Raw genomic sequence first — 72,089 nt, 5'->3', positions numbered from 1 at the left:
AAGATTACCTAGGTAATCCTTAAGACTTCCTAAGATTATATCATGCCTACTTTATCAACCAACTTTTCCTAACTAGAGTCATTCTCAATATCTCCCTAGGTAGGATTTGAAAAGATCATCCTTTATGCCCCATTCATACTCTAACTAGGAAATCGTTAGAGTTACTCTAAATTAGGTTTTCGTTCATTCATATGCTTCCTAACATAAGTCATTACTTCATTAGCTCATTCAAGAGACATTCATAACATAAGGACATTCAAGTAATGGTCTTGGATAAGACCTAGGGACTGACTCACTAACATCTTCAAATCGTAAAGGTGCAATGTCTAGGTAGCGTCCAATACAATCACCAAAACTTCATAGACTTCTCAAACACTAGTATGTTTCCCATATTATTAGAATAGGCAATAACCAACATAGACCATGGTAAGTAAGCATGGAATCCGGAGTTGTAACCTACTCAGATAGAGGGTGTTCTACTTGCCAAAGGTAGAACATAGACACATCCTATGTAGGAACATGTTTAAGGAATATGAAGGGTTTATTTGGACTCTAGTCTCATCCTTTACTAGAGCTACTTCCATAACCATACTCACCCAGTGCTAGCGTTTGTTCTTTTAGAGTAATTTACATGAAGGGGTTCCATATCTAGTTCATAACCCTATTACATTCACCCTACAAAAGAGGTCCGCAAGGGATGCATTTCAATGGTGAACATGATAGCTCAATGACTTTCCGAAGGATGATTACATGCCATTTCAGTCAACCAACCTTAAGTCCACCATTCACACAACAAGGATACCTTTACCGCTATTGACTTCAAGGATATCATAACCTTCTTTCTAGACGATTCCACATAAATGACCTTCTTGTCTATATTCCAGGTCACATGTCACTGACTCACACAAGACTAAGAATCTTTAACATACTAATTCAAGGATTCACATATTCACATATCTTTCATACATCAAGAAGAGGGACTTAGGTCTACCTAATCAAGACACTACATTCTCATAAAACATGTAATAAGTCATCAAGGACTAGCTTAGTCATACATAGACATTTAAGAGTAAAACATGTTAACCTTCACACATCCATATACAACTTCTTTATATATAATCATATAAGAGCAATCATAACATAATCACTCACACAAGATCATACAAGCAGTATAAGGCACCTTACTGATAACCTACACAAATAACACATATTATATCATGCTTCAAACCACATGTTCATACAATCCATAACATCTTAGACATGATTACATTAATTAAAATCAAGAAGCTTGATATTACAACTTCATATAAGTCCTAAAGATGATACTAATACAATTCACAAAGTAATATCGACGAGGCCACATCTTTCACAAAGGTAACACATAAAAACCGCCACCATAAGTCAATCATACCAATCATAATTGTAATAAAAAATCCATTCATAATGTTAATAGAGTTAGGGCAGCATACCATTGATCCAACTACACAACTTCCATCCATAGGCCAATTAATCAACTCATTAAGGCTCTTACAATGTCCATGATCACCAATTCAATACAATAAACTTTATATACTATGAATCCAACGTTACACATCACTTATGTAATCAAATTGAGATTGCCTATGATACATACACTCATGATCTAAACATAAATCAATAGTCCTAAGCAATGTACACATGACTTCATGCCATAATCAATTCACCCATAATTTAGTCAAATTGACAGATTTGAGAAGTCAAGGGTTTATGGTGAATTAAATTTGAAAACATCAATTATACATTAATTATATCATATCTTAAGGTTTAAAAATGTTTCATGCAAGAACCCAAGAGTTAGAGTAGAAATTAAAGTTTTTCATCTTTTGAATGTCTTTGAAATCATCTTTGAAATTGACTATAAGGTGATAGAAAGCCTTATATGAAGAACTCCCATACCTTATTAGAAGAATCCAATGATAACTTAACAATAAACTCCATTGAAGATCCATCATCTAGCTTCATCTTCATCTTGAGCTCTCATGGAGGTTTTTAGAGAATCTTTGGGAGGGAATGAGTTTTGATCTAGTTTCTAGGGTACAAATGAGAGTTACTCTTAAAATACTCATACAAACCTAAAATAACAGTCCTCCTATTTTATAAAACATGGGGTGAATTTCCTAAAAACCACAAGTCTTAATAGAAAAACTGGCAGAATTGAAGCACCAACTGATGGCCCGTCGATGGAGTCGTACCCGGATTTTAGACTCCTTAACATTAAAGTCTAGTTATTAGTAACACCTCCAAAAAATTTCAACATCAAACAAGCCATGCAACATGTTAAAACACATCCAAACTCACAAGGACGTCTAAATGTTATCTTTCGAACGTCACCGGACGTTCTTGGATGTTTGACCTCCATACCTTACTGAACTAACATGATGACTCTAAACACTATAATCAACCCTATAATGACCTCATAAATCATTACACGCACATAAGGATATGAAAATACATAAGGCACATAGGTGACTAGTCGTCGAATGTCTTGATCGTCCCTTGACGTTTGGTTTCAAACTTAACCCAAATCCTTAGAAACTGCCTAAAAAATCATTTTATATTATCTTAGGACTTTATGACTTTTTGACACACACATTAGTCCCTAGTTTCACATAAGTCATTTTTGGAGGTGTAACAAAAAGTCTAACTAGGAGATTGTTGGGATGTATACTATTAACCATATGTTAAGAAATAATATTTATTAGAGAATAAATATTTTTTCAATTCCAATAGATCATATATTCGTTTATGGTTTCTATTTACTTATATAGTATATGATTTATTGTGTAGAGTTTTAGCTTATATATAGAAGATTAAATAATCGGTTCTTATAGGTATAAAGTTTTTGGTTCACAATCTAGGATGGAAATTGGACATGTTATTGGGTATGATTTTGTAGCACAAGATTAAATGTAATTTATCCTGAATATGGGAACGGTATAGTTCCAACTTCTTATGCTAGTACATTTTTTATGTATTGAATGGGATCAAGTAGAGATAATAATTTTAGAGTGACTGACAAAAACATATTCTCTAAAGTATTAAATGTATTTATATTCTTAATCCTCATTTAACGATTATGATTTTTATACATTTATTATCATTCTTATTTAATAAAGGGGAGATTCTGAGATGGGCCAATATGTCTGGTAAGTTGGAAGATAATAATATATATGGATGAAATAATAAGTTAGTTGATGGAACCCATGTCTCGTTACAGAGATTGATTGATATGCCTTTTTGATAAACTTATAAGTTTTCATCGTGTCAAATTTTGAAAGTGGATCTATGAATTTTAAACATAAAATAAGTTAAGCAGTACTCTAAAGGAAATTAATCGTTAAGTTAAATTTTTCACTAATTTAACTTATTGATTAGTGTCTGAAATCTTAATATGGGGAATTAAAGTGGTTAATGGGGAATTACAAAATATAAACAGAGGAGTGCAATTACGAATTTCTAGTGGATTGATTTGTAATTATTATGGTAAGAATAATTCAAATTAATTATTTGTATAATTTACATAATTAGAAGTCTTAATAATTAATTCAGTGGTTCCTATAATGTCCATATTTAAGTGTAACTCGAAATCCTATTTCTATGGAAAAAGGAGAATAATATAGTTTTTTCTAGTCTTCTAGAAAAATTAGATTTTATAGTCCTTTTTTAATTAGGAATAAATCTCTATAAATAGGGATTCTCCTAACCTAGAAAAAAGAAGGTATTAGTTTTCTATTCAATACTTATCCCCTCAAGTATTGAGAGAGTTCGGATGTGACTTGGGATCACTATTGAAGATCATAGCTACCTTGTAGATTCACTTGAGAAATTCACTCATGCTTCAAAAGATAATTCTTGAATTAAATTTTAGTATGTTTATGTGTTCTAGCATTAAGGACATTGGTTATCTATTATTCATGTAAGCAATACAGATTATGATATGCTTCCGTTGTGCATATATGTTTTGTAACGGAACACACACAAATATCCTGCCATCCCGAATCTCCCAAGGCATAAGTATGAAATACTATTAAGTCTAATTTAATTTTTCTTTATTTTTTTATTTCTTAATCTTCCGAGTAATGTTCCCCATACATTATTTTTCATTCTTATATATTAGATATAAAATTCTCGCAGTGGTAAAGGAAGTTGAGTTACATTTTTAGAGGCTAAGCACACAATTTTTCTTGACATTCTTATGTAGTAAACTTTTAAAGACAAAACAACCAGTAGAAAAATTTAAATGAGAGATTTAGCAGTAATACCTTGCGTAGAATATCTCCACAACAGGTGCACACATTCAATTGTGTTAGAGATCTTCTAATTTGTTTTATTCAAATATTCATTTCATGTCGATAATCGTACAGTCAATCCTTTCCCTGCATCCTAAGTGACATAGGCTACAAATACTTTTGTGTCATCCAGGGTAAATTCTTAAAATAAAAATAGGGTAACCTAACTGACTACTTACAAATTTAGAATTTCGAAACATAATAAATAATCTCAAAAAAGTTGAAGTCAACTACATGAATTCTCAAAATAAGTTATGACACCTCAAATCCATTGGTTAATATGTAAATACACAATCCTGATTTGCCAACAATTAGTTACCAGGTGGACTTTCCTTTAACAACTTAAGGGCTTCGCATCATCTCAATGTGGATTCCATCCTATATTTTTGGTCAACTTTTTCTATTCAATTGCTACAAATAATTATTCGAAAAGAATAGTAATTAGAGTTGAAAATAAATGATTTGGTGGTGCAAATTGGTAAGATTTACATCTCCTTTTGACTTTGCTATATTTACTTATGTCATTATTGACATAGACATGATTTTTTCCTCCTATAAATAGAACATTCTTTCTCATTTGTAGAACACACAAATTTAGGGCGAAAAAAACTACTTTGAGAGCAAAGTGATGTATTCCATAAATTATGCAAGAAAAATAGTCTATGAAGAAAAAATAGAGTGTGAGCGATATTTTAGTAAGGTGGAAACCAAAAGAGTGTTGTTCCTTTTGCGTGTGTTCTAGTCACTTTGAGTATTGTAGTCGTGACTACATAGTGTAAAATTCCTCACTACAATGATATAGTTGCTCCTCTTGGCCCGTGGTTTTTTCCTTATTTAGAAGGGTTTCCACAGAAAACTCTTAATGTCATTTTATTTCCATTACTTTTACCATATATATTTTTGTGTTTATCCGCATTTTTACCAAATAAAAGATATTAAAGACAAGGTTTTATCTGACTATGCTCTGTAGTTGCAGCACAGTTTGAACATCAACATCATAAAAGATTTACTTTTATTTGCGATAACAATATTTTTTGGGGAAAAATAATAGAAGACTACACAAGTAGAATGGTTACTTTTAATGGTATCAATTTTGACATTTGAAAGGGGAAATGGAAGATATGTTTTATGTTAAGAATATTTACAAATCAGTATTCACCACTGTAATGTCTTATAATAAAACAGATGAAAAGTGAAATCTATTGCAAAGACATGTTTGTGGATTCGTTAGACAATCGGTCGACGATAATGTGTTGAACCATATTTCTGGGGAAACACATGTGGGAAGTCTATGGGAGCATCTTGAAAGTTTGTATGCTCGGAAGACAGGAAATAACAAAATGTTCTTAAAGAAGAAGATGTTGAGTTTAAAGTATCATGATTGTTCTCTGATGACAGGCCATCTTATTAATTTTCGGGAAATCATGAACCAATTATATGTTATGGGCATCAAATTTGATGAAGAAATTCAAGGCTTAGAGCATCTCTATTTTAATCCTCTATTTTACTCTCCAAATATTTAGTTCTCTATTTTTTCAAATAATCAACTCCAACCCAATTCTCTATTTTACTTATAAAAAGGAATCTTTTACTCTTTCCTTGATATTATATCAATATTTCAATTAGATTTTTATTTTCATATGTCACAATATAAATCATTTATTCTTTTCACAAATAATTACACTATAATCATTATAATCTTCGTGTAATATAAATTATATTCTTTTCAATTTTTTATTGAATATAAAATTATGTTTTTTTCTAAATTTATAAAGAAAATAAATTAAAAAAATATTATGTATAATACATACTAACAAACATTCAAATAAAAGTGAAATCATTAATAAATATAATTTACATAATAAATAATGCATTATTGTAAAATTTAATTTTAAATTTTACATAAATACTTTACTTTCAAGACTATTATGTTGCTCCCATTTTGCCCTATTAATGCGTTACGGAGTTCAAAATGAGTAATTTTTTGTCCATTTTTGTATGTTTAGCTAAAAATTATTTAAATTAACAATTTCATCTTGTATTCAATTATTTCGCGTACTAATGTACTTCCGCTATTCCATTTTGAACTATTGCAAAAAGTATTTTCATGCTCATTAAAAAGGTAGTTTAATAATTTTTCATTATAACATAAAAGTAGATTGTTTGAATTATCATGTTTATTTTATGCAATCTTCATAGTCAAAAATAATAATAGTTTTAAATTAAATATTTAAAGTGACAATTTAAAATATAGTTAATTCGTGATGAAAATAGTATACTTATCAATAATATGTTTTTTAGATGTTATATTACTTAAATAGTAATTAAACTATTAAAAACATAATTAATAGTCTAATATAATATAAATAATATTAAAATAATTTGAAATTACATATTTTAAGTGACGATTTAAAAAAAATAGAAAATTATAATTTGGATAATAGTAACTAGTCAATAATATTTTTTAGATGTTATATTATATTCGACAATTAATTACAAATAATAAGACTTAATAAATGATACAGTGGATGATATTAAAATAGTCACAAAGTGAAATAGAGAGGTGAATAGTAGTTCTCCAAATTTGGAGAATTACTATTCACCTCTCTATAAATGAAGGATAGAGATTAAAATGAAGAGGGATTGTCGATCACTTTCTCTATATTACTCTCCAATTATAAACAATATAGAGTAAAATAAAGGTAGATTGGAGATGATCGTACTTCTACTTGGTTTCCTCTCAGACTCTTGGAAAACATTTAGAACTTTATTGTCAAATTCTGCTCCAGATGGTGTGATGTCAATGGATTCTGCCAAGAGTAGTGTCTTGAACGATGAGATGAGAAGAAAAATTCAAGTTTCTTCTTCGTCGGATGTCCTGATAAATGGCCTCAAGGGGAGAAACAAAATTCATGGTTCTCAGTATAGACAATAAAATAGGAGCAAATCTAGAGACAGACTTAAGGATATTGACTGTTATGATTGTTGCATGAAGTGCACATAAAGAAGTTCTATAGGAAGTTGAAGAGGGAGAACAAAAACAAAGAGGAAAGTAAGAATATGGCAATGCAAATTGCCTACCCACTGTACCAACGAAGATCTTGTTATTATTCTTGATGACAATATGATAAATGTTGCTTGTGATGAGTCATGCTAGGTTGTGGACACTGGTGCCTCATATCATGTGACATCAAGGAAGGATATTTTTCTTCCTATACTGTTGGTGATTTTGGAACCTTGAGTGTTGATAATAAGATTGTTTGTAGAATTATTGGCATTGGTACAATTTGTTTGGAAACTAGTGCTGGAACTAAACTAGTTTTGAACAATGTGAAACATGATCCTGATGTTCGTTTGCACCTAATTTCTGTTGGTGTTTTCAATGCTGAAGTATATGTTAGTTCCAATGGTGATGGAAAATGGAAGTTCATTAAGGGTTCTTTGGTTGTGGCACTTGGTAATAAACGTTGTTGTCTATGCTAGACTATGGCATCTTCTTGTGTTGATATAATGAATGTGGTTGAGAGAGATAACTCTTCAACATTATGGCACAAGAGACTTAGTCACATCAGTGAGAAAGGACTTAATGTTCTAGCCAAGAAGAATTTTTGGTCAAATTTCAAAAGTGCTAATTAGAAAAGTGTGATCACTGCTTGGCTGGTAAAAAAATAGAGTTTCCTTTAAGTCCTACCCTCCTTCGAGAAAAACATAGTTCCTTGAGTTAGTGCACTCTGCTTTATGTGGACCAATGAAAACAAAAACATTGGGTGGTGCACTCTAATTTGTTACTTTGATTGATGATTTCTCGAGAAAACTTTGGGTCTATGTCTTGAAGACTAAAGACAGTGTTATGTGTCTTCAAGAAGTTTTAGGCTTCAGTTGAAAGAGAAACTGAAATGTATTCGTGCTAGTAATGGTGGTGAATAATGTAGACCATTTGACGAACACTGCAAGCATCAAGGTATTAGACACCAGAAGACTCCTCCCAAGACTCCTCAACTTAATGGTTTGGCTGAGAGGATGAACACGACCTTAATGGAAAGAGTTGGATGAAGTTGCTTATCTTTACCTTATACATCTTTTATTATGCAATCATCCCACTCAATACTATCCTAAGATTCAGTGAAGCAACACAAAGAGAAACCTCCCATACAAACTCTCTAGGCATGCCTAAATGACCCTCAAGACTACGTATGATGAGTCCCATACACACTTTCAAGAAATCAACATATGAACATGAGATTCTTCTACCAAAGGTGATTCTAAGTCTCACTGAAGTGAGTTGTGAAGAACCTACCCATTTAATCCCTTACACACTTACTTAAAAGATCCTATAGGCTACCTAGGATAGAATCATTCTAACTTAATGCATCAACTCATACATCACATGACATTCTCCTTCCAAAGTCTATCAAAAGACCTACTAAAGTAAATCAAGAAGACAACGTCCATGATTGACCTCTTCAAGATTACCTAAGTAATCCTTAAGACTACCTAAGTCTTAGATCATGTATACATGTTCAACCAACTTCCCTAACTAGATTCATTCTCAAGACTTCCAAAGATAAGACATGAAGAGATCATTCCTTATTCCCTCTTCAGACTTTAGATAAGGAATCCTTAAGTCACTTTAGATTAGGTACTCATTCATTTACATGCTTCATAAAATAGGTCATTAGTTCATAAGTTTATTTGAGACTCGTACATCACATATAAGACATCCAAGTAATGGTCTTGGACAAGACTTAGGGACTCTAACTAACACGTTCAAAGCCTATTGTGCAATGTCTAGATAGAGTCCCATACCAACACCTAAACTTCATATAACTTCTCTATTGCTAGTAAGTATACCACATGATGAGAATAGGCAATAACCGACATAGACCATGATAGCTACATATGGAATACAGTGTTCTTACCTACTCTGATGAGGGTGTTCTTACTTGCCAAGGGTAGAATTAGTACACATCCCATGTAGGGGCTTTTATGTACTCTAGTGTCATTCTCAAGTAAAGGTACATTGTACTCTAGTTTCATTATCAACTAGAGCTACTCCCCATAACATAATCACTCGGTTCAAGCCTTGGTTCTCATACAGTAACTGACATTAAAGGATCACATGAAAAGGTTTCTTATCTAGTTCATAACCCAATCACATTCAGCTACCAAAGAGGTCCACTAGGGCTACCTTCCAATCGCGTCTAAAACAAATTATTATGACTTTCCTAAGGATTATATTATGCCTCTACAACCAATCAACCCTAATTCCACCATTCCTTTACATGAAGGATACCATTACGGCTCTCGACTTCAACATTCATAACCTTACCACTAGGTATAAGGTTCCACGTACATGACCTTCTTAACATTATCTAAGGTCTCACATATCTTTCATTCATACATGACATGTCCCAACCGGAAACTAAACCCCAGACGAGACAAGCATCGTTGACCTATTTGAGGTCGCAGACAAGCCTACATATGTCATTCTTACTTCATCTAGGTTAATTTTAGCGGAAAATTTGAAACATTTTGTTTCCTAACATGTTTACTAAACATTCTATTATGTATATAATTGTTCACCATCAATCATCTAACATTAAGATCATCAAATGAAAGAAGCAGTTTATTATAACGATAAAGATGTACTTGCTAAAATGGCACCAATACAATGTCTGAATAAAAAAAAAAGGCAAGAAACGCTAGTGGAACATACTCCACTAGCTCCATCCTACAACTAATATAGAATTTAAAAGGGAAATCATCCTCGATATCATGAGGGCCTACCAAGTCTGGATGAATGCTCGACGTCCAGATAGTTGCAACGTTGATCCTGTAGCTCTAGCCTCCACATATGCCTTCACCTAAAAGGTTAGATTTGTATAAGGTTAGTACAAATTTTTAGTAAGTATGGGTATATGCAAGCACACACCAAGAACATGCATGAGTAAGAATGGTTCTTTCCTAACAACATGATTAAAGTAGGTCAAGTCAATGGACTTGCCAAATTGAGATTAGGAAAGTGAATGAACTTTCCAAATTTGGATTCAGAAAGTTTATGAGCTTTCCAAATTTTTATTAGGATAGTTATGCAAGGAGAGTAACATGCACCATCATACTTAACATTTTGCACAAAACACACAATAGCGTACGCATAGCACATATCATAATTCATATAACACATAACATGGTTCATATCATTTATTCGTATTCCATGAGACCCTGGAATCATGGACTTAAAATTAAAACTTTCCAAAATGAGGGGTCAACATACGGGACCTCAACTAGGGAGTCTACTTTAGGAAACATAGAGTCTGCATCTTTCATTCATACGTACTTCATTTTATTTCATTCATGGGCCAGTGTAAACACCAGCTACACCTAGGACGTAGTTTAAGACTTTCATCGGGTTCGTTGTACATGACCAAGAATGACCTAATGTCATTACTTGACTCTAACTTAACTCTTTATTATCCTACCCTAACACCTTTGGTGGCATTCGTTTCATTATGTGCATCATTTGAGGTTGGCCTCATTCATTCATTTTGAACTTCAACTTTAACTGACACAGATCATGTGAGCATCATGAAATCCAGTTTCATGAAACCCCACACCGAAAAAAGGTGGAATCACTGGCCAAAGTGACCCAAAACATGCTAGTCTACATGGGAATTTAACCTCGCCAGATCCCTATAATGGTTGTATAGGTTCGAAGACTAGGAGATATAAGGAGACCCATACCCGGCATGCCGGAAACTCTCATCTCATGAGAGTTACGTGAACCTCCGCCTTTCCCGAAAGAAGACACTACCACTCATTTCTAGTCTATCGGTGATGAGTATAATGTTCCATTACATTAAACTCATACGTCATGGAAGCTGGATTCTAGTATGAGGACATCATATCTCAATAGATGATTTCTCATCTCATCATTTGTATTGAATGTGTTAATCTCAATACTTTCATTACAGTGTTCATAGAGACTGGTCTCTTCATTAACTTTATTCTCTCATAGGTGAGTACGTTTGGGTAACATTTACTCAGGCTCATTTGAGATTTCTCTCATCTATTACATTAGCCTCATATCATGTTGTCACCACATTCATCAACATTAGACATTTATTCTTAATAATTACTCACCCCTTTTTAAGTGAATGTTCATTTCATCATATTCAAATGCGCTTGGCAATTTGTGTGTTTCACACTCTTACTTAACCCTTCTAGGGTTTCATCATTTCATTACATAATAATCATTTCATCGTATGCCATTGCACTTGGCCATTTAGTGTGTTTTACACTCATACTTAACCCTTCTAGAGTAACATCATTTCATTACATACATCTTAGGTTCACTTATTTTTAAACCTATGCTAGATTTATGGGTCTATGCATACAATCCATGTCATAGTTCGTTTAAGTGATTCATAACTTTTTAAGGTAGTACAAGACTTATGCATCTTCTATGTATGACAAGATCTTGATTTCGATCTAAGTGGGTGGCATTATTCTTGAAGATATAAATCACTTATGATTTAGGCATCTATAAGGAATTTGGGCAAGGGAAACCGATTTTCAAATCTCTTGAACAAAACTTACATTTTTTTTATTCATTTTATTTGATCCATACGTCTTGGGGGCCCAAGTTTGAGCCCCAATGCCTTCATTTAATTTTTTAATTGTTTCTCTCTTCATTTTTCGCTTAATGGAACTAAGAGAATGTTTGATCAAACCCCCACAACCTCATTTAGTTTTTATTTTCATTGCCTTTAAATTTCTCTTCTTTGGATGAGGGGTTCTGGGTTCGAACCCCCACAACCCTCTTTAATTTCTTTTACTTTTTCTCCTTGAATCTGCCTAGGAGGTCGTGGGTTCGATTCCCACGCCTCACATCTCTTTTCTTTCATTTCCTTTGACTCTCTTTCACTGCCTAGAGGTCGTGGTTCATTTCCCACGCCACACATTTTAATTTTTTTCTTTTACTCTTCATTAAATATTATTGAGAGGTGGTGGGTTTGAATCTCACTCCTCTCATTTCTTATTTTTATCTTTTGAGTTACATTTTCCAGCCAATACCATGGTTTGAATCCCCTAAACCACATTTCTTTTTAATTCTTTATTTTAATGGTTTTTAACATGGTGAGGTCATGTGTTCAATCCTCCATGACCTTACTTGTTTTAATTCATTTTTTCAACATTTTGAACCCTATTTGCTGACCGAAATTTATCACCAGAAGCTGGAAATTTTCTTTTAATTTTTCAGCATCCTTTCATCAAGTTACACCTTAGTTCTTAGGGGAATTTCATAATGCATTTAGAACGTTTTAGGTGCATTTTCATGGATTCGTTTAGCCAACAGATCATCCCTCAAATCATCCACATTTCAACTCATATGAACATCACATTTACATCAATATGTGCACATGAAATATAAAGAACTATCATGCCATTTCAAGTTCTAAACATTGAACAATAGCCCACGACAACACACACATACACACATAGTTATATTTTTGGAAATATCAACATAAGTCACATAATTCCAATCATACATATAAACACATAATCATCACCAAAACACGTTTCATCCCTAGTTTTCTACCAGCAAATATAACCAACCTATGATTCAACGGGAGCTAGTGACAGGGATATGCAACAGGGAACAATCGCTGTTTTCGGAATGAATTTTCTGAACCTTAAAGGGTATGTTGGGAATGGGACCAAGAAAGAAGAGAACCAATACCTTTTTGACGTTCAAACCTTGACTTTTTGCCCAAAGAACCATTCCAAATACACGTCCAAATCCAAGAGCTTCAACACCAACTTGATGGAAAAACCCTATCTTTGCCTAACATGTTTGATTAGTTGCTTGTTTATAATTTTTGTTGTGAGTTCTTCAAGTGTGAAGAAATTTGGTTTACCTACTCTTTTTATATGTTATTTGGCAGAGAAAAACGTGACTGAGAGTGATAGAGATGTGAGAGAGAGATAAGCCTGGGAGAGAACAATTTTCGTACGTTTAGGAGTCTAGTTTAAGACTTATTCAAAGTGGACCATACCAATGTGAGAGAGAGAGATAATCCATGATCATCATTATACACAAATTAACGCCAACAAGGCCACATCAATAGCATGTAAAGCACATAACACCTCCACCATAAGTGGACCATACCAATTACAATATAATTGAATTCTTATTTAAATAAAAATAAAAGAAATAGGTCAGCCTACCACCACTCCATCTTCAATACCTCAATTCAATGATGAATCACCTAATTCGATATCATAAGGCCCTTACCCATGGCTATAACCAACCATTAAATGCAATTATAACAATATTCATGAAACTAGGTCAATTAACTAAATATTCATCAATCGAACACAACCTAGATATCAATTTACTATAATTAGTACATCATTAGACAGCCCATAAAAAACTACACCATAATTCATCAACATTAGGTCAATATCAAGTAACCCATAACTTAGTCAAGAACTAGGGCTCATCCGATTCATGGGCTCGTAAGTAATTTAGTGTAAAATCATCAACACCATAACAATTCAATCCATAATAAATGATTACAAAAAATTAATGAAAGAACCCACAATAGAATCATAAAATCGGACAATTCAAGTTTCAAAAACTATTGAAAACTTCTTGAGAGTTGGGATCCTTGATGAAGAGAGTTTCAAGAATAAAAAAAACATACCTCAATGATGATAATTCTTTACTTTGATGAAAAATCTCCACTCAATTCAACAATCCAAGCTCTTCCTTGAATTTTGACTTCAATGGAGTCTTTAGGAATTTTTAAGGGGTTTAGGGGTTTCGATTTGGAAGAATAAAATATTTTAAGTCTTAATGACATACATACACACATAAAATACCCAAAATACCCTTTTGTAACCTCCCTAAAAATTATTTGGAAGTGGGTTAAAATTAAAACTTCACTCCTCAAATTAACAGTGGCCTGCGCAAAACACAGCCCCAAAAGACGGTTACCCATCGATGGGGGCGTCAGTGCAAACACGGACCATCTTGTCCTCCATTGATGGGTTAAGATACTGACAAATAGGAGCTTTTCTCCCTAGTCTAAGTACCAGACGACGCCCTCCACCTACGGGGTGTCGACAAGGCCACGGGCCGTTGTTTTCCATCTATAGGTGGGACTGCCATGGGCAGTTTTGGCCACCAAAATGGGTCCTTCCTCAAGGACCCTTAGATGGTCCTTGGAGATTTTTTTTCCAGAAGTTTCCAATCCGAACATTATTTTATACGGATTTATCACCTCTGACATGAATTTCATCGAAAAAGAACACTAAAACTCAACGAAACATGACTACACACACAAGGTAATTTCAAGGCAAACCTTTCGAATGTTTTGGACGTTCTTGGATGTTTGATCTCCAAACTCGGGAACTTGACACACTACCTATATATGCTCTAATAAATCCTTTATGGACCTTAAATTCTCATGAATCACACATAAACACATAAAACCACATATGAGGCACATAGGTGAATTAGTCGTCGAACGACCTTAGACCATCATGAACAATATGTTAGTCTGTAGTCACCTACGTCATTTTCAGGGTCATACAATCTCTTCGTTTTGGACAACATTCGTCCTCAAATGACACTTGCCACTCTCCAAACACTTCCAAGAATAGAGATTTAAATAGCAGCTCATGAACATACCATATAAAACATAATGAATAAGAAAACATCAATCGTCAAGAGATTCACAACACAACTAGAAACAAGAAGACAATTCTATAACTCATTATGCTACAAAACTCACATTCTTCATTCCAAATAGCAAAATTTCTCATTTAATATTTAATATCATACTCATATACATCAGTTATAACCACAATACAACAAATTTAGACCAAAGAATCGATTAGTGAAGTTTTTAAAATTTTATAGTGATTTAGGAAAAAATTTCAAAAATGCAACCTCTAGGCAATTTATGATAGGAACATGCTAGAGTTCAAAGTAATATCATATAACCACATCTTACAACATAATCATGGCTTCATAAAATGCACAATGAAAGAAATTAATGAAATTCAATTTCAATAAAACTCCTAAACACCATGCACAAGCAACCTGCTTCCATATCATTCTATCCCATCTTCTAACCATACTCCCCCACAAAAAAGGAGCTCATATCACTGAAAAGAAATGCAAGGACTTACCCTCATCATCATCATGATCACCATTCGACTTCTCTCCTCTAGTCCGGAGTGTATAGAAATGCCTCGTTGCTTAAACATCATCCTTTGGAATATTTGGAGCAACTTTCTTACTCTCTCTTCCTCTAGCCGCAATATTAGGACAATCTCTCACCTTATGATCATCCTTCCAAAAACAAAAATAAACATTAGTACTGGCTGGACATTTACCATAGTGCCGCTTTCAACAAGTGACACATATTGGCTTTTCATTTTGATAACCACCTCCTCTCTCAAATTTCACCTTAGCACTCCTAGGTTCTTCTTGAGTTTGAGCCCTCTTTTTAAATCTAGGTTTCCTTTGATCACTAGAACCACCCCTTTTCAAGTTTATGACCATCCTCTTAAGTTTGTACTCATCAATTGATTGTCTATACACCATGATTCATCTCATCATGTAACATCGTCGTACGTCAGTCTTCCCTCACTGAGTCGGCGACCCTAGTTACAAAGCAACTCATTTCATCCCTTGGATATGACACACGGTAGGGAGCATATTGGGATAGCATAGGGAACTTCAAAGAGTATTCCTCTACACTCATATTGCCTTTCTTGAGATTCATAAAATCCTCTACCTTAACTTCCCTCATCTTATGGGGAAAGTACTTACTAAGAAAAGCTTCCTTAAATTCTTCCCACTCGATAGGACCCGACTCCTCCGGCCTATTGCCCTTCCATTGTGTGTACAACACTTTGAGCCACATCTTTCAATTGATACGAAGCCAACTCCAATTTTTCCCTAGAAGTCACTCCCATAGCATGCACTATCTTGTACACCTCATCTATAAACTATTAGGGATGCTCTCCCACCTTAGAGCCAAGAGAGATAGGAGGATTCATCCTCATAAAGTCCCTAAACCTAGAGGTCATAATGCTCTCCACAACACTCACCTAGGAACCATAATCAAATTTACTTGAGTAGTCAAGGCTCGGGATAAAGCAAGCAAAGCCTCCCTTATATCCCTATTACTCAACTCCGGGGGATCCTCATTACCTTACTCCACAATAGGATCTTGATAACCTAGAGCACCTTCGACTCCTTTCCAATTTTGAGGAACTTGCTCAACTTTCTCAACTTAAGGATGAATCTCCTCATGCATATCATTCTCCTCAACTCTCCTAGCCGGTGACCTCCTTGTATTTATCTTCCTAGAAACACAAGGAAAAGCATTAGAAAAGAGTACTCATAACTTTTACTCTACCGCACGACATAGAAGTTAAAAAGGAAAAGGAAACTCTATCGTCCTATATCCTCTCACCCATAGATGTGTTGCGACTCACACCTATGGTCAAAACTCTACTAGACGTGACTTGATGAGAGTTTTTGATTTCTAAACTACTTTCACAACCTATGCTCTGATACCAAACTTGTCACAACCCGAAACCAACCCCTAGAATATTAGGACCAATCTCGAATGGCGACACACGTACTTGACCTATCGGAGGTCTTGTACAAGCTCTTACATATCGTTTTACGCATATACATAGTAAAAAGTAGTGGAGAACTACAACTTTTCATAAAACATATCATAGTCTCTAAAAACTATTTCATATATAGTTATAGGAAATACTAAGTCTCAATATCACAAATCTTAGTCACGAGAATACTTGGGACAGGGACCATACACAATACGAATATAGAAATACATTGTCTATTACAATACTTCAAATGGAAACATAAAAGACATATATCCCCTCGAGTCAAATGAGTGCATACTTCATTTTATGTTGAACGATACTATGGTCCAAGTCTTCCTTCCCAAATGCTCCTCACCTACCAACAACTATAGAGATAGATAAAAGCATTGATTAGTACAATCACATGTACTAAGTATGACATAATGCATAAAAATCATGAAAACGGACATTTATTGGAAATATGCATATTTTCATTTAAAAATCATATTATACTCATAATAACAAAATATATCCACTTAGAACCACATAAGATAATAATAAACCAAATATCATAATTTTTGAAGTCACTGTACAGTAACCTCAACTCATTGTTACAGTGAATTCCTTCACTGTACAGTGAAGTTGCTTATATTTACCGTAGACATCTTCTTGTATGTAATCATTCAACTTAAAACTATACTCAGATTCACTTAAGCAACACAAAGAGAGACGGCCCATACAACCTCTTTAAATATGCCTAAATGACCCTAAAGATACTTATAATGAGTCACATACACATTTTCAAGACATCAATCTATGAACATGAGATTCTTCTACCAAAGGTGATTATAAGTCTCACTTGAGTGAGTTGTGAAGCGACCGCCCATTCAATCCCTTACTCAAGTGAGTTGTGTAGCGACCTCTCATTCAATCCCTTACTCACACACTTATGAGATCCTATAGGCTACCTAGATAGAATAATTCTAACTTAATACATCAAGCCATATATAACATGACATTCTTCTTCCAAAGGCTATGAAAAAACCTACTTAAGTAAATCAAGAAGATAACATCCATGATTGACCTCTTCAAGATTATCTAAGTAATCCTTCAGACTACCTTAGGAATAGATCATGTCTACATATTCAACCAACTTTTCTAACTATAGTCATTCTGAAGACTTCCAAAGATAAGACATGAAGTATCAATCCCTTATACCCTCTTCACGCTTTAGCTAAGGAATTCTTAAGTCACTTTAGATAAGGTACTCATTCATTTACATGCTTCATAATATTGGTCATTAGTTCATTAGTTCATTTGAGACTCATACATAACATATAGGACATCCAAGTAATGGTCTTGGACAAGACCTAGAGACTCTAACTAACACCTTTAAAGCCTATTGTGAAATGTCTAGAGAGCGTCCCATACAACCACCTAAACATCATAGAACATCTCTAATGCTGGTAAGTATCCCACATGATGAGAATAGACAATAACCAACATTGATTATGATAACTAGATATGGAATCTGGAGTTCTAACCTACTTCGATGAGGGTGATCTACTTGTCAAGTGTAGAAAAAGGACATATCCCATATAGGAACATGGTTAAGGATTATGAAGGCCTTTTACGTACTCTAGTCTCATTTTCAAGTAGAGGTACATTGTATTCTAGTCTCATTCTCAAGTAGAGATACATCCCATAACATTATCACTCGGTGCTAGCCTTAGTTCTGATACAGTAATTGACATTAAAGGATCACATGAAGAGGTTCCTTATCTAGTTCATAACCCAATAACATTCACCCTACCAAAGAGGTTCACTAGGGTTACCTTTAAATGGCGACTAAGATGTCTAATTATGACTTTCCTAAGGATGATATGATGCCTTTCCAGCCAATCAACCCTAAGTCCACCTTTCCTTTACATGAAGGATACCATTACGGCTGTCAAATTCAACATTCATAACCTTACCACCTGGTTTAAGGTTCCACGTACATGACGCTCTTTACAACATCTAAGGTCTCACATATCTTTATGTCATGCATGACAAGGTTTCACTAATACTACCTAGTAAATACTTCCTATATTATCATATCATTCATACACATATCAAGTTACGTACACAAGTCTACCAAACAAGACAGAACATTCTTTACCTTATCACATATATCATATCATTCATTAAGTCACTTAGGAATAAAAATTATCATCTTTAAGTCATCCTATACACTTCCATATCATCATCAATATAACCATTATAGACTCATATAGTCAAGTAGGAGCAACCATGTATCAACTTAAAGAATACACATACAAGCACATAGTCATTGTCTAACATGATCTCCTAATATACATAAACTTTTACATTACTAGAATATAGGTAGATATAATCATACTTCACATATTCAACTACACAATTCATCATAATACTTCAAGCCGACAAGGCCATGATCATCATTATACATAAAGTAATGCCGTCAACGCCACATAAATTGCAAGTGAAGCACATAACACCGCCACCATAAATGGACCATACAAATCACAATATAATTGAAGTCTAATTAACATAAAAATAAAGGAAATAGGGCATCCTGCCACCACTCCATCTTCAATACCTCAGTTCGATGCCAAATCACCCAATTTGAAATCATAAGGCCCTTACCCATGTCCATAACTAACAATTCAATGCAATTATAACAATATTCATGAAACTTGATCAATTAACTACATATTCATCAATATAACAAACCCTAGATATCAATTTGCTACAATTATTACATCATTACATAGCCCATAGAAAACTACACCATAATAAATCAACATTAGGTGAATATCAAGTAACCTATAGCTTAGTAAAGAACAAGGGTTCATCCAATTCATGGGTTCACAGGTAATTTAGGTTAAAATAATCAATACAATAATAATTTAATCCAAATGAAAGTTTAAAAACAATTAATACCAAAACCCATGGTAGAATCATGAAATCGGACAATTTAACTTTGAAAAGCATTAGAAAACTTCTTGAGAGTTGGGCTCCTTGATGAAGAGAGTTTCAAGGATCAAAAATTATACCTCAATGATCATAATTCTTCGCTTTTTATCTCCACTCAATTCTACAATCCAACCTCTTCCTTTACTTTTGACTTCAATGGAGTCTTTAGGAATTTCTAAGGAATTTTGTGGTTTTGATTTGGAAGAATGATATATTCTAAGTGTTTTATATACACACTTAAAATACCTAAAAGACCCTTAAGGAATAGACAAAACTCTTATTTGGAAGTGGGGTTAAATTACAACTTCACCCCTCAATTTAACAGTGTCCTGTGTAGAACAAAGCCCCAAACATGGACCGTCCTATTCTCCGTCGATGGGTTCAAAGACTATAAAATGGGAGCTTTGATCCCTAGTCTAAGTACCAGACAATTCCCTCCAACTACGGGGCGTCGACCAGGCTATCGGCCGTCGTTTGCCATCCGTAGGTAGGACTGCCTTGGGCAGTTTTAGCCACCAAGATGGGTCCTTCCTGAAGGACCCTTCCATGGTCCTTGGGGATGTTTTACCGGAGTTTTCCAACCCAAACATGATCGTACACAATTTTAGCACCTCTAACATGAATTTCATCCAAAACAAATACTTAAAACTGAACGAAACATGTCTACGCAGACAAGGTCATTTCAAGGAAAACCATTCTAACGTCATGGACGATCTTGGACGTGCAACCTCCAAAATCAACGAATCTTGACACACTACCTATATATGCTATAATAAATCATTTAAGGACTTTAAAAACTCAGTAATCACACATAAAACAACATATGAGGCACATAGGTGACTTAGTCATCGAACGTCTTAGTTGTCCCTTGACGTTTGACTTTCAATGTAACTAAACTCTTAGAAACTGCCTCAATATGATATTATAGACCTATTTACGACCATAGACCATAATGACCAAAATGTTAGGCTCTAGCTAACCTAAGTCATTTTCGTGGTCTTACATTCGTAATGCATTAATAGATTATTTATGGGTTCAACGTAATAATTTGATAAATGAGGCTTTATGTAATTGTATGTTACTTTTATTTGAATTTGTTATTGATTTATGTGTTATATTTTTTTTTTTTGCAATTAATAATATTGAAAAATTTACAATAAAATATTATTTTTTATCACATCAAAAATTCTATAAAGTAATTATTAAGAAACAAAGAGATAAAGAATTCATATTATGAAATAAGAAAATGAGAATGAATTTGAAATAATAATATTATACTAAGGAGAGATAAAACGATTTTAGAGTAAAAAAAAGAATTGGGTTGAAGTTGATTGTCAAAAAAATAGAGAATTCTATATTTGGAGAGTAAATTATAGGATTGGGTTGGATATGATGTTAGGACATTCATATCATAGAGAAATAATTACATGCTTTTGAGGGTTGCCATTTAGATGCATGAGTGGCTTAGATCATTTTACTATGCATTTGATTGGTGGAATAGGGACTAACATTAATCCTATGAGATGTACTAAAATAGTGGGTTCCATATAGAAGATGAAAATGATAATCCATGGAGTATCCTCATACCACATGAGTCTTGAGATTAACATAATGAAGCTCCACGTTCTGATCCAAGCTGTATGATCCGATCTACTACAACCATGCCAGACAATTTAACATGGCACCTATGTCTTGGGGGCTGTAACAAGCTATTCAATAGAATTACATAATGTTTGACCTTCACACTACCCACCCATTTTGTGGATTTAAAAGGTAACAAGTGAGTTTAACGAAATTCCTTTTGTGGAAAACTTTCTGTTGTTACAAAAGTAAGTATATGGTTAAAAGTATATGTGTGCATAGGTGTATATATGTTATGTAAGACCCTTGATACAAAAATTATTGATAGACTAATGTTTAGGGTGATTAGCATTGCTTCTTAATTTGCATCTTTAAAAGTCCTCTTAAAAGAATTAGGACAACCCTTGCCACTATAATCTAAAAGATACGATTAATAATTTATCAAGTTTGATATACAGGACAGTACTTCTTCTACTCATAATGAACAAGATAAATTATATACTCTAAAAAATAATGCTTAGTCGGAGTTCGACGATGTCATGCCTCAAATGGACTACTATGAAAATAAAACCACAACAATAGCGTACCTAGTATAATCCTATATGTGACATTTCAAACTTTTTAAGTTTTTCATTATTTAGCTTTTCTAAGTTTTATTTTAACCAATCTAATATCCTCAAAGTGAGAGTAAAAATAAAGTTACAAGTTTTCACAGGATATTGGAGAAAATATATAAATATTTAACCTTGAAAAGTTTCACAAATATAATATTTTGAAGAGATTGAATTATTACATTTTGTAGTCAGGGTTAAAAAATACAGTGTAAAAAAAATTAGAAAATGCAAGGAGAAACACAACTCCTTGTGAAAAGAGCTAATGACGTTTTTCGAATATCAAATGTCTAACAACTGAACAATCAATAAAACGACATCATCCCTTCAGATAAGAAAATTGCAAGCGCACATTCGAAAATCATATTAAAATTCAATTAAAAAACACCTAACTTTTACATGTAACTTTATGTTCCACATTCAAATATCATGTTAAAATGCGGGACAAATAAATTTAATTTATTGAAAGAAAAGAATTGCTTACAAAATCGCCCATAAATCGGAAAAGAAAAACACAAATAACTTCTAATTGTGTCTCATGGAATTTCATACTCCACAATAATGAATCTGTTGAGTCTTTCATTCAAGGAAGGTGAACAACTGGAACCCTGGACTAGAGTAAAGTTGAAACATGAAAGAAGAAAGTTTCGGAAAGTATCTCTATCATTGAGAAGATAATATGTATTGTAGCAATAATAATGAAGCTTTTTAAAAATATATTATTTGTCAATACTGTACAACGATGACAGTTATTCATATTGTTTTATAGCTTATTAATTATTAATTGTTTAGCGAAAATTTGATATAATAAATTAATTGAAGTTAAAGTAATCACTTGTTTATTTAAGTTATATAATAATAATTACCAATAAATTCAGTTGATCTATGAACACCTCAAATTTAACTTAATTGATAAAAACAGTTCGATAAAGCTAGTTTGAGCTAAATAATAATTTTGGAAACACATAATCATGATGAATATAGGGACTTAGTGAACTTATATTTGAGTTCGATAAAGTAATTTAATACAAAGCAATTAGATATAATCGCTTATTTATCAAAATTATATTTGAGATGTATAACTAGTCATATATATATATAATTAATATCTAACATTAAAATTGACAACACTGTACTAATTTTTTTAAATATTTTAATTTCTTTAAAATCAAAATAGATACATTTTTTTAAAAAAAAAAAATTGATGACATTACACTACATGATTAAAACTGAACTTTCAAATTTTAAATTTAAATCAAGTTGGATCAGTAAACTTAAAGAAAAAAGTACTCGCCCACCCAAACGACCCATGATTACCCATCTCATTTAATGTTAGTAGTTTAAACATTGCCTGAGCAGAGTAGCCCGACTACTAAAATTTGGTGGATCGTGGAATGAGACGAACTACATCTCTAATACCCTAAACCCAGCCTTGTAGCCACTCATTAATGGGATCCCGACCAAAAATTAGTTCTTGATTTCAAAAATATCTAACTGATCGGGAAAAACTTGCTTGTAATAAAAAACAAGTGTAGTAAAATAAAATTTTATTTTAATCTATAATTTTTTTCGTAGAAAATACTTAAATGTTCTACTAAAAAAATTTAAATTGTCACTAGTTAAACATTGCTTATTTTGGTGACAAAACAATGATGTAGTTAGATAGCAGGTTGACCGCCACAATTTGCTTATGTCAAAACTTAGTTGTCACTAATTTCTTACATTATTAGTGACAAAAATTAATGTCCCAAATCAATATAAAATTTTTGGTTAAAGCTTTAAAACTTAAACTATGAACACTAATTTGTCATTATCATATCAATTTAATTTTTTTGGGAGAAAAATTTTTCGTTTCCAAAATGTAAGTAATTTGTTCGAAATTTGATGCATTATTAGCGACAATAGTATGTGTGGTTAATAACTTTGAATTCGTCCGTAAAGATACATAATAAATGGAGTAAAAAATTTTTTGGGAGGGGCAAATTTTCCTGGATAAAATTTTGCTACGAAATTATAAGTCATTAAAAGTATATTGCTCATGCATGCAAACATGAAAAAGAATTTTGTCTCAAAAGATGAATAATTAGTGACAAATTTTGTGTCGTGCCTAATAATTTCATTGCTAAATATCCCAATGTTGTAGTGAGAAATGAGAGGTAAACTGAGGACCTCTATCCAAAATGGTAGATAAAGGAACTCCTATGTCAATAATAAAAGCATGGCATAGTACTCCGCCGAATTTGTAGTCATCACCGCTAAAAAGCGTGACGAATTAGTAACTCTATAGACTATCAACAAAATAGAGTCATTCTTTGTGCGAGTATGAGGTAATCCATAATAAAATCCTTGTTTATCACTTCCAACTTCCAAGTAGGAATGTCAATCTATTGAGTCATACTTATAACACTCTGAAGGTCTAAAGTATAATGTATGCCCTAACATGATAGTATAAAGTTGTAACACTGTTTTAAGGTCATATATAATTTGTATAATTTATTTAGGAATTTTTAGAATCAAACGTCAAGGAACGTCCATGACGTCTGGAAAGTAGTTCAAGAGGTGCTAACATGTCTTAGTCTATTTGACAAGGTTTTAAGAGATGGAAAATGATGAAATTTGGTTAAAAGGTTTATATAACACATTAAAGTTGGTTTATAGTCGAAATGTAAGGGGTACGACTCCCAAGGACCAACCAAAAGGTCCTTGAGGAGGACCCTTCCTGATTAGCTAAAAGCTGTCAAAAGACAGTGCCATCGATGGTTGTCAACCAACGAGGCATAGGCCAATCGACGGGGCGTCAATGGACACCGTCGATGGTCCCTTAGTCAATTTTGTGAGGGTTCATTTCGGAAAATTATTTGAACAAACTGACGGATGTGCAGCACAGAAGGGACCTTGCCTCGACAGACCTATGGCCCGTAGGTCGGGGTCTCGTAGGTTAGGTCACTTTTTTGGCTGCCATGTGTTAATAGTCCAATTAGTTTATTAGGTTGTTAGTTAATTACTTAGGAGTTAAGGGAGTTTATATTAAGTTAGTTAATGACTTATAAAAAGCCGCTAACCTAATTAAACTAACACAACTCTCATATTTCCCAAAAACATAAATTCTCTTACTTCTCTCTTGTTTCTCTTTTTTTTTATCTCTCTTAAATAGAAGAACTCCATTAAAGGGATAAGTCAAGGCATAGGGAAGCAAGGATGGTAATTTTTTTAATCATTCTCTTCATCAATTAACAAGGTATGATATTCCTTTCACCTTTGCGATTCTCTCCCCAAAGGGTTCTTCCAAAAATTTATTTCAAAATATAAGTTTTAAGTGGGTTTTCTTCTATAAGGAAGTAGATCTTCTAAATCGCTTTGTGTTTTTTTTTTTTTATTATGATTAGATTATGATGTATTATGATTAAATTATCCTACTTCTTGATTAATTGACCTAGATTATGAAGTAGATCATGAATGTGACCCAAATCCCTAACCATAGGGAACTAGTGACGAATTGTTGTGTAGTGATTCACTTGACTTCATTATTGTGTTATTTACTATTGTGTGATGATATTACACCCATTGTTGAGTTGAATTGGGTGGTTAATGGTAAAACCTTGGATGATGGATTGTGAAAGTGATTGGGGTAAGTCTTGTGATAGCAATCGTTTACTTCAATTATGATTTCTTGTGTTTAGTGATGAAGTTATATTGAATTATACCTTATGATAAATCTATTAGGGTTGGTATGATGTTGAATTGTAATGTCTTGAATTATTACTTGTGTGTTCTGGCTAGGATATAATGACATAAGGGTTCTGATGAATTGTCCTATGTGCCTTGTCATGATGTGTTTATGTAAATGTGCTAACCTTACATGTGTGAATTGTAATGAAAGATCAATACTTATTCCATTCCTATTAACCTATGATGATGGCTATATAGGGGTTACACCCTATGACCTAAAATAAGTGATGATTATTAATGAAATACATTTAAAAAAGGAACTAGAAGTGAAGAGTGTCCCTTACCACATGGGAAGGTAGGATCTCTATGGTACTCATGAGAATGTAGATTATAATGAATAAAGTATAAAGAGGGTCCCAAATACATCTCCTTGTTCTTGAACTATGTTACCCCAATAGGAATACTAGCTAGTGGATCCATATAGATTTTATGTTCATGTTTTGGTACTAAATTGGCAAGTAGTCCGCCTTCTTTCAGTGTAGGGTTCAATGACACCAAATTCCACATTAGCTCATGTGGTCTATGTCGGTTAGGGTAATATCTTGACAAAGGGTAAAATGAAGTAATAAAGTGAACTCTAACTAGGATGAACTAATGGGTTTAACTTAGTTTAGGTAGGGGTTGTCACATCCGGGGAGTACCCCCTAGACGTAACCGGTGTTGTGTTCTTCTTTGAGGACTAAGACTAGCCTCTTAGAATACATCATTATATTTATATGTTAAAAATGAGAAAAATATAAAACTTTTGGATTACTTCTACTTGAAATTTACTTAGACCTCTCGCTTACACATAATATATATTTATCGAGTATACATAGACCCTTCTATAGGAAGATTACATAGTCTTCTACTTTTATTGCACTTACATAGGATGAGATAGTCTCATAAGAAGTCTGTAATATTGTCTCATATTAAACAATCTAGATAAGAGTATGACAATTTCATCATAGCCCTTAATCAATAATAATAGCCATATATAGTCTTTACAATTATAGTACAAAAATGAAAGAGAAGGAACAAAGAGTCTCTAAGACTAAAGAACATCCAATAGGTAGATAATGATGTCATCATCGGAAAGAGAGGACTTACCAAACTTGGAAAATAGGAATCCAAGTAATCTTCAAAGTTTTCTATAATATCAAAAGTTGGATCCTACATATTGTAGTAAACATCAAACTTGGTTAAGTACACACTTGTAGTAAGTATGGATATATGCACATAAAACAAGTGAAATTATGATTAAGAGGACATTTGATCAAAATCATGCTAAAGTACTTTGAAAAGACTTAAGCACAATCAAGAACCCAAATAAGACAATAATCACATAATCCATAAATCAAACCCATGTTCGACCCAAGACTAACATCAAAAAGTAATAGTCAAGTTAACATATACAAAAGTTCATAAAATCATAATATAAGCAAGACCCTTTACTCATAATCCACCATTTTATTCTACAAGTTCAATGACCAAGAAAAGCCCCATAACCTCAATTAATCAAGTAAACCAAACAAATGATCATAAGCAACGTCAACCGGACATAACATAGTATCAATAGAAACCATCATCATATTTATCGATATAGATCAATAGCACGTTCATGAATGAAACTAACATCATATAGGATCATCTATATGTAAAGTCAACATAAGCATAACATTTACTTTATAAGATTTTTATATCATAAGAACATCCATCTATGACTACTCTCAAAGACAACTAGTGCAATCCCTAGGTAGAGTCCCATACCCCTACCTATATTAAGCCAAAATCTCAAGTCACCCTAATTAGAGTTCACATCATTACTTCTCTTTACTTTCCGAACACTTTCCTTAACTGAAATAGACCACAAGAACTAAGTGTTGAATCTGGTGTTGTAAAACCTTACACCGATGGAAGGTGGTCTATCCGCCAAGTAGAACCAAACATAAATGTGACTTTCTAGGTGGATCCACTAGCTAGTCTTCCTATGGTTGGAGCACAGTTTTAGAACAAGGAAATATTTATGAACCCTTACATGCCTATGGAATTGGAGAATCATCTTATGGGAATCCATTGGGTGAGTGTCCTTCATAGGGCATTCAACACCTCATATGGAACTATAAGTTGAATCTCGCTCTATGGGAAGTCAACGGTCACATTGTCAAGTTCACTCGGTGATAAGCTAAGTCCCTTTTGAAATGTCTTTCTTTATAAATAATCACTTAGTTTAGGTCATAAGGTCTAATCCCTTATATAGTCATTGTCATTTAGATCAATAGGTATTGCATGAGAATATCAATTCATGGAAACCCTCATATGAGAGATCAGCATATCATCATTATCATTTCATAATAAGTCACATAGTCAAGTCATCACAAAACTTATATCATTTCATCTTAATCATAATCTCGCACTCACATTGTCAATACATTTCAGTTAGAGTATCATACCAACACTTATTTAGGCTATTCACAAGGTATACTTCAATTAAACTACATCACCAATCACAAGCCATCATACTTGAGGTAAAGGTTAGGATCATGAAGACTTACCAAATCTCCTTCAAAACCATCATTATGGTCTTACCATCAACCAATCAATAACATCAAATAATAGGTGTAGTAACATAAATCAATAGTAATTAATACATGAACTAGGTCAATTGCATTTTTACTATATCAATTAACATCAATTCATAAACTAGGGTTAGGGGAACTTGGGTTCATCATTAATTTATCAATAAATAGATCGAATCCAAACAATACATTACCTAGTCAATCCATACATGAATTAGAATAGATAAAACAAGTCTAATAATCAAATCATTCTTCAATTCCCATCAATTAATGACCAAGATCAAAGATTTAGGAAATTCGGGAAGGGAACATAATCAACATGATAATGAATCAATTAACATCAATTAATAAATAATATGTACTCAATATGTCATAGGAAATAAAAATTTATCATCAGTTTGAAGTTTAGAATAAACCCATTACAATTGGAAAACCCCATGGAATGGGGTATATTGAAATCAACTTTGAGAGGACCACTTTGGGAACGAAATCCCTAGAGTGAAGAACTCATACCTTATTGAAGCTTAACCCATGAAATTAAAGTGAAATCCTAGGGAAATCGACCTTCTTCAAGTTTTCTTCCTTCTTCAATTGAAGAATTGGGGAGAGAGAAACTAGAGAGAGGTTTGAGCCATTGGTTTTTTTTTTTGAGAAATGGGTTTGGATGAGTGAATATTAACTTAAAATGAACCTTAGGATATATATAATCACCCCCTAAATTACCCAAAACACCTCTCACTTAAACAGGTCTTTTTTGTGAAGTTAAAATGTCAAAAATATGATTTTACCAAATCTGAGAAGTGACTCCACGTCGCAGGTCCAACACGCATTTTAAATTTTGAAAAATAAAACTGAACCAGTGAGGTTTTTGTGGGCTGCGCATCGCTCAACAGCCCACTGATTCTTGAATTTCGCAGGCTGTTTTTGCAGCCTGCCCACCCATGTTGGGGGTCTTCCTCCATGACGCTTCGGGTGGTCTTTGGGGTATATTTTTTGGAAATTTAGACCCTCTTTACTAAAGTATACCTAAAAAAGTCTTTTTAGAAGTTTTAGACTTCATTTGACCCTCAAAATTAATCCCCAAATTTAGCAACGTCAAGTAGTTCAATTAGGCTAGTTTCCGGACGTCATGGATTTTCTATGACATCTTGTCTCTAAAATTTCCTTGATGGATTATATACAATAATTTAGGTCTTAAAACCGTATATAAACCCATAGACACTTATGTTAGGATGTAGATTAGGTCTCGACTTTTTGGAGTGTTGTAGGGATATGAGACTGTACCTATAAATTGCACTAATTAGCCTTGATGGAAGTCTTAGAAGGACGTTCTTATGTGTTTCTGTGCTTATAAATGTAAATGATATGTATATAATTTTATTACATGTTAATGACACTATCTGATGTTGGTTTCACTTATGAACATGTGTTTGGTCTCTATTGCTAAAGTATGATAATGTTTACTCCTAATGATATGGTGTGTGAATTTGTTCATTGCTTATGGTTCTTCTTTGGGTTTACTTTGTTGAGTGAGTTTATGGGGCCTTACTTAGTAATTCAACTAGTGGATTTAATGAGGGTTTATGAGTAATGATCTTGCTTTGGTGATGATGTTATGAACTCTTATACTTCGTTGTTGATATTATAACTTGATGATAGAATTGTCTTGATTATGTGCTTAATTATGTTGATATGCATGTTGACTTGACTAGACGTTGTATTGTTGGTCTTGTGATGCACATGGTTTCGGCTTAATGAATATGTACTATTGAGTTGTATTGGTTCTTGAATGTGCAAAAGGATTTTAAAAGTAAATTAGCATGCTTTAATGAAATTTCCCTTTTTAGCATGATTTCTATATGGTATGTGCATATGATCCTATACATGGTACAAGTGATGTGCTAACCAATTTCTTCCTTTTTCACCAATATATTAGGTGACGATCGTTGAAGGGTTCGTGATGACTTTTGAAGGAATACATCGAAATCATTCACCAAGTGTGGGTATGTTTTCATGTCCGAAGATGATGCCTTGCTGTTACTCTAGATATGTTTCTTTGTTATAGTGTAAAGATTAACATTTCATTCATATTGTTTCAAGATATTGTCGTAAGCCCTAAGTGGCGTTTGTACATTTGTTTAAGGTATTGTGACTATATATTTGACTCCGTTTAGATGGTTTAGTATGAGACATCACTTTTAAGAATGTATTGTGTATGTTGCCTACATTTGGCATAAAAGTACTATGTAATATTTTTATCTGAAGAGTCTATGTATACTCGATATGAATATATTATATGTAAGCGAGTGGTCTAAGTAAACGTCATGATGTAGTATAGATGAAAAGTTTTAAATTTTACGCATTTTAACCAATGAATGTAAACTTCCCGGATGTGACAAACTTGGTGTCAGAGTATGAGGTTGAACATCCCCAGAAATTATATCTCATTAAACAACGTCTATGTATACTTTTGTTCAAAATTGTGAAGCACGCCACACTTATGAATGAGAGACTATGTGATTCTTAGAGACTCTTATCTTCTTGTAATCCTATCTCGTGCCTCTACAGTCTTAATATGTGATTATACCTAAACACTGCATCGTGGTGGTAGGTATGAATACTGGAAGAGCAGCAACAAGAAGGACCGAAGAAGGCATTGCTAATGTGGGAGCTAATGACAACCAAGCTCCTCCAGAAGACAACCAAGTGCCTCCACTTGAAGAAGTTTCTATGGGTGATCAAGTTTTTGTTGTTCCTCCACCGATGACCAATGGTGAGATAAACGAAAATTTTCTTAATTTTTCCCAAGCCATGACCTCTCACGCCAATGTTGTCACATATCAAGTTCAAGCTGTGACAACCCAATTGAGTAGGGAGGTTGGACCTCGAGTGCCTGAATATGCTAACACTATGGACTCTCGTTTGAGAGACATTACTATAATAATTACACCTATGTTTTTTGGGTCGAGGTTGCATGAGGACCCTCAAGATTTCCTCGATTATGTCTATAAGATTCTCTATGCTATGGGAGTGACTTCAATTGAGAAAGCCGAGTTGGCGGCCTATCAACTCACAGATATGGCCCAAACTTGGTATGTTCAATGAAGGGATAATAGGGCACTAAGAGAGGTTCCTGTTACATGGGATATCGTCAAGAGGGCCTTCCTTGATCGGTTATTTCCTAGAGAATTGAGGGAAGCTACGGTGGAAGAATTTATAAACCTTCATCAAGGAGGTATGAGTGTACTTGACTATTTGTTTAAATTTAGTAATTTGTCCAAGTATTCTCCATCCTTGGTGTCTAACCCATGGGATGAGATGAGTCATTTTCTTACAGTTGTGTCCAACGTCTTGGTTGAGAAATGACGTTCGGCTATGCTTCATGATAATATGAATATCTCTTGTCTCATGGTCAATGCTCAACAAGTGGAAGAAACTAGGTTAAGGAGGAAGAATAAGGAGGCCAAAAAGGCAAGGTCTTATGAAGTTGGTTTTTCTACGGGTAGGATTGACATTCAAGACAAGCCTAGGTTTAAGAAGATTTCCTACTAAATTTCCTAAGGCTCATGCTAGGGTGTCTAACCCTAAGTCTCAAAAAGGGAAGAGGTACTAATTCAACAACTATGAAGCCAACTTGTGAAAAGTGTGGTATGAAAATTATGGTGATTGTCTTATTGGGACGGACAATAGCTTTGGGTGTGGAAATAGTGGCCACAAGGTTAAGCATTTCCCTAGTTTGAAGGGGCAATTGTAAGCTAGTCGTTCTAATGTTGATACTCCAAAGAAGAATCACTTTTATGCACTTTGGTTTAGAGGTGAGTAATATAGTTCTCCCGATGTGGTGACCGTTGTGTTGCAAGTCTTATGTATTGATGTTTAGGCTTTACTTGAACCGGGTGCTACATTATTTTTACTCCCTTAATAGCTAGGAAGTTTGATATTTTCCCTGATATTCTAAATGAAACTTTCATGGTAAGTAGCCCAGTATGTGTGTCGGTGGTTGCAAAGAGGGTATATAGAAATTTTCCTATAATATTGCTCAATTCCGTTACTCATGTTGAATTAGTAGAATTTGATATGGTTGATTTTGATGTCTTTTTTTGGATGAAGTAGTTTCATGATTGTTTTGCTTCCATTGATTGTAGAACAAGAATTGTCCAGTTTATTTTCCAAATGAACCCGTCTTAGAGTGGAAGGGTGGAAATAGTATCCCTACAGGTCGTATAATCTTTTGTCTTAAGGCTTGTAAAATGATCTCAAAAGGGTGTTTATATCATGAAGTAAGAGTCAAAGATTTGGACTCCGAAAATCATCCCATTATGTCGGTCGCCGTAGTAAGGGAATTTGCAGAGGTCTTTTCTAATGATCTTCCCAGAGTTCCTCTCGAACGTGAAATTGATTTTGGTATCGATTTTCTATTGGATACCAACCCTATTTAAATTCCTCTTTATCAAATGGCTCCGGCCGAATTGGAAGAGTTTGAAGGCTCAACTTAAGGACTTACTAGACAAAGGCTTCATCAGACCTAGTATTTCCATAGGGTGCTCCGATATTGTTTGTGAAGAAGAAGAATGGGCCCGTTAAAATGTGCATTGATTATCGCCAACTCAATAAAATCACTATAAAGAATAATTATCCTCTGCCTGGGATTGACGACTTGTTTGATCAACTCCAAGGGGCAAGCTACTTTTCTAAGATTGACTTGAGATCGAGATATCACCATGTTAGGGTAAGAGGTGAGGATATACCGAAAATGGCGTTTTGAACAAGATTTGGTCATTATGAGTTCTTAGTAATGTCCTTTGTTCTCACTAATGCCCTAATGGCATTTATGGACCTAATAAATAGGGTGTTTCAGAGTTACCTATATTCATTTGTCATTGTCTTCATTGACGACATCTTGGTATATACAAAAAATTGGGTGACCACAGTACGAGTTTCTAGGATGTACCAGGATACTATAGGAGGTTTGTGGATGGTTTTGCATCCATTGTTTATCTCTTGAATACCTTGACCCAAAAGAGTACGAATTTTGAGTGATCGGAGTCATGTGAAAGAAACTTCCAAATTTTGAAAGAGAGGCTTACCTCTTCTCTGGTATTAACTTTACCGGAGGGTACCAAGGTTTTTTTATTTTTTTTTGTATATTTTTATGCATCCCGAGTGGAGTTTAGGTGTGTCCTTATGAAACATGGGAAAGTAGTAGCTTGTTTCAAGCCAACATAAGGTATATGAGAAGAATTATCCAACTCATGATCTTGAGTTAGGGGTCGTGGTTTTTTCCTTGAAAATATGGAGACATTACTTGTATGGCGTTCATGTTGATGTGTGTACCGACCATAAGAGTCTTCCATATGTGTTTACTCTAAAGGAGTTAAATCTCAGACAATGAACGTGGTTGGAATTGTTCAAAAATTACGACATGAGTGTTCTATACCACCGCGGCAAGGACAATGTGGTTGCGGATACTATAAGTCGTATAACCATTGGTATTGTGTCTCATGTAGAAGGAACCAAGAAACACCTAGTGAGAGATGTTCATAGGTTGGCTCGGTTGGGTGTTATATTGGAAGATGTTCTAAATGGTTGTTTCATGGTCCATCATAACTCCAAATCGTCTTTGCTGGTTGAGGTGAAGTCTAAGCAACACCTTGATCAACCACTGATGGAGTTGACGGAGTTTGTTTTTGGTTAGCTTAATGAGTCATTCTCCTTAGGGTGGATGGTGTCTTAAGGTATCAAGGAAGCTTGTGTACTCCAAATGTTGATGATTTGAGAGACCATATTCTTGAGGAAGCTCATGGTTCCCGTTATTCAATTCAACTGGTTTCTACAAAGATGTAGCATGACCAATAAGAAGTGTTTTGGTGAGAAGGCTTAAAAAGAGACATAGCGGAGTTTGTTGCATAATGTCTGAATTTTCAACAAGTCGAAACCAACAACTAAAAGCGAAGTGGTCTACATCAAGAAATTTAAGTTTCCACTTGGAAGTCGGAAGACATTAATATGGACTTCATGGTAGTTTTGTCTCGGATACAAAAGCAACATGACTCTATATGAATGGTTGTGGATAGGTGGACCGAATCCTCTCATTTTCTTCCCGTCAAGTCAATGTACTCGGTGGAGGATTATGCAATTATATTCATGGATAAGATTGTGTGTCTCCATGGTATTCCGTTATCTATCATATCAAATTTAGGTGCACAATTCACATCTATGTTTCGGAGGTCATTACAAAAAGGGTTGGGTACTAAGGTGAAGCAAAGCACCGCTTTTCGTCCCAAATGGATGGTTAAGCGGAGCGTACTATTCAAACCCTTGAAGATATGAGTAGATCTTGTATAATTGATTTTAAAGGAAATTGGGATAAACACTTGCCTTTGGTTGTGTTTTCTTACAAAAATAGTTACCATTCATCTATATATATGGCTCATTTTGAAGCATTGTACGGTAGGAGATGTAGTTCTCCAATTGGATGGTTTGAAGTGCGTGAGTCTTCACTTTTGGGTCCCGAATTGATTTATATGACTTTGGGGAGAGTTCATATAATAAGAAACCGCTTGAAAATAGCCTATAGCCGGCAAAAGTCTTATGCCGATCATAGGAGAAGAGACATAGAATTTGAAGAAGGAGATAAGGTGTATCTAAAAATTTCACATATGAAAGGGGTGGTGAGATTTGGAAAGAAAGGGAAGTTGAGTCCTCGTTATGTGGATCCTGATGAAATTCGGCAAAGGATCGGTAAGGTTTCATATGAGTTGAGGTTACCTAGTAAATTGTCTTCGGTTCATCCGGTGTTCGATGTCACCATGCTTAAGAAGTGCATCGATGATTTCGCGTCCATTATTCATATTAAGGTTATAGATGTGCAAGAGAACCTCTCTTATGAGGATGTTTTGGTTGAAATCCTTTATAGACAAATAAAGGAGTTAAGGAACAAGGAGGTGGCTTCCGTAAAAGTGTTATGGAAGAATGATGTACTGTGGTTGTACAGTACTTTCAATGCTGTTTCCTTAAGTTTAATGTGTGTCTAGGGCCTTTTTGTAGAAATATTAATGTATTTTTAACTGTGTTTTGCAGGAAAGTTGTCTAAAACGAAAATGCAAAAGATTGTGCAGAATAGGTGACCCACGAAGCCATCGGCGTTTCCGTCGTCCTACAAAGGTCCGTAGGTGGTGATCGTTGAATGGAGTTCCAAGCATCTGGAAGCAACTCGAGGAATTCTGACCAACTGTGGGGCTACAGATGAATCAACAGTCCGTTAACTGATTAGTCTCAATATCCGTCTTCACAAACCGTCGATCGAATCAAAGAATAATCCCAATATCCGGTGTTGAAGAAATTTCTAAGTATGGAATGACGAAGGCATCGACGGACCGTAAGTGTATCCACAAACCGTGCTGTTGGTTCGTCATTGGATTAGAGTAGATACAAGGATTAAGGATGAAGAAGATGCTAAGTATAGACCGACGAAGGCATTCGATGGTCCGTCGTTCCATTGACGGACCGTCAGTGGAGTCGTCGATTGAAGACGCGTTTCTGGATAGACTTTCCTTATTTTAAACTCCTTTTAATTTAGGACTTTGATATTATAATAGGGTTTAAAACCTCGGTTTTGGGGTTAAACTTTTTCTTATTTTTCTTCTTTTGGTTCTTGGAAATTCACTTTTTAACTTATATTAAATTTTAGAAATTGATTTACAAGTGAATTTGGCTATTTCAAGTGTTATTTATGGATTTTCTTCAAACTTGTCAAAGTAAATACATGAATTATTGTTTAACAACCATGAATTGTATATTATTAGGCATGAGTAACTAAATCCACAACTAGTATTGTGGGAACATGGGTAATTAACAAGGTAAACCTTGATAAATAACAATTCTAGAATAGATTCTTGCATATATTGATGATTCTTCCGTTTAGAAGTCTTTTTAATGAGTGCACTCGTTAGAACTTGCCCTATTACGACTTTCTGGACCAAGAGGATAGTTAATAGGAAAATAATTATCAATATAAATTTAGTGGACACTTTCTAATAGGCTAGTTTTTATTGGTGTGAAGTAATAACTTAGCCATACATTGAATATGATATTTAATATGGGGTAAAGGTAAGGGTTAGTAAATTATACACACGTAGCCGGACCAAGGTATGGGGTGAAATTCTCTAGTTGCCGGACCAAGGAATTAGAGATACCTAACTTATCACTTTGTATGCAAGACACTAGGAAAAAAATGTTATAACTACGATTACCACGTTATGAACCTATGGAGAACACTTAAACCCTAGTTTTTCTCATCACTTGATAAACACTAAAGTTTAGTTTTACTACTTGTTTTACTTAGAAATAATTGAACACTTTTATTTCATAAACCCCCCCCCCTCTCCTTTAATTAAGTGTTTCTGGAAAGGACTTGACTAAATAGACGTAATTGTAGATTAAAATTAAGTCCAAACAATTTTCCTCTTGGGATTGACCCCAACCTAACAATTGGGTTCTCTACTTGGTACAACCACTTATACTTCTTTAGGGAAATATAATTTGAACGTATCAAATTTTGGCGCCGCTGCTGGGGAAATTGACTTTGAGATTAACTTTAAGCGCAATTACTGAATTTTTGTCAATTATTTCCTAAGTTTACTTTGTTTCTCTGTTTTTGTGTATGTAAGTTCTAGCTCTAGTGTATGCCAAGTACACGGAGTTAAGGAGAACCAACACTTCTGTTTGATCAGAAACTGAATCGTACAATACGTAAAATCAATGATCCACACAATCCTGCTAAACTTGGTGATGGGGTCAACTGTCAACTTCCTCCACCGGTTGATGCTCATAACCAAGTGATTGTGGAAAACCTTGATGAGGACTCTCTGAGGAGACAACCTCCTGCCCCACTCCCTCAAGTGTATTATAGGGCTAATGTTAACATCTCCAATTCGGATGGACCTGTAGTCCTACTTCCTTTACCACAAGGTCATTCATTTGTGGTAACTAGTAGCTTGATGCAGATGCTCACCGCTAGAGGTTTGTTTTCGGGGCTAACATAGGAGGATCCACATGCTCACATATCCAAACGGAGGTCGGTGTGCAAGAGTTGTGTAGGGAGGTCAAACTTGGACATGGATATCATTGGATTAAGTGTGTTCCCTCTCTCAGTGACGGGAGAGGGTGCAATTTGTTTTACTGAGTTGCATTATAATTCGATCTATACTTGGATGAAATTGAGGGATGTGTTCCTAGAAACATATTACCCAGTTTATAAAAAGCATAACCATAAATATAGGGTGAACAACTTTGTGACATTGCCTGGGGAGTTGGTTTGTAGTTCTTGGAATAGGTTTACCTCATTTGTGCGAAGTCTCCTAAACCACCGCCTTGATGATGAATTGTTGAAAGAGTACTTCTGTAGGGGGCATGATGATAACAATAAGACGGTATTGATACAATGGCGGGTGGTTCTAATGGTGAGTGCATTATGAATAGATCGCAAAAAAGTAGAAAAAAAATTCTTGAAACAACAAGGTTTAGAGAACTACGAAGTCGGACACTGGGAGAAACACCTTTGTAGTGCAAGCTACGCACAACTCGACCGCAAATGAGATTCATGAAGAGATGGCTCAAATGAGGACTGATCTTGGGTTAGTATTAAAACATGTCACTGGGGTGCACAGAAAGGGAATGCGATGAATTATTTTATCAAGCCACGACCACCGGTAGATGAATTTTACTATAAGGAAGACTCTTATGCAGTGAATGAGAAGATGCGGGGTTTCTGACCAAAAATCAAAGGATCCAAACAAGAGAATTGGCACCAAGTTCAAGGAAATTAAGGTCGGAACTATGGTAATTACAACCGAGAGGGTCACTATGTTCGAGATTGAAACTACAACCACGACAACAACTTAAATTGGGTAACTATGGTAACAGAAACGATCAAAGTGGTCCCTATCTTCCATCTCAAGATTAGGAAGTTGGTCCTAGGGATGGTGGAGGTAGTATGGTGTGAGTTAAGGATATGTTGCAAAAGATGAGGAGGAGGTTTGATGCTAGTGATGAGTACGTCAAAGAGTTGAGAGGTGATTTAGCTAACATTTGGCAAAAGGTGGATGCACATGCAATCTCAATCAAGCATCTTGAGTTGCAAATGGACCAATTGTCTTCTACTGTTAACTCACGCCAACCGGGTACTCTTCCTAGCAATACCATCCAAAATTCAAAAACTGACGGAGATTGCATGACAGTCACTTTTCAAGGGGTTAAGCAAACCATTGATCCAACTATGACGTCAGGCGTAGAAGATAAGATGATGAGGTACTGGAAGTTATAGGTGAGTTGGTAGACAAATCGGGGAAAGAAGTTGAGATACCCCTAAAGGTGACTACCGTTCCTAAACAACCACCTCCATTCCCGCAAATATTGGTGAAAAAGACTGACGATGGTAAATACAGACATTTTATCACTATGTTGAAACAACTTTCTATCAATGTCCCTTTAATAGAAGCCATTGAACAAATGCCCGAATATGCGAAGTTTATGAAAGATATGGTCACTGAGAAGAGATCGGTTATTCTTGAGGATGATGATAGGATGAAACATTGTAGTGCTATTTGAATAAGGTCTCTTGTGCAAAAGAAAGATCCGAGCGCTTTAACTATTCAATGTACAATCGGGTTGTTACACTTTTCTAAAGCATTATGTGATCTTGGGGAAAGCATAACTCTCATGCCTCTCTATATATATAAGAAGTTGGGTTTGGGTGACCCAAGGCCCACTGCGATGCGATTAATGATGGCTGATCAAACACTGAAGAGGCCTTTTGGGATACTCCACGATATTTTAGTGAAGGTGGATAAATTTATATTTCTGACGGATTTTGTGATTCTTGACTGTGAGGTGGACTTTGAGGTGCCTATTATTCTTGGGAGACCATTCCTTGCTATGGGTCGCGCCTTGGTTGACATGGAGAAAGGGCTGATGATGTTTCTGTTAAACAATGATGAAGCGACTTTCAACATTTGTAGGTCCATGAGGCAGAGTGGTGAGATCCAATCGGTATTTGCAATATATTATAGGGTTGAGAGTTCGTTTGAGGTACAAATAGAAGAGCGCCTTGGTGTTGAGGCACTAGCGGAAGTGATCATGAATTTTGATAGTGATGGTATTGAAGAGTATAGTTCATTGGTTGCGGCACCTTATCGAGGTGACGTTCAGTTCAAAACAAAGAATTTGGAGTTAGATATGAAGCATCGCGAGTCTCCACCTGCAAAAAAATCTATTGAGGAGGCCTTAATTAGAGCTTAAGGCTCTACCACCTCATCTGAGGTATGTTTTCTTGGGAAAAAATGACACTTTACCAGTAATCATTGCATCCGATTTGAATGTGGAGCAAGTGGAACATCTTGTAGAAGTATTAAAAATGTCAAACGAGCCATTCGTTGGACTATTGCAGACGTTTTTGGGATTCCACCCGGTATTTGTTCACAAATAAACCAACTCATGACCCATCATAGGCCATGTATTGAGCATTAATGATTGTTTAATCCATCTATACAAGAGGTAGTGAAGAAGGAGATTATTAAGTTGTTGGATGCCGGAGTCATATATCCGATTGCCGATAGTAGTTGGGTTTTCCTTGTTCAGTGTGTTGACAAAACGGGGGGGAATGACTATGGTCCCTAATGAGAAGAATGAGCTTGTTCCAATGAGGCCGTTGACCGGATAGAGAGTTTGCATGGACTACTGGAAGTTGAATGCATGGACTGAGAATGACCATTTTTTGATGCCCTTCATGGATCAGATGTTGGATAAGCTTGCACGAAAGGGGTGGTATTTTTTCTTGATGGTTACTTGGGTTACAACCAAATCTCTATTGCACCGGAGGATCAAGAGAAAACCACCTTTACTTGCCCATATGGAACTTTCGCATTGAAGAGGATGCCTTTTTTGTTGTGTAATGCACCGGCTACTTTTTGGAGATGTATGATGTCGATATTCTCCGATAGGGTGGAAAGCACTATTTAGGTTTTTATGGATGATATTTCAGTGGTTGGCGACTCCTTTGAGGGTTCTCAAAAGGTGTGAAGATTGCAACCTTGTGCTAAATTGGGAGAAATGTCACTTCATGGTGAAAGAAGGTATTGTATTGGGTAATCGCATCTCAGAGAAGGGGATAGAGGTATGTTGAGCTAAAGTTGAGGTTATAGAGAAACTTCCTCCACCCATCTCTGTAAAAGGTATGAGGAGTTTTCTTCTCTATGAGGGATTCTACCGGAGGTTTATTAAGGATTTTTCAAAAATTGCACATCCTCTGTGCAAGTTACTTGATAAAGAATTTAAATTTTATTTTGATAAATCCTTTCTGAAGGCGTTTGGTGAGTCGAAGGAGAAGTTGGTGTCTGCGCCCATTATGATTTCCCCGGATAGGAGTAAGCCATTTAAGGTGATGTGTGATGCTAGTGGGATTGCTCTTGGTATAGTTCGGGTCAAAGAAGGGATAAAATCCTTCACCCCATGTATTACTCTAGTAAGTCCCTTAATGAAGGAAAAAATAACTATAATGTGACTGAACAATAGCTCCTTGCAGGTGTATTTGCTTTCGAATAATTTTGCTCCTATTTGCTTGGAACTAGAGTCATAGTGCATACTGATCATTTTTTTTGAGATATTTGATGGCAAAGAAGTATGTGAAACCAAGGTTTATTAGATGGGTATTATTGTTGCAAGAGTTTGATTTTGAAGTGAATGATAGAAAAGGGACCGAAAATCAAGTTGCTAATCACTTTTCAAGACTAGGGGATGAAGTTATGCGAGAGTTGGGTGAAAAGGCTGAAACTGATGACACTTTCACTAATGAGCATGTTTTGGACGCTTCTCATGACTTGATTCCATGGTTCGCCGATTTGAATTATTTGGCTAGTTATATGGTCCCATCAGACTTTTCCTTTCATCAAAGTAAAAAGTTCATGCATAAGTTGAAAATTTTCTTTTGGGATGAGCCGCATTAATATAGGAGTTGTGCTGATGGTCTTATTTGTCGTTGTGTGCCGGAAGTTCAGATGTTGAGTGTTTTGGTGGTATGCCACTCCTCTCCTGTGGGTGGGTATCATATGGTAGCCGGACTGCCCATAAATTTTGCAATGTGGCTACTATTGGGCAACCATCCACCAAGATGCTCATGAGTTCGCGAAGGCAGGTGATAGGTGCCAAAGATATGGAGGTATTTCTAGAAGGCAAGAGCTTGCTTTGAATCCCATTATTGTAATTGAGTTGTTTGATGTGTGGGGCATTGACTTTATGGGCCCTTTTTTGATTTCTCATTGCATGAAGTATATTCTTCTGGAGTTTGACTATGTGTCAAAATAGGTGAAAGCCATAGCACTTGCAAACAAATGAAGGGAAGAGTGTCACCCCGTTCTTGAAAAGGAACATATTTTCCAGATTTGGCACCCGTAGAGCAATTATTAGTGATGGGGGATCCCACTTTTGCAACAAGTTGTTCAAAGCGTTATTTGAAAAATATGGGGTTCGCTACAATGTAGCCACTCCTTACCATCCGCAGACTGGTGAGAAGTTGAGGTTTCAAATAGTGAAATCAAGCAAATTCTTGCAAAAATGGTAAATGCTAGTAGAACGGATTGGTCAAGGAGGCTTGATGATGCTCTTTTGCGTTAGCAGACAGCATACAAGACTCTCATAAGTATGTCTCCATACCAACTTGTATATGGGAAGGCTTGTCACTTGCCGGTTTAGATAGAGCACAAGGCCATGCGGGCTATGAAGAAACTGAAGATGGATTGGAATGAAGCAGCGGAACAAAGATTCAAGGAGTTAAATGAGCTTGATGAGTTTCGCTTGAAGGCATATGAAAATTCAACCCTCTACAAAGAAAAGATGAAGATGTACCTTGTCCAAAAGATCGAGAAGAACGAATTTGCGGTTGGGGACTTGGTGCTTTTGTTCAACTCAAGGGTGGGGTTATTTCCGGGCAAACTAAAGTTCAAATGAACTGCTCCATTCTTGATCACTAAAGTGTTCCTTAATGGTGCGGTTGAGTTTGAGAACAAGGATGGGCAAGGTTTACGGTAAATAGGCAATGAATCAAAATCTACCTCGGGCATGCGTAAAATGCAAATGAAGTGGTTGAGGCTTACAATCTTGATGAAGTCTGAGTAACCAAGAGCCTTCCGATGTGACGGGATGATAAATCAAGCGCTGATTGGGAGGCAACCAAATGTATATCCTCTAGACAACAATAGGTTTTTCTTGTCTTTGTAGGAACAGTTGATTCTTTCTGTTTTTAATCAATATCATGTGTAAATTTGCTTTTATTTCTTGTAGTCTTTTGGCTAGAGAATAGTTTAGGGTCCGTGTCTACAACCTGTCAAGAATACACAAAAAGAATGGCTTATTGGGTGCTCAATGTGCAGGGACCAAACCAAAGGAAATCTGCAGAAATTTGTTTGGTGCACTAATCTACGGACCAATCGAAGGGTCCTCCTTTCTTCGACGGACTGTCGATGGTGTCCATGGATCCCAGGTATGATTTTCAATGTTGTCTAAGTTAGGGCATAATCAACAGAGTAGTCGATGGACCGTTGACTGACTTATGGTCCGTTGATGGGGAATCGTTAGTTCCCCAGAACCATGACCTGACCCGACCCGACAAGCTATGTATTAAAAATCACCCCTTCAGTTATCCCCCACCTTTTCAAATTTCTCCCTCAACCGTTTCCCTCCCATTATTCCCTTATTCCCCCATTCACTCCCACATTTATTCCATAACAATTCCTCTCTAATTTCTCACTCTCTCACCTTCTCCAAGTTCCCAAAATCTTATTCTCCCAAATTCCCCATCCATCTCTTCTATTTTCAGGTTGGTGTTTAAAGGCGGGCTTGGCACTTGTTGCACAGTTCACCGTCACATTTACTCCACTACAGCGTACATGTATGTCATTCTCATCCACTCAATGAATTATGATTCATTTGTATGAGACAATAATTAGATTGTATATGTGTCTTGACTTAGGGAAAAATTTACATGATTAACTTTTTAAATTGGGTTCCTTGTCCCTTAGAATGATGGAAAGTCAATGGTTTGGGGGTGCTAGCTGTCTAAATAAACTTTTAATGTTGTTTGATTTGTTGTTTTTGACTTAGGGCTTTATAATAGCTTAGAATCTAGAATCAAATTTGGAATATTCGAAGCCTGAGGAATGAAGAAGTTGTTTGATGATTGCTATTGAAAGTTGTGTAGATGTGCATGAAATTGTGTATTTGTAGGGTGCAATGGATGTCTGAAAACCCTATCGTTGACTGACAGTAGAGACACCATCTATGGATCCTCGATCAATCGACGGACCGTCGATAGATGCACCACGTATTTGCGTAACTCTGGGACGGCGGAAGTGGACTATGATCCGTAGATTTATCAACGGGACATTCTGCACGTCCATCGTTTCTAACTGCAACCCTGTTCTATGAAGTTTTATGAATTTTTCTAAGTGTCCAATAATGGAATTGGACTGTTCATTGATTCATCGACAAAGGTGGACTAGGTCCGTTGATTCATCGACGGGATGTTCTGTATGTCCATCGTTTCTAACTATGACATTTGTGGACCTGTGGCTTCTTGAATGTGCTAGGGGTCCACCAACGGACCCTATTGACGGATCATCATTTCATCGACGGGCCGTCGATAGTGACCATCGACCAGTTCTGCAGTTCTGCACTTTTACTTGTCTTTTGTTCAAAATTTTGTTTGTTTCTTTTGTGTGTGTAGTATGATAACAAGCTTGCGTTTGTATATTCTAGGTGACGGTCCAAGTCCTTTGCAACATCTCGTCGTTATATTAGCTAGTCCTATGATAAGCGAGATCCCGAGTATGTGCCACCAGTAACCCAGACCCTTAAACATGCTGCTCGAGCCACTCAGGGCATGCCCAAGAAGGTGACGCCCGGCGTAGTCACTACCTCCTAGTCTGTTTAGAAGCGAACAATAAAGGACTTACCATCTAGGTCTGCCACGGGTTTTGAAAGAGCGTCATGATTTGAAAAGGCTTCCGGTTCTTAGTTGGCCCACTCTATAGGGTTGAACGAGGCCACTACCTCAGATTTCGGTTCACAAGGAGCCACTATTCCAGATGCACTTGCACACTGTGCCTCGTCTAATGAGGCCAAGAGTTCGAAATTTGCTCCGGCACTCTGACATGATGATCTTGCACCGATTGCTGATCAACCTAACCGGTAATGCGTACAGGGGAAACACCAGACATAGAGGGATGCCAAGCTGCTCAATTATAAAGGGGTCATGACTCGGACTCTGACAGTTGAGAGGAGGGTTCTTACAAGGTGTCTACACATTTTTGCTGCAATACATAACATATTCACCTGCCACCACCTCGAGTGGATGGTTAGGAGTGTGGGACGCTACAGTGAGGATTTGGTGTGTGAGTTCTACGCTTCTTACGTAGCGAGTCTCGGGGGTTCTTTGGATAGTCGGTCTAATCCTGCCAAACAGGCACCACTTACATATGTTCGAGTCCGTGGCTTCCGGGTGAATATCTCTGTGCCTACCAATTGTCGTTTCTCATACGGTGCAGATACTGATGCCAACAAGGTCACCTCACCCCCGATTTTTACTATAGGTGGGATGTGATTAAGCAGGGCCATTTCCAACGAGACAAGAATCTGAGAGAGACTAGAAAGAGGTGGATTCCCCAGCACATATCCGTAGACCGTGAGGACGCATACTTGGTGTTGGACCCCGGAAGCGTTATCAAGAAGTCCAAAATAACATTTGCGGCCACATTCATCTGTATTTCGGTCTTCCACCGCCTATCTCCCACATCTTTAGATAACATACTTACGTGGCATAGAGCGGTCTCGCCGGATTTGAGATTGATTTTCTGAGGTTTTTGCTATATATCATCCATGAGAGTAATTTTAAGGCCTCGACCACTTACCCTTTTCCTTGTATGATTTTTGAGTTATGCAGGGCTAGTGGAGTGCCCATTTGGCACATAGATGTTCTCCGTACTTCTATCGGGACAGTAGACATAGGTCCCATCAGGGATGGGTTAAAGAGGCGGCACCAAGTATAGGGCACCGAGTAGATGTGCAGCCATTGGGTGAGAACCTCACAGATATGGTAGAGAAAGCCCGATAATGCTTCTTCAGAGCCTACAGACACCACCCCAATTGAGTCTGCCCTAGGCACTAGTGGAGCACCGAGTTCCTCCCGTTCTAGACCATCAGCAGCACTGGTCCCGATTTCTAGGTCCAGAAGCTAATGGCCCAGGTACCCACATTGTTGCACAATATCTAGTCTTGGATGCAAAAGTCTATTACCGAGGAGGAGGAACGGATCGAAAAGAAGGTTGCTCAGCATACTGAGAAGAGAATTCAGGCGGTCCAGCAGTGCCTCGATGCTTTAGAGTTTAGAGTCCTCGCACGCCCAGCACCAATATTTATTTGAAGACTCTCCAGGATGATGTGGCGAGTCAGATGGCGGATATTAATGCCATCTTAGACATAAGGGTGCCCAAGCTTGAGGCTGCACCTGCGGAACTTGCTGAGGATACAATGCTTGTTTCACTATTCACTACCTCTACTACACTGCCGCCCCCACCAAGTGAGCATTCCAAGAGGCACCTGTCCAGAAAGAATGAGGAGGATTGGGCTAGGAAAAATGAGTGCACTAAAATTAAGGTCGCGAGGAGAGCTTCATTGGTCGATGAGGAGGTCTGAAAGATGAGGGCTCGTAAGTTAGTTGTTGGGGCGTAGCTCCAGGTTTGATGATGCTGAGAAGAGCACCACTTAGGGTGCTGACATTGTTGTGGACACTACTGATGGTATCCCTACTACTTATCGAGCGGATTTTGGGAAATCGGACCCGCCAACTTATTGATCTTCGGCGCTATGCGCCTCAGGTTTGCTTCACCTACCATTTTTTATATTTCTTATGCATTGGGGAGAATTGCATGCTTTCTTGTACGGGGTGGGGTAAATTGAAAGCAAGTGCTAGGGTAAATTCTGAGTAGCCCAACTCACGATCCTTTCTTGGGAATTCTTGCCTGCGTTTTTTTGACCCAAGAGAATGGTTATGTTACTATTGAACCGACATGTTTAGTATCTTTTACAAAGTATAAATGTGAAATATGAAGCACGATGGCTAAATACGAATGATATCCCATCCTAAAGAGTATGCTTGCATGATTAGGCATAGTGAATGTTGAATGTGTTGGCTATAAGCATGACATAGAGATACAACATTGCATGACCCTCAATCTAACACTCGATCTAGGTGGCTGATAACCTGGTAAGGTAATGAGGTGTTACTAGTATGTGAGAAAAGTTGATTATTCCTCAATTTTTACCTAGCTAGAACTTGCTGATTAGTCCTGCAACAAGTAATTTGAATTACACAATTACGAAAGGATCATAGGCCCTTGTTCAAACTAGCAAATATTCAGCCTATATAAAAGAAAACCAAATGAAGTTGATCCCTTTTTTATCCAAATATTTTGATCTTACAATGGAGCTTTCTTTTCTACCCCAACTCATTTTCCCTGATTATAATGTCTTGGCCCTTGTCCCTCCTTGGACATGTGCACCTCAACTTAGGCCAAAAGCATAGTTGAGGGTGGCTAATGCAGAAACCGATCTCGTCTTGGCCTTGGCCCAACCTTGGGTATTGTGTACCTTGACTCATGGAAAAGCCATAAGTTGAGGGTGGCTATTATGAGTAATGTTCCGAAAAGTGGGATTGAAAGGATTAATGTGAAAGAAAAAAGAAGATGAAATAGTGAAGAAGACAAGTGACTCAATCAAAGTAGAAATCAAGTGAAAAATTTGAAAAAAATAAAAATAGTAACAATAAAAATAATAGAAGTGCTTAAAGAAAAGTCATTTGCACAAAGGAGAAAGAAATGAGAAAACAGGTCAAAGAATACTAGAAAAGGAAGAGTAGGGAATAATAGACAATTAAAGAGGATGCTTATCCGTAATGTCAAGAAGGGCAACAAGTCACTAAAATGTATCCATATGTATCATACCTTACCCTGAGCCTATGTTACAAGCGAAGAAGGTCCTATAATGATACTAAGAGTCTAATATGGTGAACTTAAGCAGTGAAAATAAGGGCAAGCCTATGGATACAAGTACCAACTAAGTGTGAAATTGTTTTGAGTGTGAGTGTTTACTAATGATCCTTATACCCAAATTGGAAATCACTGAGAAATAAAGGAGGATATCTTTTGAAGTGAGAACACTAGTTGCATTATTGGAAAGTTGGTTCCTCTGTGAGAGAGAAAGAGTACAGGTGTCGGCGTGGTGAGTCTGTGTCATGGTATGATCCACATTAATGAGCCTAGTGAGCCTTAGAGTAAAATCCTGCATTAAATAAATTAAAATAGTTGAGATTGATAGCCATATGAATGCGCAAGATTAAAAGAGGATACTTTTGTAAAAAGGTGTTGTAGTGAGTCATATTGCATCGCTTGAGGTCAAAAAACAAATTTAAGTTGAGGGTGTTGATATACCGTGGTTTCAAGGTACATTAAATTGTTTTTCGTTAAGTTTAGTGTGTGTCTAGGGCCCTTTTGTAGTAATTTTAATGTGTTTATATATGTGTTTTGCAAGAAAGTTGTCCAAAGTGGAAATGAAGAAGATTGTGCAGAAGAGGTTACCCACGAATCCATCGATAGCCCGTCGTCCCTTCGACGATCCGTAGGTGGTGATCATCGACTGGAGGTCAAAACATCTGGAAGAAACTCGGAGAATTTTAACCAAGTGTGGGTCTATAGAAGGATCTACGGTTCGTCGACTTATTAACAGACCGTCCAGGCAAACCATCGATCAAATCAGAGATTAGTCCAGTACCCGATGTTGAATAAATAACTAAGTATGGAAAGACGAAGGAATCGACGGACCGTAAGTATATCAACGGACCGTTCGGTGGTCCTTCTATTGAATAAGAGAATATGGAAGGATGAAGGCTGAAGAAGATGCTAAGTATAGACAGACGGAGGAACTCGATTGTCCGTCATTCCATCGATGGACTTTAGTGGAGTCATCGATTGAAGACGTGTTTCTAGACAAACTTTCCTTATTTTGAACTTCTTTTAATTTAGGACTTTGTTATTATAAATAGGGTTTAAAAACCTCGGTTTTTGGGTTAGCCTTTTTATTATTTTTCATACTTTAGTTCTTGGGAATTGACTTTGCAACTTGGGGTGTTATTTCTTGATTTTCTTCAATCTTGTCAAAGTAAGTACATGAATAATTGTTTAACAACCATGAATTTTGTATCACTAGGCATGCATATCTAAATCCACATTCTAGCTAAAATTCTTGCATTTATTGATAATTTTTTTGTTTAAAAGTCTTTTTAACGAGTGCACGCATTAGAACTTGCCCTATTTCTACCTGCCGGACGAAGGGGGTAGTTTATAGGAAAAGAATTATCAACATAGATTTACAGGACAATATCTAATAGGCTTGTTTCAGTCGGTGCGAAGTAGTACCTTACTCGTACATTGAACATGATGCTTAACATGAAGTAAAGGTAAGGGATAGTAAATTATACACAAGTAGCCGAATAAAGGTAAGGGGTGAAATTCTCTAGTTGCAGGACCAAGGAATTAAAGATACCTAACTTATCATTTTGCATGCAAGACACTAGTAAAGAATTGTTATATCTAATATTACCGCGTAATGAACCTATGAGGAACACTTACACCCTACTTTTTCTCATCACACAATAAACACCAAAGTTTTAGTGATGCTACTTGTTTTACTTTGAAATAATCGAACACTTTTGTTTCATAACCCCCCCCCCCCATTTAATTAAATATTTTCGGAAAGGACTTAACTAAATAGACGTAATTGTAAACTAAAGTTAAGTTCAAACCATTTTCCTCGTGGGATTGACCCTAACCTAACAATTGGGTTCTCTACTTGATACGACCACTTATACTTCTTTATGGAAGTATAATTTAAGCGTATAAAAGAACCACCTAGTTGAGGCTGTAGCATGAGAGGCCGAGGCCGACATGAAGTCCCGTTACCCTCATCTATTTGATAACTGAGGTTAGTTGTTCCTATTCATAGTGAAATTTAATGAGTTTATTTGAAGTTCCCTTGATTTTTTGTAAAATAGTGAATTTTATGCTTTGTTAAAGTGAATTACAGTGGTTTATGCCTATTGATATGAAAGTTTTCAAGAAATTACTATTTTACTTGATTTGAGCTTATGAGGTGTGCTTTGGTATGTTGTGCCTTCATGAGTTGTATTGAGAATGATTATATGTATTGAAGAAAGCTTTGGCATAAGTGAGAAAGCATGTAATGAATGTTGAACTCTTATGAGTTGAAAGTGATGTTTAAGTTGCATTTTGTAAAAAGGTCATGATGTTATGTTAATTTGAATTGTAACTCATGTTTTGATATGTTGTTTTTGGTAAGGTTGTTAGTCTTGAGTAACTTCCTTCTTTTCAAAGAATTTAATATCATTCGGGACGAATGTTTTGTAGGGAGGGGGGATAATGTAATACTCTGAAAGTCTAAAGCCTAATATAGAACATAAAATGAGATTCTAAAAGTTGTAACACTATCTTAATATCAAATATAATGTATATAATTCATTTAGGAAGTTTTAGAATCAAAAAGTCAAGGAACGTCCATGACGTCCGGAAACTAGTTCAAGAGGTGCTAGTGTTCCTTAGTCTATTTGACAAGGTTTTAAGAGTCTAAAAATGATGAAATTTGGTGAAAAGGTGTCTAACACACATTAAAGTTTGTTTAACGTCAAAAAATCTGAGTGAGTCTTCCCACGGACCAACAAACGAGTCATAGGACAATAGATGGTTCATCGATTGCCACTACCGATGGTCCCTTATTTAATATATTCAGGGGTAATTTTGGCAAGTATCTGACCGAAATGATGCATGTGAAGCATGGAAGGGACATTGATCGTCGACTGACCTACGGCCCGTTGGTCGGTGTCTCGTATGTCAGGTCACTGCTTTGGATTCCATGTTTTAATTAGACCAAATTACTAATTAGGTGGTTATTTAATTATTTTGGTATTTATGGAGGTCTAATTAATTTATTTAATGACTTATATAAATCTTCTAACCTAATTTAATTAACCCAACTGTCATATTTCCCAAAAACCGAATTGTTCTTTCTTCTCTCTTCTTTCTCTCTCCCAAATAGATGAACTTTGTTAAAGGGCTAAGTAAAGGTATAGGGAGTCAAGGATGGATCTTTTATTCATCATTAATCATAAATTAAAAAGGTATGGGATTCCTTTCACCTTTGGGATTCTTTCCCCAAAGGGTTCTTCAAGAAATTGATCTCAAAAAGAGGAGTTTCAAGTGGGTTTTCTTCTATTACGAATTTCATCTTCAAAATTGCCTTGTTTATTATTTATTTTGGTTATTATTATTAGATTATAATTTATTATGATTTAATTATGCTATTTCTTGATTAATTAACCTTGGTTATGAAGTAGATCATGAATTTGACCCAAATCCCTAACCCTATGTTATGAACTAGTGGTGAATTGTTGTGTAGTGATTTACTTGACTTCCTTATTGTGTTGATGACTATTGTGTGATTATATTAAACCTAACGTTGGACTGAATTTGATGGTTGATGGTTAAAGCTTTTATGATGTCTTGTTAAGGAGATTGAGGTAAGTCTTGTGATCTCAATCATTTTCTTCAATTATGAATTCTTGTGTTTAGTTATGAAGTTATATTGAATTATAATGTATGATCATATTTATTAGGGTTTGTATGATGTTTAATTTTAATGTCTATAATTATGACTTTTGAGTTGTTGTCTAGGAAGTAATGACATAAGGGTGGCGAGTAATTTGCCTATGTGCCTTGTCATAATGTGTTTCTGTAAATGTGTTAACCTCATATGTGTGAATTGTAATGACACGCCAATACACATGAAATCCCTATTGAGCTATGATGATGACTATATAAGGGGTAGACCCTATGATCTAAACTAAATGATGATTATTAATGGAAGAAATTTCAAAAGTGGACTCTAGCTTACCACCTAGTGAAGTAGAAGTGAAGAGTTTCCCTTCCCACATATGGAAGGTAGGATCACTATGACCTCATGATATTGGAGACTATAATGCATCTACCATAAAGAGGGTCCCAATTACATATCCTAGTTCTTGAACTATGTTGCTATAAGACCCCCAAAATGAGTTATGGTGTCTAGAGACTCACATGTGCCTAATAAATTTCCTAACATGTTAAGTAAGTGTTTTAAAGAATGTATGATTGATTTAAATTTTTTTGGAAGTAAAACGTCCAAGAACCTCCAAGATGTTGAAAGTTGGCCCTTGGACGTACTTGAGTGTGCCTAGCATGTTTTTATATGTTGCGTGTGTTGTATGATGCTCAAAGTGGTATTTAAGGTCCTTGACATGATTAGGAGTGTATTTACATTGGAAAAATCCGGGAAAAACTCACCAAGGACCAATCAAAGGGTCCTTGAGAAGGACCCAACATGTGCGCAAAAGTTGTCCCATGTTGGCAGCGTACTGCCTTAGTGTTCACGGACAACTTCACAACCAGTAGAGTAGACCACAGTCCGTGAAGTTTTTTGAGGAACTTTTTTAGACACTTGGTACCATGGAAAGTCAAGGGATCCACTGCCCCAAGGACCACACACCGTGAGAAGGATCGTGAACCACCTTCAGGAACCGTGAAGGTGGCCGTGGTCCCTGGGTGAGCTGGCAAAGTTTGGTTTTCCAATTAAATTCCATCGGTTATTTAGTAATTGACATTGATCTTAATGGGTTTATAAATTAATATAAATATTTTAAGGTCTTTTCCCATGTAAAAAAACCTCAGCGCCCATTAAGAAATAAAAATATCAAATCTCTCTTCTCTTCCAAAATTGTCTCAAACCTCCATTGGAGGAAAAACTCAAATTCAAGCTAGAGGTATGGTTTTCATGGTTTATTTTTCAATTTATTGAGGGCTTCTCATGTACAAAGGTATGGTTATATTTTATCTCTAGATAACCTACAATGTGAAGAGTTCCTTTAAATGTTTCCAATTAAAATTCATGATCAGATCTCCAATTTTCCAATCTAGCCATGGGTTATTTCTCAAAATGTTTTCAAAAGATTTATTATGATGAAATGATGTTGATGTATTTATTTTATAGTGAATGTCAATCCGATTGTGTGATGAACCCATGTTCCCTTCAATTCGGAAATTAGCCTATGTTATGGGCATTTTGATCTTGAGTATATATTATTTGATTTATGATTCTAGCATATTGAATTGCTTATATCTACTGCCTATAATTTAAATTTAGTATGAATTAGATGTAATGGATCCAATGTGGATCAAAGCCTGAAGATTAGGTAGTATTGACATATGTTCTTCTATCTTCTACTTATTGTTAATATAACATTTGTATGGTCTCGATTCTAAGGCAATTGAAATAGGATTTCGTTTAGGTTATGATATCCGTAGATACTGCCGTATTTTTTATTTTTATGAATAATGAATGTGGATCATTTATGATCAAAGTAAGGGATATTGGTAAGTGATTTATATCTCTCTACTCTTTATTGAATAGGTGAAGTAGTATACATGTTAGTGTAATGATCTTGTGGTGGTTTATGCATGATTTCATCCATGTTAATGTACATTTTGATACTGCCCCATACATTAGTTGTTGATGAAATATGAGTATTGATCAATGATGATCAAAGGTTAATGGATTGGTAAGAATTTCTATACTCCTCTACTTTCTTGTGGAATTGCTAGTTGATGTAGCCTTTTATGGTATTCTGTGGTATGGTCCACTTATGGTTGAGATGTTCACTTTTCTGTCATTTTATATGTGATGCGATCATGGCCTTGAAGATAATTGTATTATGAAGGTGTGGTGGTGATGATTATCCAATGTGAAGTCAGTCTTCTATTCTACTTGTGATCTAGGTTGTATGGCTATTGTATAAACATGTGTGTAACTATGCTAGGGATTTTTTTATGTTCTTCAATTAATGAGTTGTGATGTTTGATGTCCCCTTACCTATATACTCCTATATGAATGTGTGATTAGATATGGTTAGGAGTCCTTAATGCTAGTATTGTAGTTATCTTATCTCCTCTGCTAGTTGGGGTTGTGTGATCTATGCTTGGTTGTGCATTGTGGTCCTACGAGGGTTTATGCCTCAATGTGTTGTTGATAACCATTAGGTTATCATGTTGACCAATGTACAAACACGGTCACACTTCATGCATGCTTACTAGTAGTATAGGTTCATTGTGTTTAAATGAAAGGGTATCCTCATATCCACTCGTGTCTACTACTTTGCATGTAAATTTTATGTCTATGAAAGTATGTTATGTATCCCCTAACTAGGATGACTTGATAGATGAACTAGTATGAGAAAGGGTATGGGAACTTGTCTATGCATTGCACATGCATGCCTTGATAGAATAGTTCTTACGTTTAGTTTTCTATGTACATGAATATGAATGTATGGCTATCTTATGAATGTGAATGTTGTCTTAATTTATATATATGAAAAGGTATATCATAAAACCACTTATGCATTATTGTATGAACAGGTGTTGCCTTAATGTGTCTATGTGAAAGGTTTGCTCACATATATGTATACACACACATGTATGATAATCTAGTCAATAGAGTGGCACTTGAAAGGTGTTCCCAAGAGTACCTAAACTAGATGGTGCTTTACATATGCTTTGTCCATGTGAAAGGATTTCTGACATGACTAAGGTTGCTGAACTCTCATCTATGACCTATGAGAAAAGCATATGATGAGTTAACTCTCCTAAGCCTACATTTTATAAAGTAAAGATAATAATGTCTTTTCAATAAAGGGAACTTAGCTTAGCACCGAGTGAACTTGAAGATTAGGGGTGACACCTCCCACTGTGGCAATGTCAGGTGCACAATATTTCGTTGTTATGGGGTTAGCCTCATTGCCCAAAGGGCATAGAGTGATGTTTCCATACATGCCTCCAAGTTCCATAAACTATGCTTTCGCCATAGGATCTAGCAAGTGATATCACTTAATATGATATAATTTTTTAATGTTATTATTTTGCTAAATGGAGAACCATCTTTTTGTGTAAGAATCTACAAAATCAAATTTAATGTTTAGCACCCATGGTCTTAGTCTCGGTTAATGCTATTGTTTCGCTAAAGTAAAATGGACAATGGACACAACTGACTAGGACCTTAACTAGGATGGCCTAAGTGAAGTTTCTTAGGATAGGTGAGAGTAATGGACTTACAAATATATTTCACAAGTAGCTCTTTATGATGTTCTAGGAAGGCGTTGTAAGGTGTAAGATTATGTTTATGTCTTTATGCATGGCATTGTAGTATTGTCTACTTGTGGTGATAATATGCATGGTATGAGTCCTAATGGATCTATATGATGAGGTCCCTCCTTATGTGCATTATGTTGGTCTTATTGTCTATAGGAATGAAGGTACTACTTGTTTTACATGTAGTTGACTATAGTATTATGTTTGATGTGTGAACTACTTGTTATTATACTTATGGTCTTATGATAGGTTTACTAAGTATGTGTGAGGTTATGGGCTTTACATGTACATTGCACTAGCAGACTTAGATTATGATTGTGAGTAAATTCATATGTTTAGTGTAATGTGAAGTATGTGCCTTGTAATATGAAATGATCCTATGGATGCATGTGTTGTGTTGAAAGTTTATAAATATGGTTTCCTTGTGTACCTAATGTGATGCTTGAGTATGGATAGTGTTATGGGACATTATATGTACATTGCACCAAGTGTCACTAGAGTGTTGTTTGGGAAAGTCAAGAAACTAGAATAAGAAGAAGCTCACTGTAAAGAGCAAAAGAAAGTTATTGTAAATGGAGTAAGATTACTGTCGAGTTTTGGTTAATATTACTTAAATGCAATGTGTTATTTTATATGATGTGTGACTATTGAATATGTCTATGTTAATTATTTCAATGGTAAAATGCTTATTGTATCGAAGTTTTATGTATTTTTTACAAAAAGGCATGATGCATGGTTTCTAGTAAAATGTCCCTTTTTTAAGCATTTTTTGAATAGTTGTCATACTTAGTGCATTCTTGTACTAACTGCATTCTTCTCTACCTTTTTACACAATGTGTAGGTTATGGATGCTTATAGGATGACTATAAGGTGAAGGGCTTGATATGATCTTCCCAAGTTGAAATAAAGGGGTCGTTATATTTCAAGGATGCCATACATTATGATTACTAAAAAGTACATAATAGGTATACTTATGATTTTATGTTTTAAGGGTCGTTTCCCTAATGTACTCTAATGATGTTTTGTCTAAGATGGCAAAGAGACTTAGAGTCTAACTATGTATTATTATATTTTATAAAAAATGAAAATGATGTTATAGCATATGAAAGTTATAAATTTTCCGCTAAATTTACCTATGACAATGCGATGAATGATAACTATGGTCTTGTATAAGTTCTCCGAGAGGTCAACTACGCCATGTTACTTCTATGGGATGCTCCCCATTCGTGACATGTTCCCCCTTAGGAATACTATCTAGTGGATACACATAGATGATATGTTCATATTTTGGCACTACCTTGGCAAGTAATCCCCCTTCTTTTGGTGTAGGGTTCCATGACACCGGATTCAACATTAGCTAATGTGGTCTATCTTTGTTAAGGTAAGATGTTCCCAAAGGGTAAAATGAATTAATGAAGTGAACTCTAATTGATGACCTAAGGGGTTTACCTTAGTATAGGTAAGGGTATGGGACTCTACCTATACATTGCACTAGTTAGCCTTGAGGGAAGTCTTAGAAGGATGTTCTTATGTGTTTAGGTTCTTATAAATGTAAATGATATGTATGTGATGATATTCATGTTAATGACACTATGTGATGTTGGTTTCACTTATGAAAAATAGTTTGGTATCTATTGCTTAAGTATGATGATGTTTACTCTTAATGATATGGTATGTGAAGTTGGGCATTTCTTATTGTTGTTCTTTTGGTTTACTTGGTTGAGTGAGGTTATGGGGCCTTACTTAGTCATTTCACTAGTCGACTTAATGAGGGTTTCTGAGTAATGTTCTTGCTTTGGTGATGATGTTATGAACTGTAATACATGCTTGTTGATGTCATAACTTGATAATAGAGTTGTCTTGATTATGTGCTCAATTATGTTAATATGCATGTTGACTTGACTAGACTTAGTATTGTTGGTCTTGTGATGTACATGGCATCGACTTAATAAATATGTACTACTTACTTGTATTTGTTCTTGAATGTGCATAAGTCTCTTCAATGTAAATTAGCATGCTTTAATTAAATGTCCTTTTTCAGCATGATTTCTATGTGGTATGTGCATCAGATCCTATACTTAGTACAAGTGATGTGCTATCTCATTTCGTCCATTTTCCCAAACATTTTAGGTTCCGAACATTGAAGGGTTCGTGACAACTTTTGATGGAAGGTTTGGAAATCATTCACATAGTGTGGGTATATCCTCAAGTCCGAGGATGATGTCTTGTGATTACTCTAGCTATGGTTCTTTATTATAGTCTAAAGACGATCATTTCATTCATGTTGTTTCAAGTTATTGTTGTAAGCCCTAAGTGGCATTTCTACGTTTGTGTAAGGGCTTGTGCCCATATGTTTGACTCCGTTTAGACAGTTTAATATGAGAAATTCCATTTAAGACAACTTTGTGCATGTTTTCTATATGTGGCATAAAAGTATAAGAATATCTAATATTCTTATACGAATGATCTATATATACTCGATATGCATATATTATGTGTAAGCGAGAGTTATTTTCTTTGTTCCTCAACTCTCCCACAACAGGAACATATAAACGGCTCTGATAGGGAAGAACACCATCTCCACTTTGGGAGAAAACCTCAACTATCTATTTATGGACTACACCCTTCATTTCAAGAAAAATTGGATCACTGACTTTCTTTCCTCAACCTTCACTACCAATGAAGATTAAAATCCATTTTGAACATTCACACTACTATCTAATATTCTCATAAGAAGAACTCCTTAACGAGCAAGCTTGTAAACATCCTTTGCTAAGTCTTTTCTTTATTCCTTAACATGTGCTACATTACCCATAAATAGTCTGCTAAGGGCATTTTTCTACAGTATTTGCCTTACAAATACGGTAATAGACACTCATGTCATAATCCTTGAGGAATTTAAGTTATATTCTCTGGAAAATATTTAACTCTTTCTCGGTGAACTCATACTGAAGGATCTTATGGTCTGTGAACACATCTCCATGAACATCATACAAGTACAGGCCCCAAACCTTGAGTGAAAACACCACTGTTTCAAGCTTGACGTTATGAGTCGGATATTACTTCTCATGCACCTTATGTTATCCGTAAGCATAAGCTATAACCTTACCTTGTTGAATCAACACACAACCTAGGCCAAATTTCAATGTATTATGATAAATCACATAATCAGCTAAACCCTCTAATAGAGTCAAAACAGGAGTTGCAGTCAACCTAGTCTTTCGCTGTGCAAATATTTTCTAAAAATCTTTTGACAAGTAAAACCTAATCTTATTCTGAGTCAACTTAGTCAGTGGGAGAGGAATAACTCAAAATTATTCCACAAACCTTCTATAATAACCCTTTAGACCCATGAAAATCTTGAGTTATGTAAGATAGGTAGGTCGGAGACAATGTTTCATTGCTTCTATTTCCTGGGAATCCACTTGAATCTCTTTGTTGGATAATGTATGACAAAGGAATGATACTAAATGTAACCAAAACTCCCACTTTTTAAATTTGGCGAATAACTGGAGTTTTAGGAGTTTGTGGAAAAACTACAAAATAAGTTGCATGTTCTTCCTTGTTCCAAGAAAAATCATCAATAAAGACGCTAATGAATAAGTCAAAATATTGTTCATAAAATCCATCAAAGATGGATGAGCATGGGATTGTCCAAATGAAATTACTACATAACTCATAATGACCATACCGGGTTTTGAAGGTTGTTTCTGGAATGTAACTATCTATGACTCTAAGCTAATGATAACCCGATCTGAGGTCTACTATTGAGAAATAGAGCGTCATGAAGTTTGTTAAACAAGTCATAAATCTTGGGGATGTGATACATATTCTTGATTGCGACCTTGTTCAACTACCTATAATAAATGCACAACCAGTGAGAACCATCTTTCTTCTTCACGAACAATATTCGTGCACCCTATGTAGAAATATTACGTCTGATGAAGACCTTATATAAAAGGTCTTTAAAGTGATCCTTCAATTTATTAAGCTCTAATTTATCCATTCTGTAATAGTCTTGGTATTTTAAAGGAGATCAATTCTAAAGTCAAGTACCCTTTGGGGAGAGACTCTAGGAAGATCTTTTGGAAACACTACTATAAACTCATTAACCACTAGAACTGACTCAAGATTTGGGGTTTTGGAGTTTTAATCCTTAACCTCTAACAGATTATAAATATAACCCTTAGAAATCATTTTTTGTCCTTAAGGTATGAAATTAATTGACCCATTGGTGCTAAGATACTACCTTACCACTCTAATATTGGTTCGTCTGGAAACTGAAAACGAAAAATCCTAGTTCTACAATCGATTGAGGCATAATAGGAATTTAACCAGTCCATACCTAGAATCTAATGACCCAAGGGTATACCTTAGAGGTTACACAGCGTATTCGGCCTCTCGAAGGTCTTATAAAAGCCTTTAGACATCTTTCATCACATATATATAAAAAAAGTAGTGCGGAATTAAAACTTTTCACAACCAACAGTCAAAATATTTATAGAACATAATAAAGAACTAAGTCTCTTCAGAGACATCTTAGACATGTATAATATCATAGAGTCACAGCCCTTACATCAATTTGAAAAGAAACTAGAGTCTATTACAATGTCTTTTTTAGAAAATGAAACTAAAACATAAGCCATATCATCGAACATATGAGGACATAATCATCTTGAGAGAATGCTACTTCCCTAGCTTAAACTTCTAAGAGAATCCTCACGCTCATCTAAACTTGTAGAAATAGAGAAACATATGGAATTAGCACATTGAATGCACTAAGTATGGTGAACATGCAAGAAAACCATGCAAAAACAAACATTTACTTTAAGATGTACTTTTCATGCTCTTTTGATAGAAACCTCATAAAATAAGCATAAGAACCATCTCCAAGTAAATATTCACATAAGAAATATTCAAGTAATCCACAAGATACAACCTTAATAACATAGAATCCATATAAACATTTAGATCCCCTACCAAAGGTTATCCTAAGATCAACCTAAGTAAGATATGAAGTGGCTGCCCATACAACCACTTCACACAGACCTACGTTATCCTCATGACTAAGCAAAGTAAGGATATTTCTTTCCAAAATTTAGATCCTCCACCTAAAGTTACTCTAAGACTCACCTAAGTAAGACATCAAGAGACCCCCATACACCCTCTTCAAGCTCACCTAATTAATCCTCAAATATACTCTAGACAAGAACCTTTCCATTCAATATTCTTCATTAAGTGAAGATTATTCACTGAAACCATTTAAGAGACATGTAAACAATTAGAGGACTTCACATAATGGTCTTCAAATGCCTAGGGAACTCATCCTAGCACCTTCAAGGTCTACTCGTTCCATGTGTAGATAGCGACTCATTCCACTACCTACACATTGTAGAACATATCCAATACTAGAACGTACATCACATATGATGAGAACAAGCATTAACTGACATAGACCATAATAGCTTGGTACGTAATCAGGTGTCATAAGAACCCCACACCGTGGAAGATGTTCTACCTGCCAAAGGTAGAACTAAGACTCATCCCATGTTTTCACATGGTTAAGGGGTATCAAGGGCTTCTTTGAACTCTAGTCTCATACTTAAATAGAACTACTATCACAAGTGTATCCTCTCGGTACTTTGCCTTGTTCCTCATATAGTAATTCACTCCCTAGGTGTATTAGAGAAGGTACCATTACTATTTCCTACCAACTCATAATACTCTTTCCAAGGATAGCTCATTCTCAACCTTCTTTTAATATTCACGATTCCATATAAGTCTTTCATAGAAGGAACCTACTTAGGTCTACAAATTCTAGACTTCATTCTTTCTTTTATTCATACACATACATGACAAGGGTTTCTAAGACCACCAGTCAAGAGATTACATTCACATAACTTTTATACATCAAGGAGAAGGCACCTATGACTACCAAATCCAAGATGTCATAAGCTATAAACTTTCATGTATCAAGAAGAGGGACTTAATTTTAATAATCAAGACACAACATCATCATACTATCATTTAGAGGGATCATACTCTCACCTCACACATTCACATACACATTATCATCCTTCAAAATGTTCATCTATACAAGCTATAACATGATGATACTATAATTTACATAATAATTCCGACAAGGTCATATTTTGTAACATATATAACAATTAAAAACCGCCACATAAGTGAACCGCACCAATCAATACAATTCAATATCAATTCTATCAAAAATAAAGAACAGGTCAACTCACCACATTCCAATCACCATCATCACCATTTCTTAGCCTTTCCTATGATTTTATACCATAAGAGATTCTTATAAGTGATAATATACATAAGACTAAGCCAATAATCAATCCACATTAATCATCCAACAACATTTAATATAGATATCAATATTATAAAATAGACTATCAACAATATTCTACAATAATCAATACATAAATCAATAGCAAAATACAATTTACACATGAATTCAATAAGATTAAGTCATGATCAATTCACCCACTTTAGAGCCTTAATTAGGAATTCAAGGAATACATGGGTTCATGGAATTTTTTATCTTAAAACCACCAATTAACATAAATTAGTTCATAAAACATTGATTTAAATTTTTTCATGCAAGAACCCATGTTTAGAATTTGATATAAGATTTAAAGGTTGTTTGAATATCTTTGAAAAGTATTTGGAATCGGCTCCTTGAATTAGTAAAAAATCAAGGATGAAATAACCATATCTTAATTGAAGAAATACAACAAAATTGATGGAAAAATCAATGAAAAACTTCAATGCTAGCATCAACTTGACTTCAAACACCAATTGAGTCTAGAGAGAACTTATTTTGATCTTGGGTTTTGATTTTGAATAATGAGGTCTAGGTCTATGGTTTTAGAGTCGTAACTAACTTAAATATCATAAATGACTCTAAATAAGCGTCTAGGACTTAATTATCACGTTAGGTAAATTTCCCAACTTGCCCTCAATGTGGCCGAGACCAGGAGGAAAATTCCAGGTCCAAAATGACGGTTGCAAAACTATTGGTCATTATTTATCGACTGGCCATAATACTTGGGCGTCGTTTGAATTAAATGCTAAATTTTTGGGGTATAATCTCCCACAACTAAGTGTGTATCCACGCCCCTAATTGACGAGGCGTCGATTGAACCACTGAACATGCATTGATGGTAGTTGGTTGGACTGTTTTTGGCAGTTTCTTGCCAAGGTTTGGGATCCTTCTCAAGGACCCCTAGGGTGGTCGTTGGGAAGTCGTACCAAAACGTTTTGACCTTAAACATGTTTATATAGTTGTTAGATCCCTCTAATATCACTTTGGACACCAAACAACACGTAAAACATATAAAGGTACACTAGAACACACAAGGACCAACTTCCAAACGACTTAGTCGTTCTTTGACGTTTGACTTCCAAACTCTTCAAGCTGACTTTTAATTCTAAAATTCATTATTTTAACACTTCATTAAATAATAAAACACATGATATGATCTAATTTAACCTTATTAATTTTGAGTGTTGTATTATAGAATTACATTGAAGTCTACAATTTCTAACTCCGCGCTATATCATTCTCGGAGGGATTCAATAACAACTTTTATTTGGGTATATTTATTGACTACGACCACTTAATTTTTTGTTGGTTTTGACGAATATTTTTAAGGTTATAATCCACCACATCTAGGTGAGGTACCCTATTGAGTGGGGCGACCTTCGGAAGTACTAAGATAAGTATATCAGTGAACATATCTAACCTTTCTTGCAATCTATGGGAAATCTCTCCATATATGATCAGTCTTACCACATCTGAAATAGGTACATGTACCAACCATACACTTCCCCAGATATTTCATCCATACTTCTGACAAGCAAGAAAGGAAAATCCACTAGAAAGACTTTCATTTGACTTAGAGTTTGGAGCCCAATCATAGTAAATTAGGCACCGAAGCACTATCAGTGACGTCCCTAAGTAAACCGTAGGAGTAAGATGGCGTACAGAACCCCGAACGATCATGCACAAGTCACTTATCATACATCATACAAAATAATAAAAATAAATATTTCAAGATTAGTAATCTCATATCATAGAAGATTTTGACAAAGAAAAAGTTTGACATAGTCTCAACAAGCCACCTAATTATCAAAAGGAGTGGTCGGCACATAAACCCATACAACACATACATTATATGGAAACTCAAAAGATATAAAAGCATGTAAATGTATGTCAGTCCTTGGAGCATGAGGACTCACAAACTCTTTAATCTAACAGAATGATTAACTAGCCATGAGTGTGAGGGGTAGGAGAATTAGACCATTAATTAATGAGACAATGTCCGCAAAAGTATGCATTAGTACATGATGCGCACTAAGGATGAGTCAATATGCATAAATATCAATGACAGCATGAAGAATTTAATGGTTTAATGAATCAGCAACATTTAAATGATAAGTTGGTCAATACATTTCAAAATAAGAGACATTGGAAAGCTTTGAAGCAGATGATTCTACTTTCATGAAGAAACAATATAAAAATCATTATATATTAGGTTTAACCGACAAAAATATCATGAGAGATATGTCATTGAATCCCATATGTCCCTCATATTAATGAAAGTGATTCTACATGCTAAGGTAGAATTTGTACACCTCATGTTTGCTAATGTTGATCCACTAGCTAGGTCATATAACACAATCATATGGGGACACATATTTAAGGACTAGAAGTTTCTACTAGAAACTTTTTTTTGAGTCTCCACCTCAAAGCCGTCTCCATGATTTATCTAAATCCGACGGGATAGAGAAAAATCAAATATCATTATATAATAGGAAATACAATTATAATTCTAGTTCACACGTTAAATATTAAAACATAGAATAACTCGTTCAATTACAATTCAAGCATAGGTGAGAAAACCTTTCACCAATGTGAATCCACATGTGAGAAACACCTTTCACAATCATTATCATATTTGTATGTTAGAAAACTCTTACAACAAAATTGATACTTCCTTCTAAAATCATGCTAGAATCATAAAAATCATTTTAATAAACATGCATAATCCTTCAAAATTCATAGCTCATGGGCTCTTCATAGGTTCATATTTGAAAAATCACGAATCATGCATAAGTCCATATAATTTTAACTAAATATCATGTTATTATATAAATCATGCTATGGAAGATTAAAACAACAATTTTCATGATAATCGGATGAAATTCCATGGAAAATTAAAAATAACCCTAATTTGACCGATTGGATTTAAATTGAGCAATTGAAAACCTTAGGGACCCCGAGGAGGAATTGACTCCATAAGTGAATACCCAAATACCTTTCTACTCAAAGACCAAGATTAATGGTAAATTGAAGACCCTGAAGTGAAGCATAGCTTCTTACTCTTCCTTAAGTTAAAAAGGAATTTAGGATAATGAATTTTGTTGAACTATTAGGAAATACGAGAATGTGTGTAATGTGGGTAGATTTAGGACATAAAGTCTTCATATAGGGATTTGTATGAAGGACAAAGTGACATAGAATAGGCTTAAAATATATCAGGAAAGTAAACATAATCCCTTAAACCATCAGGCTTCTCTACCGGTCATACCTACGAATCATAGAACTTTCAATGGTCCGTACTGGTAAACCTTAGACCAAGTACTAGGACTTTAATATTTAACCAATTTTTATAGAATACTTCTACGTTCCGTAGGACTACCTCTGGTCGATAGACTCTAATTGTCGAACTCAAATTGAACCCCAAAATTTCAGTAAGTTTGGATTTCTTCTACGGACCATATCAATGACTTCTAGACCAGAGAACTAACTATTTGGTTCAACCATACGATGAGGTACTGGACTTGATTTTTTTAAAAAAAAATTATTTTCCCCTTTCAACAAGACTGGTATATAATCCAAAAACACTATCTATAAACCGTAGACTTGTCTTGTAAACCTAAACTAGTAGCCAAAATACATGCCATCTATTTCATTTTTAAATTCGAGGTGTTAATATATTTCTCCCTTGGGAACAATCATCCTGGAATGTACTCAAGGAAACATAAAGAGGGTAGGTATGAGATCTAATAACCCAACATTAATATAATCATATAAATGAATATAATCAAAGAGGAAATCAACTTCAAGCTAAAAGATACTCAAATATAATTTCATTAAAAATAAATGCATTCATAAGGAAACATGAGAATAACTAAGACACGTGAATCTTCAAGAATGAACCATAAGGAACTTAATGTCTCAAGCTAGAATGGGATCAAGGGCAAGATATGAAGATATCGTTACATCATCTTGACCTTGTGCTACAAAATCGAACCCTAAACCAATTAATTCCTCCACAACACCTTTATGGATGCAAATTCTTTGTTCTCAACTTTCAAACTTGCCGGTCTGAAATATCAACTAGAACTTCTTCGTAAGACAGACTTTACTTTATACCAAGACTATTCGATGGTACAATAGAGTGTAAAATCATTGCCACACTTCTTCAATAAGATAATAAGTAACTAGATGCACCGATGATAAATCAAAGGGCAAGTCTACTTCATAAGTTACCCTTTGTACTCCAATGAAACTTTACTAGGCGCCACATCCGTAATCCAATCTAGTATTAAACATTTGTTTTGATTTATCTTTTTTCTTAAATAGTTCATTATACTCTCTCTTCTTAACTTACTTATAGGTGAGTTGAATTTTATGTAGGAATAGTCGTCTCTCGGGTTAAGAAAATATTCTGATTTACTCAGCACCTCCCCTCTTTAAGTTTCACAAACTTGGAAGATTTTCACTGCCACACAGTATCTCTATCACAACAAACTCTATTGTTATGGACTCTATGTCACACTCCCTATCATAGTCAATACTAAAACTAAAAATTAAGACTAATGGGTCATGTGTAACACCTCGAATTTTGAAAAATGAACAAAAGAAATTTTTGGACTACAATCTGGTTCTACCAGTCTCAATAGTGAATTTTAGAAGATTCTATGAAAAAGGGAATATTTTCTTAACTTCAAGTCCTAGTACCTTTTTGAAGATTAACTACTACGGTCTGTTAGTATTTTTACGAGTCATAGATAGGTCTCATAGGTGATATCCATACTTAGTGAAATTTTGAGGGTTCAGTGAGTTCTACAAGTAGGGTCTACAGATTGTAAAAGGTTCTATGAGTCGTAGACCAGTCTCGTCAAAGTTGGTTCAATTTTAACAAGTTTTAGTACTTAACTACGGTTGACCATTATGGTCCATAGAAAGTCAAATGGACCGTAATTACAACCTATAGGGAAGGCAACAATTTTTTAAGGGATTTTAAGTCTTTTCCTGGATTGATTAATGTCTAAACTGGGTCATTTTGGTCCTAGTCTTAAGCGATATATAAGTCTTTTTGACCCTAAAACTTCTTATCCTAATTTAGTCCCCTAAATTCTTAGATTCTCTCTAGAATCACCCCTAAAATATCTTAAGAACTAAGGAAGGATAAACCTAGGGTTTGGCTTCAAGAAATCAAATTCACCATAGCAATTGGTCTTTGAACTCTAAGATATGTTCATATTTACCTATGTAGTTCTTTCCTTCATAGGATTCCTAAAATATCCAAATTTTGTAAATATAGATTTTCAATTCAAGTTAGTGTTTTATTAACTCTTCATGGTTAAATTTTAATCAAATAGATTTCTTCTATCTATTTATGCATGAATTAGAGTAATTACATGTTGTGTAGTTAAATTCATATTAACTCATGCATGATCCATGAATTCTAGACTATGAATACATGATTAAGCTTTTGTACTATGAAAGAAGAATTTATGAAGATATGTATGTTCTTTCCATAGATTTGACATAAATGATCTTAGGTTTGTTTGAGAGTATTGCATCGATTTTGTTGTTGTTATTATCGTGCAAGGTCATTCTCACATAAAGGGTTGAAATGATTTCTCGCCTAAGTTGAACCAATATTTAGGAGTTATTCTAAATGAACTCTAGGTTGAATTTGTTACTTTATTATGCATTTCGATGGTTAATAAGACAAATATGATTAATGATTATTTTTCATGATTCATAGGATATTGAGATGGGAGCTCTCCCATTAGTAGAGGTCGGAATTCTGGTAGCAATACAACTATCTCATAACTATGTTCCACAATGGGTTTGTCTTACATAGCCATAAGCTTGTATATCCACTTTGGATCAAATGTATGGTTCTTACCTTGTCAAGTAAGGACATCTCTATTTGATGTGGGATAAACACTAGATTCCATGTTATAGCTCACTCATATGTCGTTATGTGGTACACATCCCACAATAATGAACTAAGGTTACTTTCAAAAGTATCTCACAAGTTTTATAATGATGATTAGCTTGCATTGACCATGATCATGACTTACGTTTTCTAACTTGTTATCATACGATTAAACTTGGTCGTTGTGCCATGAAAAGTCCTTTATAGCATGATTTATAAGTCTTATTCATTGTTATCACACTTAGTACAATTCATGTGCTAATGTATACTTGTGCTCAGATTGTTTAATTAATGTAAGATTTGATGCTTCTACTCTAATACCCTTGGCTAGTTGAATCTATTGGCTTTTACGGTTGGTCAATCCACATATTTCGAGGACCAAGACACTTTAATGACAATCTTTATTTTTCAGTTGTTCAGACTTTGTATGTGATGTATGGGTTACGTCTCATTCACTTTTCTTATGATGCATTAGATGAATTGTTGAATCCAATGTAGACTTCCGCTTTTGTTAAAATCTTTAGTGATATAAGATTGCTCTTCAAATAAGTCTTTCTATTATTTTATACGATGTGTACTAAGTGATTTATGTATGTCCTCTCCGCGTTGTATACATCATGTTACACCTAGAATGTACTTTGGATTGTGACTGTTTGAATCCCTACTTATTTCAAATATGGAAAAACATCGTCAAAAATAATCAAATAATTCAATTTTAAAACAATTTAAAGAATAAATGAGTTTTAAAAGGAGTCACCACCTAATTTTAGGAAAAACTAGGAAACCAATTAAATAACTTTGCAACAATAAGATTCTAGATAAGGGTTCAGGTTATTTCGAAGGGATAGTGTTAGGCATCCTTCGAAATCAACAAATGTTAGTCCCGACTTAATTCTTTTTTAAAATTTTTTGAAGAGGAGATAAAAACAATACACTAGTGAAACAAAAATACATTTAGACAAGTAATAAAATAAACAATAATATAAGAAACGACCTACATTTGCCTATCTTCAATAATATATGATAATGAGTCAAAAAGATTGTTCAAACTTTGTTCGAATAGCTTCAATGGAAAGAAAATCTTGGTACATGTAAAGACACTTAGTAAAAGTGTTGGTACTAAATAAATATTAGTAAAAATTAATAACTTGAAAATAAAAATATGTCTTAATAACATTAGAGCCTTGGATATCGACGGTAATACCTTCATTGACCAATTACAACACAAGACATATATAAACTTAAACTAAGATTCTGTCTTTTAAAGTAGGAAGGCCTCCAAAACCGACGGAGAGATTTTTTTATTGGCCTATTTTAACATATAAAATATGTTAACTTAAACAAAATTTCCGTCTTTTAAAGTAGAGAGGCCTCAAAAACTGACGGAATGATTTTTTTCAGTGGCTCAATAAACATTAAACTTTTTTAAACATAAAATTAGATAAAGATAATATGAAATTATGCACCAACAAGCAAGCAGTAACCAAATAGCAAGAATAAGCCTCTGGAAATTTATAAAAAATTTATGCCATCATCCAAACATATTTAAAGTCGTCAACCGTAAAGAATTAAAACAAAACAAACAAATGAATAAACGTATAATAAATTTAGCAACAATAAATGAATAAAAAAATAAATTCCAATATCAAACATTAAAATATCATAAACAAAGGAATACTATTCAATGAAACATACAATAAATTTAATTAGCATCTACAATATCAAACTAAGGACTCGGACACATTTTAGTATTATCAAAAATTAGAGTAAAATACAATCAATAAAAAGAAACACAAAGTTTCTCACAAATTAGATTTGAAAACTAAATAACACTAAAGCTAAAGTTGAAAATACTCATACCAAACACCGCTGAAGAGAAACAATAATGTAACAAGATATTAAATTAAATAAACGCAAGCAGAGCAATAAATAAGATTACAATAGTTAAAGCAATTGTTATAAAACTAAACAAAACATATAAAACTATTTTTAATTGGCAATGATAATTAGAAATAAAGAAATTGTAACACTCCCAAAGTTCATAACTTTTTCTGGAGCCTCACATAATGAACTAAGACTTGAAACAGTGTTTATAGGCCTCAAATAATGTAGTTAAATGAACTAGAAAGTGTTAGAGTCAAAATGTCAAGAAACGTCCATCACGTCCGGACACTAGTGAAATAGAGGTTAGTGTGCCTTGGCATGTTTAATGGGTTTTTAAGAGTCAGAATTTAATGATAATAGGTAGAAAGGTATTAAACAAGTATTAGAGTGTGTTTAGGGTTGAAACATCCAGGTACAACTCCCCAAGGACAATCCCATGTGTCCTTGAGGAGGACCCTTCCAATTTAACCCAAAAATTGTCAACTGACAGTGTGCACCCACGAAGCCAATCGACGAGTAGTCGATTGATCGACGCTCCATTAATGGCTCTTAGGTTAACACTTAGTTAATTGGACAAAATTCTCCAAGTACCCGTCTCTGATCATATCGACGCCTTGCCAGTACGGGACCGTCAATGAATCTATGAACCGTAGGTAAGGGTCTGTGTTGGACAGTCCAAATTTTAAATAGTTAATTACTTAGGTGGTTAGTTAAGCATTAGAGACTGTTTAATTTAGTTAGTTGAGGTACTATATAACACCTAACCCTCATTAAACTAACCTAACACTCTTCAATTCCCAAACTCAAATTCTCTCAACCTTCACTCTACTTTCTCTCCCTTTCCCCGAAAGAAGCAGTAGAAGAACAGGTCAAGCTTCACTGGGGAATCAAGATTCAAGTATTCCTCTACAATTATCTAAGAATTAACAAAATATGGAGGCTATTGACTGTTGGAATCCTTTCCCCGAGAGGTTCATCAAAGTTAATTTCTAAAAGTTGATAAAACATGGTTTCTTTTTTAGTCTGTAATTGATCTTTCAACTCGAATTGTTGTTCGTTTCCTTTGACTTTTGTGGATATATGATAATAGACTATTGGTTAATTATGGTATTTCTTGATATTAGCCTTAGTTCTATGGAAGAAATCATGAATTGACTATTTTCTCCTAAACCTATGTCATGAATTGATGTTGAATTTGTTAGTGATGATACAATTAACTTAATTCTTGTGTTGATTTACTATTATTTGATGTTATTAACTTTATTTATGGATGAATATGGTTTGTTTGGTGGTATGATCTTGAAGGAGGCTTTTGAAGGTGAATTGGTAAGACTTTATGATCATGATTCGTTACTTCAATTAATGATGTCTTATACTGAATGACTATTTTTAATTAATGTATTACATGTGATTAGATTAGGTAGGTGATGGTATGATTAATGTTATGAAATTTCTTGACTATATAAATTGTGAGAATATGACTAAGGGTATGATGATATAAGGTTCATTGTGAATCACTTTTTATGATGCGTTAATCTCACATATGAAGGGTTGTAATGAAAGGACATTCTCATGAAATACGTAATAATATAATGATATAATATACAATTTGTTAGTCTCCTACGACCTTTATTAAGTTATGATGATTAAGAATGTCTTAAAGACTAATAACAGATAGTATTAAATAATAGTATTAAATAATATTAGTATTTACTGTGTACTAATCCTAGTCCTATTAGGATTAGTACTCCTTAATCCTAGTCCTATTAGGATTACTACTCCTTCCTATATCTCCTATATATATCTCCCATTTATTCCCTTATTAGGTTAACACTTCAATACAATCAATATTCCTTCATGGTATCAAGAGCCAGAAAACCTAGATCTTCTTTTCTCTAGGTTTTTTTTTCTCTCTTTAGGGCACCGATCGTTCCCTCTCTTCTCTTGGGCGGCGGCAGCCATGACAACCGAGGTGGATCCTCTCGATTCACTTCCTTCTGGCGTTAAACTCCTTCTCAGGCATCTTCATGCCCTGATTCCCGAAAAATTATCAGACATAAATTACCCTACATGGACAATCACCGTTCTTACAGCTCTTGAGGCCAATTACATTCTCAAATACGTCGATGGAAGCAGAGAACCGCCGCCGGCAGTCATCACCGCCATGGACAAATGAGAAAAAACCAATCCGGCCCATGCCGCCTGGAAAGTCGTGGATGCCCAGATCCGATCATGTTTGATTGCGGTCATCTCTCCCACGGTTCAGAAACACGTCCGATCCTACACAACTGCTTCAGCCCGGTGGACGGCCCTCGCAACACGCTACGCATCAATTTCTCACTCTCATATTTTTCAATTGCGTGATCGTCTCCACACAATTACTAAAGGCACGAAAACTATGGCGGAGTATTTAGACGAGGTCTCCACCATCATCACAGCCCTCGACACCGTGAACGAAATCATTCCCGAAAAAGATCTCGTCATGTGCGTCGTTCGGGGGCTCCCATCAGCTTACTCCTCCATTAAACAGGCGGTTCGCATCAGTCCAACGCCCGTTGACCTGGATACTCTCTCCTCGTGGCTAAAAAGTGAAGAAATCAACGTGGATCTGGAGAGCAAACTTCTTCTCCGAGAAGCCGCTGTTATGGAGCCGGCCACCGCCCTCACCGCAAGCCAGAACTATCGCGGGGGGCGTGGTGGCGGCCGGCAGGGGAGCCGCGGCGGCTACGGCAGAAACAGCGGAGGCCGCGGGCGCGGCGGTCGGCAGGGCAGTCGTCCGCCGTACGACGGTCAGCAGCACGGCAGCAACAACAGCCTGCACTCCTTCGGCAGCGGCGGGCAGTCATCTTCCAGCGGCGGGCAGGGCACTTACGAGCGGGATCGTCCAACTTGTCAAATCTGTCAGAAAACAGGACACACCGCTGTTCGTTGCTGGTTTTGGTATGAGGAGAGCCGAAATAGTGATAACCGTGCCAATTATGCATCTCAAGCCGTCCCTTCCTCTGAATGGCTGTTGGATACTGGGGTCAACATGCTCGTTACTTCTGATCTATCCAAGCTTAACGCTCCAAATCCATATCATGGCTCCAATGGTATTACTGTTGGCAACGGTGAGTCCCTTAATATTTCTCACACTGGCACGGGTACCATTAAA

The 72,089-nt window shown here is 35.4% G+C and overlaps 1 long non-coding RNA gene across 1 annotated transcript; it reads left to right on the top strand.

Moving 5' to 3' along the window:
* The first annotated feature begins 50,606 nt into the window (after positions 1-50,606).
* On the top strand, positions 50,607-57,163 carry LOC114074789. Its single transcript, XR_003575066.1, has 4 exons — positions 50,607-50,731; positions 55,627-55,750; positions 56,115-56,166; positions 56,916-57,163. It is a non-coding gene; the product is annotated as an uncharacterized LOC114074789 (long non-coding RNA).
* The last annotated feature ends 14,926 nt before the right edge of the window (positions 57,164-72,089 follow it).

The sequence above is a fragment of the Solanum pennellii genome, chromosome 11 (genome assembly GCF_001406875.1).
Source record: "Solanum pennellii chromosome 11, SPENNV200".
NCBI lineage: Eukaryota > Viridiplantae > Streptophyta > Magnoliopsida > Solanales > Solanaceae > Solanum > Solanum pennellii.
This window is presented reverse-complemented; position numbering and strand designations above follow the sequence as displayed.